Raw genomic sequence first — 72089 nt, 5'->3', positions numbered from 1 at the left:
ATAGATTTTCATCCAGTGGTTTGGCCCAGTAACTACAAGCCCCGTTGGAAATGGAATCCATAACAGAACAGGTTCGGTTATCAAGCGACATCACTACAAAATAAAAATAATAACAGGGTGAGTCACATTTGTTAATTAATTAATGGAAAGGTGTAACCAATGATGAGTTTAAGGAAGAACTACTTACTAATCACCGGAATTTTCAAATGTGAAGTCACTTGTTGAACAAATGCATAAGTATCTTGCTGTGGAATATGAGTTTCGACGAGTATGATGTCGAAATGTGATGTCGACAAGAGCTGCTTTGCTTGAGAAATGGTAGAACATGATGTAACTGCAATAAAAAAAAAAAATTAAGAGTTAGAACAAAAAAAGATGAAAAGTAGTTTAGAATAATAATTAAGGTGTGTGTGAGTGATAAAGTAAGTACCTTGATAGTGTAATTGATTGCAAATGTGGTGAATAGTGTAGAAATCGTAGGTGTCATGATCGACTGCAAGTACTCTAAGCCCAGCGGGGAATGATGGATTGTTAGTAGTGAAAAGGTTCATATTTGCGATGAATGAATGAATGAAATGGAATAATGAATGAATGAATGGATTGTAATGAATAATAATGGAAGTAAGAGAGTGAGTGAGTGAAGAGGGTAGAAAGTAGAAGGAAGAATGAGTCTGAAAATCAACAATGAATAAACAAATTGCATAAGTAATCGAAGCAATGAAATGAAAGAAAGAAAGAAACTCAGAAATTAAAGAAAGATGAAAACTTTACCAAATTGATCGTGTCTTGAATGAAATGAAAGCAATGGGTCAGTGAGCGATGAATTGATTGTGTCTCTCAGCGATGAACAGCGATGAACTTCAGTGAAACTAACGAAGCAGATGAACAGCGATGAACAGCGATGAACAGTGAAACTAACGAAGCAGATCAGAAAGGAACAGAGATGAAGCAACAGACAACGATTGTGAGAGTGAGTATTGTGAGAGTTAAGGAATGAAATTAAAACGGCGCAAAAGCCTTTGTATGTATTTATAAGAAGAATTAGGGTTTCATTCTCCCCAACGGTCAGAAAATGATGAATGGTAACAGACAGCTGTGATGTGATGCGAATTTAAACAGCTGTCTGTGATGCGCGTGAAAGCGGGACATAAATCGGGTCGGGTCGGATTGTTGGTAACAATCGGAGCAGGATTTGCATCACTTCCTGTTTGTGTCACAATCGAACCATGTAAAAGATCCCATTTTTTTATGTTGTTTTGTTGATAGCAAGCAAGCAAGTTTGAGTTTTATGTTAAGTGAGTTGACTCGAGCTGAGTCACGACCGAGTCGTGACAAGATCAGAGGAGATCTATCTAGGCATTATTTTGTTTTTATTTTTTTGGTACAAAGATATGGGCTTGTGTTATTACTTACTAGTTTTGGAATAAATAACTTGTAAATTATCCCTTTCTTTTAAAATACATAAGGTACATTTTGAAAAAAAACACATAGACGAAGTAAGTTAATTTTCTCATTAATAATTTTAAAATTTTATGTTTTATTCCAAAATTAATAATGAACTAGCATAGAAAATAGGTTAGTTTTTTAAATTTTATGTTTTAAAGGAAAACTCAATTTTTAAAGATAGAGAGAATTATTAAGGAAAACTCATAGAAAAATATATTTCCTCCTAATTTATAATTTTGAATAGGATTACCGTCACAATAATTTTTTATAGATATTCAAATCTCAATTAATTGTTTTTTTTACTAAAATTTCAATTAATTGTTATATTAATAAAGCACCTACTATTCTATTTTTAAAATTAATAAAATATCTCTATATATCATATAAATATTTTTTCACGAAAAGAACCCCTAATTTTTTTTTAAGGAAAAAGTACCACTAATTTATTTACTAAATTTGGTGTTATTGTTCAAATAAAACACTACTTTAAGAAGAATTTTGAAATATTAATGTATAATAAAATTAAGTGAATATATTAAATATACTACATAATTTCTTTAATAAGAATGAAATTATCAATCAAACAAAAGTATTTTGAAATTGAATACTTAAAAAAAAATTAAAAGTTATAATAAGGGATATATATATATATATATATATATATATATATATATATAGAGTCAGGATCCGTTGACACCAACTAGTTTGACACCAAATGTTACACCTCTCAATAACGTTTTAACCGATATAAATTTTATAAAATCCACCGTTGGATTGAAAGTTTACATCATATAGATCATTTGTGTAAAATTTCAAATAAATCCAAAATTATTTGATATGTTATTGAGATACATCAAAATTAACGGTTTTTGTATTTTTTTTAAATGCCGTTAATCTTTATGTGTCTCAATAGCATATCAAATGATTTTGGATTTGTCTGGAATTTTACACAAATGATCTATATGATGTAAACTTTCAATCCAACGGTGGATTTTATAAAATTTATATCGGTTAAAACGTTATTGAGAGGTGTAACATTTGGTGTCAAACTAGTTGGTGTCAACGGATCCTGACTCATATATATATATATATATATATATATATATATATATATATATATATATATATATATATATATATATATATATATATATATATATATATATATATATGTATATGTATATGACGTAATACAACATGTATTTTGAAATTGAATATGTGCGTGACCACTCATCTAAAAAAAAAAAAACAGCAAATTTAGTCCTAAGCTCCCTCTACATAACTGCCAAATGTAGAGTGTTTGTTTGTACTAAAGGCTAACTATTAATGTTAGTTAGTTATTGTTATTTCTATTTTACTACTACTTTATTTCATCGGTTTCAAATTACTTGTCGTTTTAGGAAAAAAATTAAAAATTAAAAATTAAAAAAAATGTATTTTTACACCTTATTTTTTTATTATGCTTTTTTTTAATGTTTATTATATACTCTTATTCCAACTTTTCATCCATCCACCCGTGTTTTAAACTAAATAAGAATCTGACGATTCTGAATGTTTCGCTATGAATTCGTGATGATTTTATTCGCTTGAAATAACACTTCTCTTCGCTTTGGTTAATGCTACTTGTAGCGAAAAAGTTGTCGTGAAACAACATGACATAGTGGTGTAACTCAAGTTGGCTTTTTCAACTTTTCATCCATCCACCCATGTTTTCGACTAAATAAGAATCTGACGGTACTGAATGTTTCGCTATGAATTCGTGATGATTTTGTTCCCTTGAAATAGCACTTCTCTATTGCTTATAGCATTAGGTGCAAAACAGGGTAATAGATGAACTGAAGAAAAAAAAATTGTGGATTTCAGGTTTACACATACTATATTTTTAAAAATTTTACTACTTAATATATTTTCATTTAAATACTTAATAAAAGTCACTAGATTTGGTCTAGTGGTGAGAGATTTGGATAATATACTATAGGTTCTGGGTTTAATTCTCACCTCATTGAAAACCAAAAAAATTTAAATACTTAATAAATATTTAAGGGCATCAAATTTTATATTTTGGGGTTGAAGTTTGAACCCCAAAGCCCACTTAACTATCTTAAAGGTGAAATTTTTAGTCACTAGACTGTTTGACAACAAATATTCGATCACTTCAACTTCAAGTTAACATCTTGATTTTTTCTTTCTTCTAAATAGGTTGTTGGGTCATGATGAGGGAGCAGACGAGGATCATTCACATTGGACTTAACAACCATACAAATGAGTTGGACACCACTACTCTATCCAAAACCTTAAGGCGTTAGGTTTATAGGCAATCTCACTTATAAAGTGTTCCACCTCGATTTTTTCAAAAAATGTAGGATTTAATTCACCTCACACTTGTCACAACAATCTCCCTCTCAGGTGTGAGTCATTCAATTATTTATGCTCTCCTTCAATCATAAGACTTTCGATACAAGGAGGTAGTCAAACCCTTTATCGAACCATCGACTCTGATACAACTGTTGGATCATGAGGAGGGGAAAACCGGGAGGATTATCCACTTTGGGATTTAAGAGCAACCATACAAGTGCCCATCCCCACCCCCAAAATGACATTTTTGCACATGCGAATGAAGTTCATAACTTTATTCGCCAACTGTCCTGGACTGGATCTAAGGCCCAATCATTGAGAAAGTCCTCCCTTTTATGTCATCGAGCAAAGCCCAATCGCATAACAGCCCATGAAGACAACTCCAGTCAACACGTGACTTGAGCATCGGAGCACCTGCAGCTTGCACCATTTAGAGCGGAACACAACTCGTCCCATTTATTGGAACGAAAGAGAAGCACCACCGACGACGTCATTTCTGATCCAGGTACGATCACTAACCTCCACTTTTCACAAATAAATTTACTTTTTTTTAACAATTATTTATTTGTTAAATTATAATTATATAGTTTTTGAACATTAGAAACCCACTTATTGGGCAAATGAAGGAAGCATTAAAAATTCGTCAGAAATAGAAAACATTAAGGTGATGTCGAAACCCACTTATATAGTTTTTGAACATTAGAAACCCACTTATTGGGAATATGAGTTTCGATGAGTATGATGTCGAAAAGAGCTGCTTTGCTTGAGAAATGGTAGAACATGATGTAACTGCAATAAAAAAAAAATTAAGAGTTAGAACAAAAAAAGATGAAAAGTAGTTTAGAATAATAATTAAGGTGTGTGAGTGAGTGAGTGAGAAAGTAAGTACCTTGATAGTGTAATTGATTACAAATGTGGTGAATAGTGTAGAAATCGTAGGTGTCATGATCGACTGCAAGTACTCTAAGCCCAGCGGGGAATGATGGATTGTTAGTAGTGAAAAGGTTCATATTTGCGATGAATGAATGAATGAAATAGAATAATGAATGAATGAATGGATTGTAATGAATAATAATGGAAGTAAGAGTGAGTGAGTGAAGAGGGTAGAAAGTATAAGGAAGAAAGAGTCTGAAAATCAACAATGAATAAACAAATTGCATAAGTAATCGAAGCGATGAAATGAAAGAAAGAAACTCAGAAATTAAATAAAGATGAAAACTTTACCAAATTGATTGTGTCTTGAATGAAATCAAAGCACTGGGTCAGTGAGCGATGAACCAAGTAAGGAACTTCAATTGATCAATTGCGTCTCACAAACTTCAATTTAGATGAAATTAAAACGGCGATGATGAAGGAACAACGATTGTTCTTGAAAGCGATGAATGAACGTGAAAGCAATGGGTCTCTCTCACTGAGTGAGTCTCTCAGTTTTGTTAAAGTGAGTGAGTGTTGTTTTGTGAAAGTGAGTGAGTGTTATTAAGACGGCGCAATCCCATGGAATTAGGGTTAATTTCCCAACGGTCACAATATCGAAGGTAACAGCTGTTATGTGAGTTAAACAGCTGTCGTTAACTGTTTGCGCGTGAAAGCGGACTTGTTTGGTTTCTTGAAGAGACATAAAGGCTAACTATTAAGGTTAGTTGGTTATTGTTATTTCGGTTACTACAAATATCTTTTTACTACTATTTTATTTCATCGGTTTCAAATTACTTGTCGTTTTAGGAAAAAAAAATAAGAAATTAAAAAAAAAAATGTATTTTTGCACCTTATTTTTCTATTATACTTTATTTTAATGTTTATTATATACTCTTATTTCAACTTTTCATTCATCCACCCGTGTTTTCAACTAAATAAGAATCTGACGGTTCTGAATGTTTCGCTATGAATTCGTGATGATCTTGTTCGCTTGAAATAGCACTTCTCTTCGCTTACGATATGCTACTTGTAACAAAAAATTATATATTTAAAGTAGTATGTGATGAAAATAATTTTTTTTTAACGATCCATGGTTGGAGTGCGGTTCATTGCAAGTGTAATTTCTTAGGTTGGGTGTGTCTAGCACTTTGTCTAATAGTGCATCAACCATGCAAGGCAACTCGGTGCTTTACAGATTCATTTTTTGAAATACGAAGATTGTTTCAATCTCATATGGTTGACAACGATTTGGTCGATTTGGAAGGCGAGAAATAATCACATTTTCAACAATAAAAAGGTTAATTCGTAGTTGATTATTGAGCAGGTTATTAGCATGTGGTGGACTAATCTGTTGAAATGTCTAGAGTTGGATGATTCGTTGTAACTTTTTGTTTTTGTCTATATTTTGGTTTAGGCTTTTTGTTATATTTGACAACTTTTTCATTCTATTTTATGTGCTTCTTATGCTGAAATAGAATTTTTTTAAAAATATTAATTTGGTACTATAGTGGATTAATTTTTTATTTTTTGTTGCAAACTTTCTCTTATAATAGTGTAATCATTCATCAGTGTCCACAACATATTTGAGATGAACAATAGAACATGACCTCACTTTTTGGGGTACAAGATAATAAGAAAACATTATCACACTGCACATACCACTCATTAAATTAACTATATTCCACATTCATATCTTTACAAATAGGTCATTTTCCTCTAATGTACTCTCAAAAGGATAAGACCATATCATACATATCATTGTTGAAAACTAAATCTAATATGGTCCAAAGCCCTTTCATCTGACAATCTTGACTTCTGCTGAACTTGAAAATAATCACAATACTTAATACTTTTGAACAATGGCTTTTCTTTCTCCAATAGTTCTGGAGCAGGTCCAATTTCCTTATCTAATGCAGGTCCATTCACCACTACAAGACTAATCCTTGTGTCCTTGTTGTTGAGGATTGCTCTGTGTAACACACTTGCATACCTCCCATTACTCACAGCCTAATCAATACAAACAATAAACCTTAATTAGTCGGTCCTTGGATCAGATACCAAGTTAAAAAAAATACAAAACATTATTCAAAACACTTAAAATAAGTGAATAACTATTTGTCATTGAAATTGCAATGAGTTTTGCCGGATTTTTTAAACAAAGTGACAAACACACTGAAACTCACAACTACGAGATTCTGAATTTAAACCTGATAAAAATGTGAAATCTAATAATATTGATATTAGTAGTTGAACTATGACTTATAAACTGCAAGTTGGTTTTCAAATAATATGAAATTACATATTAGTCGTCTAAAATTAATGAAAATTCTTTAATTTCAACGACTTATTTGCCATTTCGTAAATGTGAAAAAATTAGAATAGAGTGACCTCAAGTTGATCTCCAATGTTGACAACTAGGCTGTTGGGAAGTGGATTGACATTGACCCATTTACCCTTATGCTTAACTTGAAGCCCTCCAATTCCATTTTGAATGAGGAAGGTCAAAAAGCCAACATCAGAATGTGAAGGCAATCCAAGAGCAAGGTGTGGCTGTGGACATGGAGGGTACAAGTTCACAGCCATGATTTGTGAGAGTCAAAACCAGAGGATTCAATTATAGAATTGGATTCTAATCCCAAACTCTCTGATATTCCTTGAATCAATTTCCTCGCCACAACTGTGATTTTTCGACTGTACTCAAACCCGACCTCCCTGCACAAACACAGGCAAAAAATACTCGTTTTGGTCGTAAATATAAGAGAAAGTTGCGTCAACATGAAATACATCAATTTTACCTGTAACCAGGTGGTTTGTGGGGGAAATTGAATACAGGAGATGTTAAGACTTTGAGAAAATCTCTCCAATAATGAACATCCTCTGCTGGAGGATGGAAGCTGCCAGGGACGGAGGGAGGTAGAGAGTTGTGTGGGCACATGCCTACACAACTTTTTCAGAATTTTTTTTATACTAGTATACTAATACTAATATATTTTTAGTAGTCCCACGTTAATCTATCACTAATTGAAAGTAACCTCAATTTAACTCATTATAGATAACACACATGTTACATATAAAAGATAATTATAAAATTGCTTTCTTAATTCTCACTAAAAATATGATCCATATTTAAAAAACCAACAAATTAGTCCCTAATTTTGTACTATACTTTTAAATCTAGCATCTTAGAGACTATCATTTTTTAATAATAATTGTCCTTGAGTTTGTGTTAATTGTGAAAACTTCTTTTTTAAAAAAAAAAAAAAATGAAAACTTCATTGTTAGAGTTTGATATTGCTTAATTGAGATTATTGAATATGATGTGAGATCTATATATAGTGCATGTGTGTATGATTTGAACATAGTTTTAATTTGATAAAAAAAAATCTAATAATAAGTTATGGAATTTTTTGTCAAAAGAAAGTAAAGTTCAGAACACTCATCAACTTTTAATCCTTAAGCATTTAATGAATATGAAATTATAAAATTGAGTCCATATATAAAAAAAAAATTAAAATTTGAGAGTATATATATTTTATGCTAAAAATTTATGTATTTAATGCCCCCACTATTAAGAACTTCTGGCTCCGCCACTGAAGCTGGTACCATGCCTAATGGGTGAGAAAGGGTCGCCATTGTCACCAAACTCCGCCTTTTCCTCCGCCGGCAAATCATGAAACTCGCGAGATTTTGACAACAATTCCTCCATTAGATTCTCCGGAATTCCATGGTTTGTGAGCTGAAGAACAAAGAGACACAAATATTTGAAAATTGCTTTGTTCGGTAGGGATAGTTTTCGAGCTTATTATAATAATAAATAATGGTATAACGACCAAACTAGACATGTTTGGTAACAATTTTTCTCAAGAGTTGATAACTTATTTCAAAATAACTAAGAAATAAAAATTAAAGAGAATGCAACTTTGTAACAAAAAAAAATGCAACAAATTTTCTTCAAGATGGATATATCTACTAGATTCTGATACATGTTAAGAAATATGTCATCTATAGAAATAATAAAAGAGAAAAACTTAAAAGATTCTTGTATTGATGATAATAAAATTGAGATACAAAATGAAAGATAGAAAAAATAGTCAACACTAACTAATCCTAACTAACTATATTCCCGATCTTAGAATTTTGGATTGAGGTGAGGATTGAACCCACTTATAAATATATGTTTATATGTTCGGACCATCTTTTATTGAAAATGTGAATCTTGTAGGAAACTATTATAGTAACAAATTTTATCAAACACTACTGTTATAATCTTTTACATTATCCACTATCGATCTGCTAAGTTTGTATGCTATGTTCTATATTGAAAAGAAGAAGAAAAAATAAACTAAATATCATGTATATAATATAGAAAGGAAAAATACCATGAAGAAACCCCATTGAGCACATGCCTCAGCGAGTTGATGAACAACTTTTGAATGGATTTGAGGGTCATCTGAAGTGAGAAGAGAGAAATCAATAATTGGGATGGAAGCTGCAAGCTCAACATCATGATTAGTATCATCATGTTGTTCTTTGAGGGAGTGGTAATTGGAAGGGATGGTGGAATCTCCGTTTGATTCTGCATAAGAACCTATGTTAACTTTTTCTTAAGAATAAACCTCTTGTCTCATTGAATTGCTGCATCCAAGAAGTTGTTTAAAGAAAATATAAAAACTTCAAGTTTTGATTGTTCGTGAAACTTTCGTGCGCACCTTATTCGCACCATTCAGCATTTCCCTATTATTATTATTATTATTATTATTATTATTATTATTATTATTATTATTATTATTATTATTATTATTATTATTATTATTATTGCATTGAATTTTAAAAGGATAACTAAATAAGAACAGTATATTTTTCTACAAAAATGACGATTAAAAAGAAACAAATGAGTACATCCTAAAAAAAAAAGGTGAACAGCGGTTAACATTAAAGTTAGGTATAAATAAAAAATGTAAAATTGGGCGAAACATTTACAGAAACATCAAGAGCCAAATGGTGCTAAATGTAATAATAGCTTTTATTAGACCTTGATGAATGTCCAAAGAGAAAACAAAACCACAAAAAAACTATGCTTGTTTTCTTTTTGTTGCCTACTTTTGTTGTTCTTATGGTTTGATAAAAATTACAGCTTTGGTGGTGTAACTATGAGATTTTTCCCTGTAGAAGAGGGGATACATTAGTGCTTGCTCCTCAAAGAGAAGAAGCAATTCCGTACGCAACTTGTATTATTGGTTACCGCGCTATTCCATACGTAAAATTCTTTGAAATATGATAAGTTAGTATCAAAATATGATAAGACATTTACTTAACAGGTATGTGCAATGTATTGATCATCGAAGTGTTTACATAAAAATAATTGAAACAAGAAAATTAAAAACAAAAGAGAGAGCTTAGTTGGAGAAAAGAAAATATGAGCAATTAGAACAAAAAAATTAATAAAGTGCACAACATATGTTTTTTGATAACTCATGTTTTTCCTTTCCTTATTTATAGAGATTTGGTTTTAATTATTTATCTACTAATTATATGTAATTATTTAATATAATAATGAGTTGTAATTATATGATTTGTTGTGCCTAATCATTAATGCTTAGGTGAGGACTCACCTAAGAATTTCTAAATATTTCTCAAGAAGTATATGATTTTTTTGTTTCAATTACTTAGGGAATAATTGATATGATTAATTGCTTTTTTTTTTCCTATAAATATTGCTCTTGAGTATCACATTTTTATACATCATTAGGAATCATTAGGAATTAGGAAATACATTATGAAATTCTTCTAAAAATCTTTTTGGTTTTTTCTTCTTCGTTGTAACAATTTTCTTATGGTCATATATTTTTCACATGTTCAATTCCAAAATCTTATTTATTTTATTTTTGGTATGTTTTTTATAGTATGACAATACATTTTAATCATATATTTCTATCAATATGATTTTATGAGTTAGTTAGTCACCTTTTTTACATTTTATTTGCAGATATTATGATTTTATGAGTTAGTTAGTCACTTTTTTTACATTTTCTAGGGAACATATATTTCATATTTTCAATTCATATATCAATACGGGAGCCTATTTTTTATTGTAATTTCTACGGGAACATATATTTCTTCGTATGCATTAATATAAATGACTTTTTTATTTTATAATTTCTACTTTTTTTTGACACATTATAATTTCTACTTAGATCTATATTTTTACTCATATTAATATGAAGACCTACTTATTTATAATTTTTTTACGGTAATTTTTATTTTATAATTTTTATAGATTCTATATTTTTAGTCATATATTAATACGAAGACCTATTTATTTTATAACTTTCAACGGGAACCTGTATATTTCTGCTTAAATATTAATACGGGAATCGGTTTTTTTTGTTATTTATATTGTACTCTATATTTCTACTCATATATTGTTACACAAACTTTTTTTTTGTAATTCAAATTCACCTCAAAGCCTTTTTACGAAACCTCAAAGTCTCTTCCATATATTTTCGATCAACTTTACGATTCTTTTAGTGGAGAATAATATAAACAAATATTATGATATATTTTTAATTTGATAAGAAAAAATACTAACTATAGGAATCTTCCTTAAGAAGATCTATGACACTATACATAAATTTTACGGTTAGTTTTTTTTTATCACAGGGTGTTATTTTAATTAATAAATTTTATATGATTATAAATATTTATGTAGTTGTCGTTAATTATCTTCTATTAACAATTAAAATTTTAATTTTTCAGTTTGAAGTAAAGTATATTATTTATTATTTATAAGTCAATAAATCTACAAACGTGTTTTTACCCGTGCTTGGCACGGGTCTGGATACTAGTTATATATAGGGAGCCGGTGTTCGAACTCTGATCATCTAACTTATCCACATTAATAATAATAATAATAATGAAGGAACAACGATGGGTTAGTGAGAGCGATGAACACAGCGATGATGAAGGAACAGCGATGAACTTGAAAGCGATGAACACAGCGATGATGAAGGAACAGATAACAATTGTTCTTGAAACCGATGAACACAGCGATGATGAAGGAACAGCGATGAACTTGAAAGCAATGAAGTTGTTGGGTCTCTCTCTCAGTCAGCGAGTGAGTGAGTGAATGAAATTATGACGGCGCAATTCTATGTATTTATACCAACTGGAATTAGGTTAATTTCACCCAACGATTGTTCTTGAAAGCGATGAATGAACGTGAAAACAATGGGTCTCTCTCTCAGTGAGTGAGTCTCTCAGTTTTGTGAAAGTGAGTGAGTGTTGTTTTGTGAAAGTGAGTGAGTGTTATTAAGACGGCGCAATCCCATGGAATTAGGGTTAATTTCCCAACGGTCACAATATCGAAGGTAACAACTGTTATGTGAGTTAAACAGCTGTCGTTAACTGTTTGCGCGTGAAAGCGGACTTGTTTGGTTTCTTGAAGAGACATAAAGGCTAACTATTAAGGTTAGTTGGTTATTGTTATTTCGGTTACTACAAATATCTTTTTACTATTATTTTATTTCATCGGTTTCAAATTACTTGTCGTTTTAGGAAAAAAAATAAGAAATTAAAAAAAAAATGTATTTTTGCACCTTATTTTTCTATTATACTTTATTTTAATGTTTATTATATACTCTTATTTCAACTTTTCATTCATCCACCCGTGTTTTCAACTAAATAAGAATCTGACAGTTCTGAATGTTTCGCTATGAATTCGTGATGATCTTGTTCGCTTGAAATAGCACTTCTCTTCGCTTTGGATAATGCTACTTGTAACGAAAAAGTTGTCGTGAAACAACACGACGTAGTGTTCACATTACAATTGCCAAATTTGCAAATAAATCCAAACATCCACCTTTAATTCAACTATTATAATTTTTTAATAAGGAAAACTCAGTTTTTAAAGATAGAGAGAATTATCAAGAAAATTCAATGTTAGGACTCGGGAACACATATCTTTTCATAAAACTTATATGCATTTCCCTTATTCTTCTTCTTCTTCTTATTAATATTATTATTATTAAGGACAAAACTTATATGCCAGGTGCAGTTTTTCACAAAAAGGTACTAGTTTCTTATTTATTTTTAATTAAAAAGAAAAAAAGAAACTGTTTTTAAATAATAATAACCACCAGTTTCAAAAATAATAATAATAATAATAATAACCAATTTCATGTATCTAGCACATTAAGAATCGTGTATAAGACACTGTACATAAATTTGGTCCTATTATTATTATATTACTATAACCTGTAATATTGCATTGAATTTTTTTTTGTCAGAATATTGCATTGAATTTTAAAAGGACAACTAAATAAGAACAATATATTTTTCTACAGAAATGACGAGTAAAAAGAAACAAATGAGTACATCCAAAAAAAAAACACGGTAAAAAGCGGTGTCCAAAGTTAGATATAAATCAAAAATGAAAAATTGGGAGAAACATTTACAGAAACATCAAGAGCCAAATGGTGCTAAATGTAATAATAGCTTTTATTAGACCTTGATGAATGTCCAAAGAGAAAACAAAACCACAAAAAAACTATGCTCGTTTTCTTTTTGTTGCCTACTTTTGTTGTTCTTGTGGTTTGATAAAAATTACAGCTTTGGTGTTTCAAAAAAAAATAATTACAGCTTTGGTGGCGTAACTATGAGATTTTTCCCCGTAGAAGAGGGGATAGATTAGTGCTTGCTCCTGAAAGAGAAGAAGCAATACTAGTTGTCCTATGATCTTCATTTTTCATCTGTACAATCCTTCCTAATTCATGAATTTCCTGCAATTCGGTGCTTTACACATGCAAGGGACTTTAAATTCTTCTGGCTCATCAGGATCGAATAAGTAGTCGTAGCTGCAAAAGACAAAATAACATCAACTCAAATATCAATATGCATGTGTACACAACAAACACCGCATGAACAAAGAGAGAGAAATCTATATACGTTAGCTCGTCACCAGCAACTACATTAGTCTTAGCGATGAGTACAATCCGGCTCTCATCATCGCCCACACTCATGATCCTTGCATAGCAATTTGGCATACACTGTATGAACATGAACCAAAGAACCAATAAGTTATAAGACAACTATACAGGACGTGTTTATAAAAATTCTTTTCAAGTTAGGTTGACTCACAGAATGATTTATTAGCCGTGCTATATTCCCTTTATCGGTGGCATCTACCACCACTTCTTCACTTATCTTAAACAGCTGCAAAAATAAGGAGGGTGAGGAATTTTAGTGTCATAAACATATGATTATGAATAAAGAGATTGCCATGATGCTTTCGTATGCAAAGATAGGGAAATTAACTCACGTAGCAATCTTTTCCTTCTGCTCTGTAGCACGCCTCCCTCAGATCAGCAACACTGCGTCTTACTTGTTCGCCACGATATTCAAGAACCTGATTAGGATTAAATCAAACTCAATATTGATGTATAAAAAAAGGTAGCGATGATCTGATTTACAGGGAAATCTAAAAAGTACAGCCGATACAGGACAACAATTTCACGAGTCATCATATGTTGTACTGATGATTGATCAACAGTTCAACACACAGGAACATGTTGTGTCTTTTTTAATGTTATCATACTCGTGCATGAAATTCATACCATTTCTCCTTCTTGCATATTCCTACGTGCAAAAAGGCCCCATCCATGTATGCCAGATCTACCAAAGCAAACCCGTTCATTTTCGGTTCTCTGGAATCATACAAGTGAACCAACAAAACAGTCAGAAAATAAACCACTGAAACCAATAATCTACCTAAGAAAGAGAAGCACCTGCAAATGGTAAAGGCGTTCTCTGAAAGAAGAGAAAGCTTGAGGCTCCTCTACTACTGCCTGTTTCAGGGAAAGGAAAAAAGCGAGGAGGAAAATAAGAGAAAGGGATAGTTAAAATCATAAAAATCAAGCTCAGAGAATTAATCAATAATGTCTGATAATTTCAAGAAGGTAAAAAGGTTTACTCTGTATGTATTCAAACTCTGTATTGCATCTAAAGGATGGTGGCAGTGACCCCTCGCTTTATGATAAACGGCTTCCTCTGCGGCTCTCTAACAAGTAGAAGAAATAAAAATGAGAGAAAGTTGAACATTTGTTTTATAAAAAAAGACAGAAAATTTAGAGGAACATTTGTTTTTAAGAGATTATAAAAAAACAAAAATTATTGTGTTTTTCTACTGTGGTGAAAATAACTTTTTAAAAAATCATCTACCAAAAAAGATTTCCAAAAGAAGCTACTTAAAACATCTTCTCATTTGAAACAGTTTTATATATATATTTTTCTTCATATTCTTATTTTTCAAAAAAGTTGTCACAAACATGTGTAAACTTTCAAAGTAATTATTTTATTTTTTTCAAAGTGTTTTTATAAGAAAAATAACTGAAACAAACATGCACTTAATATTATTTTTATAAATACAATCAATGCTGAATTGTTTATGTTTTATTCTACAAACATTCACTTTTTCTTCAATCTACCTTTTTCATATGATTTGTTCTTTTAAAGATACGACACCTAGCTGCAGAGAACGGGTCATGCTCAGGGATATCAATAGGAGTGTCTTGTTTCTTTGTTCTGGTAGATGAGATTAATCTTGATCCAGATTTTCTCTTTTGGAGAAGGCTTTTGGTTGAAATTACCCCGAGAGGGGTTTGCAAAATCAAAACATTGTTGGGATTTGGAGCTCTGCAACAAATAACAGATATTATTAAGATGAAAGGATGAGCAATCTCTTTCTTAGTTATAATTGAGGGTGGTTGTGGTTCCATACCTGTGGTAAGCACAGTAGGAAACCATTTTTGTTGTCTGCTTTCCATTTTTCTTCAAGCAATGCAACTGCATTTAAAAGGGTGAAAATGTAATTAATTGCTGGCAGTTCTGCATAGATGAAACATTCAATAATACAACGATCAAGGCTCATTCCATTGGTGGAGTTTGGATACATGGTCGCACTGAGCCCCATCTATCTTAGATGGTTGCTCTTCGCCCCCCCTAAATTGATCAGAGTCCCCCCATCTACCGGGAGATATCTCCATGTAGTTCAAATCTTACCGGGAGGTACCGTGTGCAAATCTTACCAGGAGATATCTTCCAGTAGTGTGTTTTCTAGTGTGAGCATTTCAGGGAGGGGGGGAGAGCAAATGAGTTTGTTACTCTTCTTATAGCATGAAAATGACATTTTTCCAAATTTTCTTAAAGCTCAAACTGGAAATGCATGTTCTATGAAGATGACTGGCGAGTCTCCATAATCAGTCATCAAACTGTTTTGTTAAAGAAAAAAACCAACTCAATCCAATAGAAACCTCACCTCCATTCGGTAACCGGCCCTTGATGCGCACATAGCATGGAAATAAGTGGAACATCTGAAACACTGTGTGCAGGAACCATGGACTTGCTTGCAAATAACACAAATCTGAAATTCAAATAATGTAGACCTTAGATTTTATATTTATTAGACTGAACCAAGAGACGTCTAAATGTTAAAGATATTAAGAGATCTAGAGTCCAGTTCATTTTCTGACATTACTTTCCACGGGGAATTTTTATCAACCAATAGCTTACCTTCACAAAAGAATTTGATGGAATACTAAGTATACCCAAAGCAGGTTCCATCTTCTCATCACTAGCAAACGAGACTTCAGGTCGAAACCAAGCACAGGTGACATGAACCCATAATGTGTGAATATCGGTTGGCTTTAGAGCACCACCTGGGAGTCCAAAAAATAGTCAAAACAAATAAAAAGATAATGACTTCTTGACAAAAAAAAAGAAGATAATGACTTTATATTCGGTATGTTTGAAATATTGTGCAAGACAAACCTTTTACGGGACAAAGACAACACTCCCGCTTGATGTCAGGTGTTTCACAGGCCTTACAGACCCAAGATGTAAAGTCTTTAACATTTTTTGCACCATAGCATTCTTGGTGAACAGCTATTTGGCATCTGTAAAATATACACATTTTGTATTAATTCAAATGCAATTCATTATACAAAGTGCTTCATAGCTCAAGCTAGAATATGAAGGGAAAAATGGCCGGTGTTGATCACTATGTTCATCTAATCTCTATGTTTCGAATTTCTATGGGCTGAATATTAACAAAAAAATGAGCAAATGACAGATTGAAGATACTATAATACCTGTTGCAAATGATAATTTTATTGTAGTCCCAGTCTTCGACCCATCTACAAATAGCACAACGCTCCGTAGTCCACTTAGCATAGACAGGTTCATACCTCTCTGTCAGAAAAAAGTTTGTTGCAACACTATCACTATGAGAACATGTCGCAAACTCATCATATAGAAATGTTGTAAACAAGGAAGGAGAAAAAGGGTACCTTTCAAGAAGGTAAGCAACTTGTGCTTCCTTTCCTTTAAAGAAGGTTTTTTAGGTTTGACAGAAACTAGAGAATTAGCATGAGATTCTGCAACCTGCAGCATCTGAGTTTTCAAATAGCATCATATTAGCAATATTATAGTGTTTAAAAAGTTCAGTATCATTAGTATTTTGACACTGAAGACTACAAATTTTTTTAAAAAAATATTGATACTGATGAAAGAAGATATTATGAAATCTAAGAACTAGTCCTTAAGATGAAGAAACTTTACTTAAAAATTATAACTATAATAACAATAGGCAGCATACAATATTCTACTTATACTCCCTTAGGATTCAACTATAAGCGAAAAAGTATTGAAATTTGTCGGACTCAAACATATAAGCAAATGTTAATTAATTTATCAAGATTTAATATTATTATTTCAAATATACCCTTAAAAATTAAGTCACCAATATTGTGAGTTGAAAGCCATTATAATTAGGGGCAAGTTACCAAATGTATTTCCTTTTTTACATGAAATAAAAAAAATTAAATACACTTAACTACCATATTTGAAAGTATGAAAGTAGGTACTTTTGCTTATAGATGAGACATATTAGTATTAGTATAGTAAGCCCATAAGCACATTAAATGCATACTGAATTATACAGCTATAAAGAGGTTGGGAAGACGCTTGAACAGATTCAATAGAATAAAATAATCAATATAAAGTGTATTTCCTTCTTCTTTTTTTGGTGAATATTTAAAGTGTATTTCCAGCACAAAGAGATGAGGAATATTATGCATCAAAGTTAAATAAGAGTAATTATATATACAGACCCATTGTTCCAGAGGTAGCCTAGAGTCTTTCACGATAATACTTGTCTTCCAATCTCTTAATTTGGAACCTGTGTGTCGTTCCCATTCGCTAAGTGCTTGCTTTTCTGGCCCACAAAAACCACACTTGCACACAACTCTGAAACATGGTTTATTGAAAAGGAGAAAATAATGGTACATTCAAAATCAGCATCAATTTATTTGAAACTTAATAACGTAGTTTAAATGATAAGCTATGTTAGGAAAGCAAAAAAAAAATGTTCGAAACTTTTGAAGGAGTTTGTGCTTACAAGTGTAGGCTTGGAAAATATATGCCTTCCACACCATTGCATAAAACATTGACCTTATTTGAAAGCACTAGCTGCCCACCGTTTCTGTTCGATCTGCACAAAAGTCTCCAATATGGTTAAAAAAATACATGTTATATAAGAAAAATGACTTTTTTTAAGTAATAACTAACTAAATATTCTAAATTGATATATAAACTTAAACCACAACACACAGGATGGACTTCACGAGAACTTAACATGAAATCATAAGCTTAAGTTGCGAAACCCGGGCTGGAGAAGACAGAAATATAATAGACTCACTTGACTTTTGTCTTTGTCGTTTTTTCTGAATCAGATAACTCAAAGTCAAACTTGCCTCTGCACGTAGGGCAGAAATAATCGGTGCTTTCCAGATCCTTCAATGAAACAGAATATACCAAACAATAAAACACCAAATGTCACTTTATGAACTTTGAATACCGAGAAGCGACAATATTGCAAATATTAAGTAATGGATAAACCTTGAAATGGTTTCTAGAAATTTGGTCACATTCGGCGTGCACCCACACTTTACATCCATCACAGCGCACCTGATTCCAAGGGGAGATCCCAAAGGTAAAAAAAGTTAATACTATAAAAAGCGACAGTCTTCCGGCAGAAAAAAATAGTCTTAATTAGCTAACGGAATTTAACTAACTCACCCAGCTTCCACTATCGGAATGATTCCAAACTTTGTTGCAGATGCCACAATAATGCTTCAATTTCGTTAACTGCCAAAAGTAAATGACTTCAGAGACTACAACATATAGAATTTTCAAAATAAATAAAAAACTTTGTTAACTACCCAACATATACAGAGTTTCAAAACAAATACGGAACTTCAATTATAATGTTTTCATTGCAGACTTAAAGATAAGTTGTTAGACGAAAAAGGCAAGATATATACTAACCCTTGCACATGTTTTACATAGTAATTGACCATTAGCTGTCAAACCCTTAGTTTTCTTTGGCATCTCGTAAGGAAGATCCAATCCACAAGCTTGACATGATCTCGCGTTTTTCTTATCAAATGAATCCTGCATAGAGAATTCCAAGTAACAAACCATTAAACATGACTAGGCTTCAAATGCATTAAAAGCTTTGTGAAGCAATAATTACATAATCAAAACCATAAATAAAGATGACACGACTTACCTGATTAAGAAAATGCTTTCCTGTTCCTGCATACTGGTTTGAACCACGGACCTCCTTGAAAGATTTCAGAACAGTATCATCATAACCAGTGGCATCAGCTGCTGCATTTATATCATCTATCAACTTCTCTTTAAACCCTTGGTCTGCCAAAAACGCTTCCTCTATTGCCATTTGGAAATCAGAGGGACTATAGTTACTCAATTCAGGCTGCTCTTGAAACCTAAACGAAAGACCATCATCAAGCCTAGTAAGCAAAACTTCTTCCAAAAAGTGGAACTATGCAAACAAACCAACAAGTCCACACCTGTCTACATAATCCAGAAATGGAAAGATCATGCCATGCTTCACCCATGCATAGTCCTACTCAAAAAATCAAACCACAATAAATCTGCAATTAATTTCCTAAAGTAGTAAAGAAGCTCTATATAGTACTCCCTCCGGACACAATTATAAGCAAAAACCACTTTTTAGGTTCATTGAAAAAGTAACGTATCCAGTCTATATTATTGACCAAATACATTACTTTTTCAATGAACCTAAAAAATGGTTTTTGCTTATAATTGTGTCCGGAGGGAGTATAAATTAGTAAGCAATCCATAATTCCATATTCATATATTTGATATCAACATAGTTACATACCCTTTGATTTTCATTCCCCACATTGCCGAGAAACATGACACAAGCAGTATCAGCTATTAAAGACCTAAGAACCAGCTCAGGTGCTTGTTTCATAGGATCAATAACAACAGCCGGCCAAAAAGGTTCCTTTCTTCCAGCTTTGGCCCACACCATATCACCTGCATAAAAATCTTCTGGTCCATACAACCCATCTTTCCTATCTCCATTATTCTCCTTGAAATCAACTTTATCATCACAATCCATCATCCAATCAACTTCATTTCCATCCAAAGCTGAATCTTTCCTTCTACCAAAACTCCTATTCCTCACACTCACACCAACATCATCATCATCATACAATGCCGAATACTTACGGAACTTAGAACGGATTTTCTCATCCTTTCGCCCTTTTTTAACATTGTTGATGCAAATTTTCGGTACTACCCTGTCTTTTTTGCATTCAAATTCATCTACAACTTCACAATTACGCAAGCTAATCTTACCATCTTTCTTCCAATTATCAAGAACAGAATCATTAAACCGCGAAGGAAGAACCTGAACTCGCCCTCTCGAAGTTCTAACAAGTGGCGGTTGCTTTCGCTTAACCTGTTTTTTATTCACCGGAACCATTGCTTCTTTCGAATTCGATTCAACTTCACCGGGGGAGCACGGAACTTGCGTGCACCATGATGCAGACAATCCCTTCTCCGATACACCGGTACTATGTAGACCGTGAAAACTCACCGGAATTAAAGCAGCGGCAACATCACCTAAAAGGTCCAGAGGATAATAATAACCGCTGGTTTTTCTCTTCTTAGGAGCAATATTAGAACAGTCGTTATCTTCTTCAACTGAGTCAGCGAGTTTACACCGTTTCAAACTCGGCATTTGAGATTTCAAGTTCCGCTTGATAATCATTCCTTCAAAATCACAAATTGAAGAAACAAGTCGTATTAAAATCAAAGCTTATAAAACCCCAGAAACGAAATTTGAAGTTCAAAGTTCATAAACCATACATAGCTGATAAACCCTAATCGTAAATTTAATTTTGAAGAAACAGAGCAAGTTGGGAAGTTGAAAGCAAGACGAAATTTTGAGATGATAATCGAAGAGAAGAGACAAAAGGGTATATAGAAAGAGAGTTGAATTGAAAAGAAGAATGTCAGAAAACTTGATCGAGAAAATCGAATGAGCAGAGAAATGAAGAAAATAGGGATCTGTTCTTCAAGGGTAAACTCTAACGGCTTCAGAAAACAGACAGAGAGAACATTACAAGACAAAAAACATAAACTTTTTGTTTTTTATATTATCTAAGAAAATAAAATTCCCAAACGAATTACAATGTTGTTGTTTTGTTTTTTATGAAAAAATGTGAGAAGAAAAAAAGTTATATGAAATTTTTTAGTGAGAGAAAGGAAGAGGGAAGAAGAAGGGTGATGACTGATGACAGAGAGAGAAACTTGCGTTATCTTTGAGAGTGCTTATTATAACGTGGTTGTGTGTGATAAGGCTAACATGCGCATAGTATGTGTTGTGTTAGCTAACGAACCAAATTCTTCATTCTTCCAAAGTGGTGTGGTGAGAGCTTGCTTGCTTGGTTGGTGATGATGGCATTCTGGTTTGGCAACGTGGGCCAGATTTCATTTCATGTGTTGTTTTGTTTGTAGTAGTAATAATACTTTTATTTTATTGCTTTTTTTATTTTTATTTTATTTTATTGTTCTAAGATAGTAAGGTTCATGTTTGTGTTGTGACATGCTTAAGGTTTGCAAGAATGGAAGAAGATTTTGAATTTGGGTGATAAAAATGATTCCAACAATATTGGAGCTATTGATGTGTCAATTTTACATGGGTGTCTTTATAAGGGAAACATGTTTTTTTTTCTTCCTTTCTACTATAAGCTTTTGTTGCAACAATATTGGAGTTGGAGCTATTGATTTGCTATGGTTTTTTTTTCTTGTGGGTGGTGGTGTTGTTGTCTCCTTGGTTTGATATTTGGGAATTTTTCATCATCATTATCACCTGAGTGTACTTGGAAATTTTGTTCATTTGAATCTGATATATTTATAGTAAGTTTTTTATTTTATTTTTTAGGTAAAAAAAATAATAATTTAATTTTGCTTTTGCTTATAGGCGTTGTTGTGACTTGTGATCATCTTAAAAGGGCTTATTTTGGGACCATAATGTTTTTTTTTTTTGTTGCAAAGAGGAGGATGTGCGAATAGGCTGAAGCTGATGAATCCCAAACAGTGAAAGACCTTTATTGAAGTGAATTTTGAGATTTTATTTCTGATTTTACTTTGATTTTTTTCTTCATAATTTTAATTTGATTTTGTTGGAATGTTAGTATGTTACTAAGTTATTGTAATTGTAATTAATAATATTATTATTAACGTACTAATTTGATTTCATTGTGATTTGTGAAGATTATTGAAACATGGAACAAAACGGTGGTGTTTGGTTGTTTGTGCGCCAAAGAGTTGGGTTGGTGGGTGACGTGATGCACAGACAACACGGTGTGTTAGCGCCGCAACGTCTTAATGGCCCAAATCGCCCCTCAAAGTCTCTGGGATTTAGACAGTCAAGATCTTTATTTTTTATCCTTTTCATTTTTGTCAAAAAAAATCTTTTATATTATAAGCTTGTATACACAAGTAAACTCTAAACCCTAATTTGTTTTCCCCATTTTCCCTTCATTTTATCTTGCAATTTTTATTAAAAAATAATACAATTTTGTCTTGACTATGATTTGAACCCGCAACCCTTCAATGCAAGGCAATATTTCCAACCATTATGGCAAGTATATCAATTGTGATTAAAATTATGTGCAATAATTGATAAGCACCATCAATTTTAAAAGTATATCATATCAAAATTATTGTTGACTATATTATTCATCACGAAATATTTTTATGTCTTTCCTGGTCAATGATTTTTTTTCTACCGGATCATAAATTTAGAGAATAATTATCATGTGAGATTTGGAAAGTTATTATCACGTGTAATTTAGAAAGTTATTATCAAACTCAATTCTGCTAAATCAATTTTTTTTGCAATACAACCAAACACAACCATAGTCATGTCACTAATCACATTCATTATTTTGATTTTAACATTGCAGATTTAATATTAAGCGATGATCAATTGATACAATATGCACTAGCATACCAATTGTGATTTAAATTATGTCCACAAAGTGTTAAGCTCCATCAACTTTCATAGGAAAAATTTCATACGACAATTAAGTACCATCAATTTTCATTGCACAATTTAAACAATTAAAAACCGATAATCTCTTATATTATAAGCTTGCTAACATAAGCTAACCCTAAACCAAATTTTTTCCCCTCTCATTTTCTCTTTCTTTTTATTGCAGCTTTATATTAAAAAAATACAGATTTGTCATCTAACCTGCATCTCTTACTTACAATAAAACATTTCAACCGCTAAAACATGTGCTTCAATTATGAAAGAATTTAGGAATACTAATATGTTAACCCTTTTTTCAATAAATTTGAACGGCGGAATTAATCACAATTTTTATTTATTTATGGATGTCTACTTAAGTTTATCTTCTTGATTATGTCTTTAATTTTTTTTTAACCTTTAATTATCATCAATTTTTTAACCTTTAGTTATCAGCAATTTTTTTTATTAAGTAAACAAAACGATGATGTTCCAAAATTATTTAAAAAATATATAAAATATAAAATAAGCACATAAACAAATATAGAATAATTAGTCCATGAAATTCCCTATACTACTCTTATTGAAAATGCTCTTGGAATTTTTGTATTTTATTTTTTATTGTTACATATTACACCTAATTAGACACATGCACCGCATGGGTCAAAGTTCTAGTTAATGTTATGAAAATATAAATGCAATAGTGCGATATTTGATGAGGATGAGTTCAACTATTTAAAGGAAAGCCTCCGAATATTTGTTAAGCTTACTAAAAAGAAAAATTTAAAAATAAAATTAATGCTAAAAATATGACTTTTATGTTTTTAATGTGTTAAATGCATAAGTTTCAAGGTAAAATTTTCATATTAGTATGTTTAAATAGTGTCTGAGACACATTTTTGCATTTTCCTTTAATATATATTTGAAAACTATTCAAAATTATAGTAATGGAAGAAAATAGAGAAATAAAATGTGAAGAGGATCCCAACTCTCAGATGGTGGACTTAAATTTTATGCAGTCGCGTATTCTTAACCGTTCAATCTCGATCGAACAATTTACAAGACGGTTTACAATTTAAAGATTAGAGAATTTATTTTTTGTAAAATCAAAAATATATCTTTATTATGGATCGTCTAATCAAAATTGAATTGTAAAAAATGTGTGACTGCTCAATTGCACGCAGTCAGCGACTACACATGATACGGTCCTTGAAGGGCACTATTCGTAACTAGTCCTACATCTTTTTAACAGCTCCTTTGGCTCTGTTTGCTAAAATTAAGATGGCTTAAATGCAGTTTTGCCCCCCCTATTTTGATAAAATCGGAATTTTACCCCCCTGTTTTAAAACGCGGACTTTTACCCCCCCTGTTTTATAATTTGTTGGATTTTGCCCCCCTAAAATTCTGCTTTCGAGTCACAACTTTAAAACTTCGCACACAACTCAATTTTGATCAATAATTTACCAAAAGGATACCGAAATGACCGTAATCGAGTTATCTTTCCACATAATCAAACCCCACTGAATTTGGAGTTACAAAGAGAGATTAATTACCGTTTTAGTGAAGGTATGTCCCCCAAAATTCTGCAAAAAATCTGCTTTCGAGTCACAACTTCAAAGCTTCGCATACAACTCAATTTGGATCCATAATTCACCAAACGGCTACCAAAATGACCGTAATCGAGTTATCTTTCCACATAATCAAACCCCACTGAATTTGAAGTTACAAAGAGAGATTAATTACCGTTTTAGTGAAGGTATGTCCCCAAAATTCTGCAAAAAATCTGCTTTCGAGTCACAACTTCAAAGCTTCGCATACAACTCAATTTGGATCCATAATTCACCAAACGGCTACCAAAATGACTGTAATCGAGTTATCTTTCCACATAATCAAACCCCACTGAATTTGGAGTTACAAAGAGAGATTAATTACCGTTTTAGTGAAGGTATGTCCCCAAAATTCTGCAAAAAATCTGCTTTCGAGTCACAACTTCAAAGCTTCGCATACAACTCAATTTGGATCCATAATTCACCAAACGGCTACCGAAATGACCGTAATCGAGTTATCTTTCCACATAATCAAACCCCACTAAATTTGGAGTTACAGAGAGAGATTAATTACCGTTTTAGTGAAGGTCTGTCCAATTACTAATTCTGCAGAAATCTACTTGTGATCTTCAAATTCAACATCGTCTACCGAACACATCGTAACTCCAAATTCGACGAAATTGAAATGCCAACAAGGGTAATTTCATTAGATTTCCATACATGTAAATAGTATTAAAAAATGAGCTACAGGGTGAGAGGAATGACGAGAATACCAGTAGTAGTTTCATACGATAATTAATTTGAACAGACCTTCACTAAAACAGTAATTAATCTCTCTCTTTAACTCCAAATTTAGTGGAGTTTGATTCTGTGGAAAACTAACTCGATTGCGGTCGTTTCGGTACCAGTTTGGTGAATTATTGATCCAAATTGAGTTCTGTGCGTAGCTTTGAACTTGAGGCTCAAAAGCAGATTTTGTGCAAAATTTTGGTGGGGGGCAAAATCCAACAAATTATAAAATAGGGGGGGTAAAATTCCGCATTTTAAAATAGGGGGGGTAAAATTCCGCATTTTTCAAAATAGGGGGGGTAAAACTGCATTTAAGCCAATTAAGATATAAGCTAACGTATAGCTGAAAACTAGCTAGTAGGTTATAGCTGAAAAGCTAGTAAAATAAAATTAAAGTGTTTGATAAATTTAGTTGATGTAAATACAAAATGACATAAAGTACATGGTTAGTGGGTAGTTATTATATTTAAAAATAAATAAACAAATAATAAAATGAAAACAATAAGAGTAAAAATGAAAATAAAATGTAAAAAATTATAAGCTATAGGCTTAAACACTGTTTGAAATAGGTTCTCGAGTCGAATTGATCGTATCATGTGCAACGTGTCCATCAATGATGGTTCATTATCTCAAAAAACAATATAAGTTACTTAAAGAAGTTTTTACCAAACACATCTCATTTTTATCGAACAAACTTATAAGGGTAAATGATCATTTACCCCCCTGCAAAATAAGCAAATTTTCGTTTACCCCCCTGTGCATATTTTTTTTCTGTTTACCCCCCTGCAAAAAATAAATTCTCTCATTTTGCCCCCTGGCTGTACAGCAGGACATGTGACTGTGCAAATCTGCTGACGTGGCTTGTACACATGGAAAAAATCATTTATATTTTTTTAAAAAATTCCACGTCAGATATTTTTTTTATAAAAAATAAATTTTTTTTCCTACAAAATAAAAAAACCAATTTTCTTATTTTCTTTTCCCAAAATTAAAAAAAAATTCCTACAAATAATTTTTTTTCCTACAAAATTTTAAAAATTATATTTGTTTTCCTACAAACGAATTTAAAAAAAAAAATTCCTCCCAAAATAACAAAACGAATTTTCTTATTTTACTCCCAAAATAAAGATTTACTCCGAAATAAAGTTTATTTCCAAATTAAATATTTTAAAGATTTATTTTCAAATCTCTTTAAATTAAAAAAAAACATAATCTTTAATTTTTAAAAACAAAACTTTATTTTTTTTGTTAATCTCTTTGAATTAAAAAAAAAAATAGAAGAAGTTTTATTTGTGTTTTCCTCTTCTACCAAAATTATATGTGATATTAAATTATGCAGCAAAAAAAATTAAGCAAAATTATGCTTCAATTCTTATGTGATATTAAATTGTGCAGCAACCTTAGCTTGTACTATATCTGCAGCACTAAATTACGCAGACAAAAATAAAGATTCTATTTTTTTTAATTAAAAGATATTTGAAAATAAATCGTTAAATTCTTTATTTTGGGGACAAAATAAGAAAATTTAATTTTTTATTTATGCAAAAATAGTTATTTTTGTACGAAATCTTTTATTTTTTTTTTATTTTGTAGGAAAAAAATTATTTGTAGGAAATTTTATTTTAAATTTTGGGAAAAAAAAAATTCGTTTTTTTTTTTTGTAGGATTTTTTTTTAAAAAAAATAAATTATGTGACATGGAATTTAAAAAATAAATATAAATGATTTTTTCCACGTGTACAAGCCACGTCAACAGATTTGCACAGTCACATGTCCTGCTGTACACCTAGGGGGCAAAATGAGGGAATCTATTTTTTGCAGGGGGGTAAACAGAAAAAAAATCTGCATAGGGGGGTAAACGAAAATTTGCTTATTTTGCAGGGGGGTAAATGATCATTTACCCAACTTATAAATAGTACAATATTTTTTTTAATTTATATTTAAGGATAACAGATAATCCAATAAACTATAAGGACATACCAAACAAACATGTTGCCTCTAAAAATACATCATTTTCATTTCACAACAAATGCAATGTACACATTTTTTTTTTACCTAAAGTCTAGCCCGACCCCAAAGCACGTGTCTGAGTATGCGACGACATCCAACTTTACAATTTTGGGGCCTCAACATTTTTAGGCTATACAATAATAAATATCGTCAATGATAAAAAATTACATGTATATAAATAAATTAGTGGTAGACTACAATGTTTATTTATGTGTGTAAAGCCCTTAGTTCAAATCTCATCATTGACTCTGATAAAAAAAAATATCTCATCATTGACATGTTTTTTTTACATAATTTTAGTGTTAGGTACCGTTTGGCCCAGATTTTTTAGGTGTAAAAGCTTTTTTTGAAAGGTTTATTGTTTTTTTTTATAATAGGATTAAAAGATATGTTTGATAATATATTATAATTTTTTCTAAAATATAGAAGCTGTTTTGTTTTTTACTATAACTTTTAAAAATTGTTGTTTGACTTAAATTTTTACTTAAAAAAAATAAAAAGAAAAAAAAGTTAGGTCAAACAGTATCTTAGTCATTTTAAATTAAAACTAAATGATAGTTATTTTTTGTTTTTTAGGGTTCGATTTTTAATATTCAAACATAGCTTCTTAATTGTTAGAGACATCTACCCCTAAAATCTCACACTTTTTTTTTTCTTATTGACTTGAACAACATAATATATTTTCAGGTATCACTTCCAATATTCAACCCAATGAAACACCGATCCAATTCAGCCAGTTTTCTAGATCATATCACGAATTATACCAATCGAGTTAATTAAATGGTTTGAAATTTTGAATAATAATTTCAATTCAAATATGAATGGAATTGAATCAACTACAAATTATTTATTCTTGCATTATATTTTTTTCAACTTGAATCGGTCATGCATAAAAAAAAATTATACCAGTTTGATTTGATCACCCAATATTTTTTTTATTATGTTTGTCACCAACAAGCATTGGCTTAAAATTTAAATTGAGCACACTAAATTATGTGAGTCAATTTACGTTGATGCGATCCAAATGAATTTCCATCCAAAAAAATTGATAATCTGACATTACAATTATGTAGCAAATGATCATTAAACTTATTGGTGCTAAAAAAGTGTAATAGTAAAATATATTAATTTTTGACTTTACACTAAATAAATATATTTCTTAGGGTTGTGTAGAAGAGTATGAAATGAGATAAATAAATAAATAAGAAATATATTTAATTTGATGTATTTATTGACATAAGAGAAAGATAAAAGAAATAAGAGTTTTGCTAACAGGTGTCCCCACATAACATTTTTTAAACACTTTAAATAGTAAATTTTTATGAATTTTTTATGAAAATGTGTGAAGTTAATGTATTGAGAATTGAAATGTTTAATATTTTAAATAAATAATTTCTTTAAATGAAAAGCTTAAAAATACTATATTTGGTCAATGGAAGCTTATCTCATCACAAAATGATATCAAAAAATAATTAGGTTCGATTCATCACAACTGCGATCGGGAGGGGGTTGGAACTGACCCTTAATCTAAACTAAATCGGCGGTGAAAACAAAAAATAAAAATATAACTAGGTCTTAATGTCTTCATAAGAAATTTAGACATTGATGTTAGGAATAGGAATGCAATGGATTTGGTTTCACTAAAAAATAAGTTTTGTAGTTTATGTTATGTCCTGCAAATGTCAAACAGAAAAATTAAAATTTAACCCAGTTCAAATATAGTAAAAGACTAATAGATCAATGTAACTACTACTATTAATCTATTACTTTATCAATATATTAAAATCGATTATCACACAAAACAAATTGATTATCACCAAAGTTATTGATTTATCCTTATTACTTTAACCAAGTTGCAAATTTTATATCCTTCATTGTAATTTGACTAAACAAAATATAGAAATATGATAGACATAAAAATAGGAACAAAATAGAGTGAGTATCAAACTTATACTAAATTACCATAAATATTCCTAATAAAATTTCTAATTTTTGATTAAAAATATACACGGACCATTATTTGTCACTGAAAAAAGAAAAAAATTGAATAAATAAGTTTACAAGAAATAATTAACACAATAATTCTATTTATATTTTAACAATATCATATAAAAAAATTAAATATTTAATTTTAAATAAATTGTTTACATTAATATAGTAACAAACTCAAATATCAAATAAAAGTCAATGGACCTGTGCGAATGCACGGGTCTTTAAACTAATAATAATAATAATAATAATAATAATAATAATAATAATAATAATAATAATAATAATAATAATAATAATAATAATATAAAGGTTTTAGACCCCCGTTTGGATTAGCTTATTTTTGAGCTTATGCAAACAGTTTATGCAATTTTTATGTAATATTATTAATTTGTCAAGGTAGTTTATGATAAAATAGCGTATAAAAATTTAATTTTCACTAATGTGAACTTATAAAATAACATAAAAGCTAATTTATATTACATAAGTTGTTTGTATAAGCTCAAAAATAAGCTAATCCAAACGGGTTACGAAACTTACAATACTTAAATAAAGACACATGTTTCCAATATACCATAAATAGCTTATTACCTCCAAAAAAAAAATGCTGCTAATTTTTAGTGTAAAAAATTGCTGCAATTTTTCTTTTCTTTCAGTAACTATCAATTTAGTCAATAATTTTGTTAGATACTTTTAAATAGATCTCTAAAGGATTAGGGTGTTGTAATTGTAATATAGTAAAAGACATAAAAAAACAACTAACAATTGCCAATAAATTAAAATGAATAAATAATGAGCCTACTCATATAACTTTGAATTGAATATATAAGTCGGTACCCATATTTATTTTTAAAAAATATATAATACAACAATTATTTATCAATGATCACTTTATTTAACTCACTATGGGATTAGTCACACCCGATAATCACTTGATACTACTTAGCCTCTTATCATCTGGTTGAACCAATTATCCATAGTTGTTATTTGCTATGATATTTGTTGAAAGTTCTGATAAAGCACTTACCTTTGTTCCTTAATTTTTTGGATTAATAGGTTGTGTCACAGCATATATGTCTGCAATAGATCGATACTTCATCTTTTTTGGTTCATCAATCTCAGTGATCTTATTATTATCGAGCCTTTGATCAACCTCTTTCTCTTTCCTTGGGATTCTTTTCTCCCTCCCCCTCCAAACATTGTTGTTGTTGTTGTTGTTGATGTTGTTGAGTTGCATAAGCATCTGAACTGCGACCATAGCGTCACTAGACACATCATCATTGCTTTGAGTTTCACATCTCACTTTACGATCTGCCATTTGTGGTAGTATGTGGTGTATTGATCGACTTTTTCTTTTCTTACTTAGAGGACACCAGTTTGACTTTAGTTAATGGTCGAGAGAGAAAGAGGGTGAATGGATGACAAAATTTTTTATGACAACTTTATTAGTAGTTGAATATTCACATATTTACGTGTTCTTTAAAGTTGTTGCGTAATTTTTGTCTGGTCGTTCTTGATTTCCGTTTAACCCATTTATTTCGTAGTTATTGTAGGACATTGATTGTCATTTACCCATACTTGTCTATTTGGTTAAGCGTCTAACTACTAGTTTTCATCCATATAGCAATGTTGCATTCATTGTTGAGTTGCATGAGCATTTTAACTGCAAGCAGAAAGTCACTAGACACACTATCATTGTTTTAGATTTCACATCTCACTTACGATCTGCCATTTTATTACACCTAAATTATTTTGAAAAGTATTATAATATTGGAATTTAGAAATTCAAGTGGATTCGGTGGTGATTGTGCAGAGCTTGGGTAATAATAGTATGGTTTAATTGATTTATTGATCCCTTAAAGACATTTTAGGTTTTACAATGGTCCCTTAAAGAAAAAAAGGTCTGGATTGGTCCCTTAAAGAAAAAAAGGTCGGGATTGGTCCCTTAAAGACATATATTTTTGCCATATTGGTCATTTTCGTTAAATTTTAACTCTAAATATAACAAAAAATTCCAATGGTTAAAATTTTAAAAATTAATAAGGTTTTTGGTGGACTACTTACACTTAATGACATCCACAATTCAGTCTACTAAAACTAACGTTTTTTGTAAAAAATTGACGGAAATGACCAATTGAGAAACAGATGTGTCTTTAAAGGACCAATCCTGACATTTTTTTCTTTAAGGGACCATTGTGAAACCTAAAATATCTTTAAGGGACCAAAAGACTAATTGGTAGTGCTCATGGCTGGAATATCATGAAGAAGATTAAAGAATTGATTATCTTGGGCATGCAACAACGTTAAAAGTTTTAGGAAGATTAAAAAAAGAAAACAGTGAAGGAATGAAATATTAGGGCCCGTTTGGTGCGCAGGATAGGATAGTGATAGGATAAGATATAAAACAGGATAAGGATAGGATAGGATATCAGCAGGATAACAGTTATCCTCAGTTATCCTATCTTGTGTTTGGCGCACACAGGATAACAAACATGATAACTATTATATCATGTTTTTAATACACACTTGCTCATAATAATATGATAAGATATATAAAATATTTAAATGACAAAATTACCCTTGTAAATCAATTGTTGTTTTTTTAAAATTATTTTGTAATACTTTGAATTTTTTAAATAAAAAATATAAATAAGTAATCAAATAAATTTATATAGTTTTAAATAAAAAAATATGAGAAAATAAAAAAGTTTAATTTTTTATATGAATCATGATCAAATAAATAACTTAATGATATATACATGTTAGATAAGCTAAATAAATATATGATATATCTCATACGTAAATAATAAAAATACCATTGCAAAATAATTATATTTAATTTCTTATAAAATTTAAATTAATATCCATATTTTACGATTTTTTAATAATTAGTTTACTTTAAAAATATTGTAATTTTAGTATAATTTTGATTTTTTTAGATTATGTAAATTACAAAATTACCCTTGTGAGAAAATCACATGTATATTTAAAAATTAATTATTTTATTATTAATTTACTATCAAATTATTTTATTATTTATATTTTATTAATTTTCATTTTTTTTATTTTAAAATATATTTTATAGAATAAATCAGTAAAAAAAATAAAATTATCCTATCCTGCTGGTAACCCAGCTCAAATTCAGGACAAGAATTTTAACTAGAGAGACAGGATAGGATAAGCTACAGGATTAACTTATCATATCCTGCTGTGTCACCAAACACTGGACTGAAACAGGATATGATACAGTTATCCTATCCTGTCTCTTATCCTGTGCACCAAACAGACCCTTAAACTAAGAGTCTGTTTAATTTAGTTTTGGTTTTTAGTTTTTAAATATTGATTTGCATATCTATTTTTAAAATCAATTTTTAAGATTTTTTTTATAATAAAAAAAAATCTGCTTGGTACATTTAGTCTTAAAAACTGTTTTGAAGATGGAAAATTTAAAAACTTGTTTGGTAAATGTATTTTGAAAAGTAAACTATATAAAACTTGCTTAATACATAATTCACTTTTTTCTTAATTATTAGTATCTTTTAATATCTCATCTTCCAAATAAGAAACATAATATTTTTTCATAAATTAAATTATACACAAAAGTATTAGTGGAGTGATACATTTAAAGTAATTTTTCAACAAGTTCTGACTCAACCGACAAAATATTCATATTGTTAGATCTAACGTCTTCATCCAGTTTAACCCGAGGATCTTGCATGTGTTTGTGTGTGTTTCAGACTTTCAGTGCTATTTGCCACTTTGTCTAACACCACAAATTAAAAAAAAAGTAATTAAAACAAGTGGTTAGGTTTAAGTAGTTAATGAGCTCCAAAGAACGAAATGTTCAAAAGAATTCAAGTTTGGCGGGACAATTTTTTTCAAATTTATTTACATCGTGGATGAACTAGGAACACTACAAGAGTTGTAGGAGTTCAGAAGCAAAATGAAATAGCTAACATTACAAATGAAATAGCTACGCCAAGAACACAAATGAAACGAACAGCACAGAATCTAGTGACTAATCTTATCATATGTACAAGCAAAATGCAGATGACGATGAGTCAATGAATCGCAAAAACGAGGCAACATCCTAAACTACAAGAGCTGTAGGAGTTCAGAAGGAGAATAGGGGAGAGGTAGAAAGGAGAAAAGAGACAAACACATAAGTGCTATTTCTCCCAAGGGCCTGCTGATTCATTTATATACATGTCAACAAGTTTTCCATATCCTACTGAAAAAAGAATACCTAATCACAAAACTAAATGACCAGCATCCTTGTGATGACCATGTTAGCATATATAACTAACTGATGCACACATGCCACTGCTTACCAAGTGCAAGACATCAGTGCAGTTGCTAAGGGGAACAATTACACAGCTTAGGGGTAACAATATAGTGTGCATATGAAATTGAAATTCCAGAAATAAAACACAGAAAAGTGATGTAAAACACCAAACTGAAGCATGCAGGAAATACTCTCATCTTTGCGATCTCCGCACAATCAGACCAACACTGCAAATCGAAACAAGACCTTAAAAGGAAAGGTTATTTTAACATTTGCAGAACTGCGAGCAACAGGACTCCACTCCGTCCATAAATATGCTTTTAATATTGCACACAGATTTTAACATTTCAAAGCTTATCATTAGCAAGGCAGTTATAAAAAACAACTAAGCAATTGCAAAACCATTATGACAGCTACCACATGGCAGCACAACCTCAAAATCCACAAATTGTAACAAATCAAAAACCAGTGTCAAATTTGTACATCAACACCACAAAATTAACCAAATGAGAGCCACTGATACTGCATAATTATTATTTGCATAACATAAGAAGAAATGAGAGGAAAAGGCAACTGCTATCACTGAAATCACATTCGAATAGATAAGATTTTGTATCTCCACAACTGCTAATACAAAAAAAAGTAGTAACCTAATATTATATTACGCTGTAAAAGAGTTTGTATGAAAGCTACCATTAGCACAGTTATGAAAGACTATCAAAGAACAATTATGCTGTATGCACACCATTATGACAGATACTGGCGGCTACCACATGACATAATGACCATAAAATCAATAAATTGTCCTAAATGAGAACCATAATAAATAAAAAAACTGTGTCAAATTTGTATATCAGCAGCATAAATTTTACCAGATGTAGTAAGAGCCATTAACACTGCTTAAGTGTTACCCATAGTAGAAATGAGAGGAAACAGCAAATGCCATCATAAAAATACATCCTATAATAGATCAGAATATAAGATACTGATTTCCTCACAACTGCTAATACAAAAAATAAACATAATGATGACGACGTAATACCAAAACATTAACTCATGCCCTAAAAGTAACTCATGTCCTAGTAATACAAAATCAACATCACCACCAGAAGTCCAGAACAGAAATCAGTAAGATGCAAATTCTCATCAGAATTTGGCATATCAGCAGAACTTCAAAACAAGCATAAACAGAACCTTAAATTCTCATCAGAATTCACTTTACTCTAGCAAATTCAGATTTCCACAAATTCTGATGAGAATTCACTTTACCATTTACCTTAAATTCTCATCAGAATTCACTTTACTCTAGAAAACACCACCCCTTTAACAATGTTATTCAAATGAACCTGATATGATATATATCTCCCACACTTGATATCCAAAACCCTCCATCGTTATTGCCAAGAACAATAAAAAATCACATGAAAAAGGAACAAGCAAAAGTCATAAGATGGAACAAACAAATCAAACGCAGGTAACAAGGAACCTAAATGACTTCCTGCATTTAAGAGCAGAGAGCGACAAGATGAGATTTGGGTTGCAGAGCTTGGAGAGAATTGTGAGGGTTCACTTGGATTGGATACGAGCGTTGCAAGGGTTCAGTGTGATTTGTGTTTTGGTTCAGCTAGGAAGCGAGAGTTGCGGGAGGGAGGTCTGCATGTTTAGTGTATTTGGTCATAAGCTTTCAGGAATTCATAAGCTTGTTAGTGGAGCTTATGAAAACAGCTTACGGGAGCTCATAATCTCTTGTGGTATTTTCTGCCAAACAGTTCCATAAGCACTTACTTCAGTAGATAAGCCCAAATAAGTAAATTCAAAAACAGTCCCTTGGTATGCCAAAATTCTCAATGCCACTTAAAAGAGTCTGGTCAAGTGATCTATTAAAGAAAAAAGGATATTGACGTCTCAACTATGGCAGGTAAAAATTGTTAATAACTTAGAAGCAGACATAAAAGAGAGAAATCAACAGAAATCCATGACTGCTCCAAGGACAACAATAAAAGTGGGTGGTTTTTTACGAGTTAGTTGAGATTAATTATACTCATAGATGCTGCTAACCAACGCTAAATGTGAGCAGATTCGCTTCACTATCACCGTATCAAATGAATAACTGCTTAGTTAAATTAACCATTGAAAATGAGTATTTGGAAGAAAATGGTTTGAAGAAAGAGGAATCAATGAACAATGCAATGGGAGTCAGAAAGGAAAAAAAGAAGAAAAACCAAGCCTTGCTCAGAAGAAAAATCAAGTAAAGAAAAGGGAAGAATGTGAAATCTCTCTAGACGTGGCTCGAGCTATCCAAATATCATATAGATTATTAGGCTTCCATTGCAGTTCATTTTGATTACCTACTAAAATAAAGCTCTTACTCTTCCAATTTCAAAATGCATGTATGATAAGAAAGAAGAGTGTTGCAGATTTTGTGCTTTCCGCGTGACAATACTGACTATGACCATACACAGATACAACTAAAAATAATTAAGAGAAGTTCATTAGGTGACCTATAAGAGCAACAACAAAAAAGTATTCCACTTTAACTGTATATATTGCACTTTAACTGTATATCGCCATAGTATACTTCCTGCAGATGCATTAAGTAACTTCCACTCAATTAAATTACCATGTCACACTTTAAGCTACAGCCTAATAGTTATACAAAGAATACACATTTAACTGAAAATGGAACATGCAATACCAGCAATAATAAAAATAAATGAACAGGAAATATGAGAACAGGCAGTTGTAAAAAGATTGAAGTTTTTATTGCATGCAACACTAATCATGAGCATATATATTTGAAAAGGACATAAGAAAAAAGCACTGAAACAGAACAATCTAAGTGCTATGTATTGTTATTATCTACCATTGATTAGCGAAAAATAAAGAAATATGATTATACTAGTGGCAACATTAAACTGGAGGAAATAATAAGTTTGATTATAACAAAAAAGACCGGTAAGAGATGTCAAACTCATCCACAATCACTTCAGAAAATTTCCCCTATCAGTATTTTTTGGCATGGAGATTTTAACCTAATAATAAAAGAATTACAAATACCATGTTTCTGACGTTAACGTCACAACGTCACACCGTATAATGTTTAGGACACTAAAGTGTCGTTTTGAGCCTCCACGGCCTCCTTTTCTGCCTCCTTAACAGCTCTAACTAGGGCCCTAGTGATGCCCTTGAGATGTAAACCTTTTTCTTTCATTTCTTCTTGCAGTTTTTCTGCTCTTTCCCAATCCAAAGCCTTCAAGCAGAGAGACTGGATCAGCTTCTCGTATTCGTGGGCAGAAGCACGTTCACCAAAATCCTTCATCTCAGGCAACAACTCCAAAGCCTCATCAAATTGTTCCAATTTGCAATATCCACGGATTATAGCGTGATACATTACAGGGCTTAACTTTAAATGATTCTTTTTAGCTTCTTCCAAGATCTTCCTAGCCTCTTCCATCTCGCCTCTATTCGAATAAGCACTAGCAATAACAGAATATGTGTAAACATCTGGTTTCAAACCCCTACTCTCAAGTAGCCTCAACATCTCCACAGCCTTTCCCATTTCCCCCACTTGGGAATAACCAGTAATAACAAAATTGAAAACAGCATTTCCCGGAGGTGGACCATCAGCAATCATTTTCAAAACTAACTCCTTGGCTGAATCAACATCTTTAATCCTACACAAAGCTCGAACAACAGCCGTAAACGGCTTGATTGCGCGTCTCCTCCTCTCCGTAGGGATATCATTCAACACCTCCAAAGCTAGTTGTACAGTTTCATTTTTGTGAGATAGATTTTTTACTAAAAAATTAACAGAAGACAAAGGTGGATACTTCTTATTCTCTATTGCTGCCGTATACACTGCATGAGCTTCTTTAGCCTTTTCACCCTTACACAGACAAGACAGTATTCCGCCGATTTTTTCACCACCAGGAATTATCTGTGCATCAAGCATCTTCTGACACACAGAACAAGCCAAATCAAAGTCCGATCTCCTAGAAAGAACTCCAATTGTATAGTAATAAGTATCTGCATCAGGTACACATCGAAACAACTCAAATTTTTCAAATGCCTCTAACGCAGCCTTCCCTTTTCCCAATTTCGAGAATGAACGTATCAACTCATTAAGAATAGTTACATTGACAACACCGTCCTCTTTCTCCCCAATTTCCTTCACCAAATCCCAAAGAGAGTATACATCTTTGTCCGTTAACGAACCACCACTGTTGCATATCATAACAAAAGGTTCTACAACTTGGGTAGTGACTTCAAGTGAATTCTCCTTCCAAGCCCACTTAAAAAACCTCACAAGATTCTCAACGAAAACCGTTTCAATTGTTTCAATAGCTTTGATAACAAAATCTTGATTTAAACTCAAATTCAATTGATCAAGAGAAGACTCAAACGACCCATCAGCACTACTCTGCAAAAGAGACACCACTTTCTCCAATTTTTCTTCATCAATCTGATACACTTGTTGTTCCTCATCAATTTCTCCAACTTTCTCCACTAATTCTATCCCATTACCAAATTCATCAACATCATCATTTTCTACCCTAATTCCGTGAACAGCAAAATCCCCATTTTCAAGGTCGGTTTTTGAATCAATTGGAACATCATTTTCGGTAGCAATTTGATTAGATAAGAATCTGGGGTTGTTAATAGTGTTGGAAAGATATGAAATTTGAGGAAAACCTAAGGAATTAGAAGTTGTTGAATTTGTGGGGTTTAGAATCAAATTAGAGAGAGGAACCTGAATTTGTGAACCATAGTTGGCATTGTAGTTGCGAAGAACAGCACATCTTTGTCTTGCAAGTATTGACCTCCACATTTTGGATGAACGGCGACGGTAATCTGACTCCGGCGGCTGCAAGGTTGATAACACTGAAAGTAAGTAACGAGAATCAAAAGAAGGAAGAAAGATAGGGTACAGTACAGGGACAAGATTGGGATATTCAAATTTTGGGAAGGGTATTTTACTATTTTTATCTTCGCTGCTACACTGACTCAATGAGTGTGTAAACAACACAACCGATTTAATCGAGTAAACTCTCAAATACCCCTGAAATTTTAAAATTCGTCAAATATTTTTCTAAAATTTAGAAATAGGCAAATATTTTTTAAAATTATAAAAATTCAATCAAATTGTCCTTGACACTACCAGTCAGAGTTCACGTCGTCATGGAGTAATTTGATTTACGTTTTATAATTTTTGGGGGTATTTTGCCTATTTTCAAATTTCGGGGATATTTGACGAATTTTGAAATTTTAAGGGATATTTGGCGGTTACTCCAATTTAATCCGACTCAATATAAGAGGAAAATACGTAGCATGGGTACTCCTAAAATGGTGAAGTACCCGTATCAGGTACGTACCAGTACCAGATACTCATGGTACTCATATGGTACACACCGATTCCGTACCCATTTTTATTTGGTTGATTTATGATAATAAATACGGAAAAAACATATTGGTTGTTGAAAAATCTGTTAAAATATTATAATTTTTTATTATATTTCAATTATCTCTCATTTTTTATGAAAATAGTTGAGACGGTGGACTAAAAAATTAAATCTTCAAAGCATGATGATAATAATTCACTTAAAAATAATTTTTCTAATATTTTATATTGACGTACCCGTACCTTAAATTTTCTAAAAATGTTGTACCGCATACCAGTACCAGTACGGGATACCGGTACCGTACCCGTACATAGGAGGAAACCGACTCCAGCACCACCACTTAATTTATATATTTATTAAATAAATTTATTTATTATTTTTTTTACATTTAATAATAAATTTATTAGAGTTGGTAAAATTGATTTAGCGATGTGTGAAAATTACGGATACCCATAACTGATCCATAATTTAAGTTTGGGCTCCGGTAACTGCTATAATTTGGATATTAATTTAGTTTATATTATCCAATTCCTCCATCCAAACGCACTCTTAGAGAATTCTAATTGCTATTTCTTTGAACCATGTAATCTTGACTGGTAATTTTTATGGATTATGAAATTAGTTCCAGTCAATTATTCCTTGTGCTTATTACTTTACATAATTTGACCAATTGTGTGATGATTTTAATTGTTGATTTACTATGAGAATATAGATTAATTGCGGACTTAAGAATAATCGTTCAATTAATATTCTCTCTAGAGATATTAGAGTGTTAATTGAGATTGAGGGATTAACATTTTTAAAAATCTCACTTAATGATAAACCTTCCTAAGAGATTAGGAGTTTATGATTAAGAGAGAGTATTAAGATCCAAGAGATTCGACATAATAACTTTGTTAATCCAATCATGAAATTAATTTAGTAATCGATCAAAGTACTACGGATTACCAAATGATATACAATTAGATGAATCGAAGGATCCAATTGCCTCTTAATCAATTGTTAAATTTCGAATTTACTTGCTAAACAAATTGAATACAAATGAAATCGCCCTAATTTTACTATTTTGTTCTTCTAATTAATATGTTCAATAGCATTGTTAAAAATTAAGCACAATTCCGGTGATTCGATAACTCGTATTAGTTACGATAATTGGTACACTTGTAATAAGGTTTTGGCGCCGTTACCGGGGATTGAATTATTTTTGAACTTCTAGAAATATTTTTGAACTTTTAAATAAAGAATGTCGTAATCTGATGTCCAAATACCATCAGGTAATCTAATATAATATGATTTAATAAGTAAATTTATAAAATTTATATCCTATAAAAAAACTGCTAAAAAACGAAATGTGTAAGTATATCAATTATCAATTATTATTTTAATACTGCATAACCATAGATCCTAACCATTGACTAATATAATTAGTAATTACACATTTTTTCCCCCACCATTTCATGCAATTCAGTTTCTCAATTGTGTACCTAGCATTTTTCAAGATATTGTAATTTGACACACATAGATTCATATGAACATGGGATTGGAGCACTTTTTTACCCCTCACTCTTATTGAACAAACTTATTTACATATCTGAAACTAGAACTTAAAGATACTCTAAGAAACTTGACACCTACTTTATTTCACAATTGCTTGTTCAACTTATCCAACTCCTCCACCAGATATATTACAATTCTAAGTGTATGCTTGGTATTAGGTTGATGATATGTCAGAATCACAGTGACCCATGGTGATTTTTCAAAGACTACAGAGTGTAGCTTCTACAAAATCATAGTAGATCACCGTGATTTTGATGCATCCACCGTAATACCAAACATATTATGCTGAGCTCTTCATTCATATATCTTGATCAGATAAATGATCATTCCCTATTTGCCTCAGATTCTTCATTCTTTGCAAATCTTCCGCGGATTCTTGGTTGACTATCAGCTAGAGCCTTCCTGCAAGCATACTGAAAACCAATCCAAATCATCATTTCGGTTTTTAAAAAAAAACCTGTTCATAATTGCATGTTTAGAAGCTTCAGAAGTTGAGATAATGACTTAAGGTCGTGTACTATAAGCAGGAAGCATTTACCAAATAGTAACATTTCAAGGCTTTCTATTTATGTGATTTTCTAACATATTAGAAAACTTGTAGTTAAACTACCTTGATTTTCCTCCCAAAATTCCTCTTTGCCTTCTTGTTCCTGTATCTCGAGAGCTTTTGTAGGCGCTCCTCGCTGCTAGTAAAAAAGGGCCTCTCTCGGGGAGATTCGACAGTGTTCATATTACCGTTGCCAAGAGTCTGTCCCAAAAACACAAACAATCCAATATACTATCAGTAAATCACTACATTTTGGCAGGTTCAATAGAATATGCACAATAAGACCAGTTAAATTGTTATGCCTTTATATCTCCTTCACTAAATGATCTCCTCATGCCATAAACTGCATCAAAATCTATTTCCGAGACACCGAGGAAAGCAGGCTTGATTGCAGCAGATCCATGCATCCAGTACATTGAGCTTAAACATCCTGAGCTGACACTCTTCGATAATGTCATGTCAGGAAGTTGTTTGTTTTCTTGAATTGTGTTCTCATCAATGCTCAATAGTGGAACCTTGATTTCAAGAATCTCAGACAGTGGTGACTCCATTGCGGTCTTTTCGAATAGATCCTTTTTGCAATCATAGAATACATCGCTGAGAAGTTGTTCGTTTTGAAGAATAGAAATATCTGCAGATTTTACATCCTCGCCACAAGATATCATTGAGATCGCCGATGTCATAGGATCCATCTCAATGCCTGACTCTTCGACAATCAGTTCAGGTGCTTTGAACAGATCTCCTTCAGCTGCAAAATCATACTCGGACATTGCAGAAAACTGAAAAAGGTCACCCTGCATTAACAAGACATATCCACAAACACACAAAAAAGTGATTAAAAGATGAATTAAAGCATGGCTTGTCAATGGAATTCAGACCGTATAGACACTATTTCTCAACTTTTATAAAAAGAGAAGAAAAAGAAAAACAAGTGGGACGGAGACAGAGAGAATCTCTCTGCGATAGTGAGGCGACAGGAAAAGCATGTCAGTAAAAGAACTGAGAAATGCTTTCATAAAGTTTCAAGCACAATCATAAAAGATCAAGTATTTATTATCCAAACAGATAAAAGATGAAGAAAAAAAATTATTTTGAACTTTTTTACTTTAGTACAAATCATACTGTTTAGCAGAAGTTTTGCATGAATTAAAGGTATCAATACATACTCAGCTAAACCTTCATATGAAAAGAAACAACTAACTAGTTATATGAATTGGAAATAGATTACTGGTTTCATATTCAAAGCCCGCGAATTCATGTTGTTAGCATATTGGTGGTCGTTGTTGAATGGAAATTTGGCGGTCAAGATTTCAAGATCGTATTTTAGATTTTAAAACAAAATCAAAATCTACATCGAAACTTAGACTGTCAAATCTCGATCCAACGTCCACCGATGTGCTAACTGCGTGAATGTGTAGGATTGTTGACTACATGCAATCCGAATTCCACTATTTTCACCTAAAACATTAACAATTAGAAGCATCTTGTTGAATAAAAAACCGACTTGTAGGGTGAGGATTGCCCTCACTTAAAAACATATATTAAGGCATCTCTCAAAAGACTTGGTGCGTGGATATAAATAGTGGGTGACCTGATTAGAAACCTGAAAGCAGGTGGCCCAACAGATCGTAAAGGAGGCTCCGATACCATCTTCGAATAGAGAGTTGAGCGTAACTTAACCCTACAAAACCGGTTTGTAAGGTAAGGGTTATCCTCACTTATAAACATATATTCAAGTCATCTCGCAACCTATGTGAGACTCTTGAAGGTTGAAGAACAAACATACTGCAAAGGCTTAAAATCCTAACCATTTCAATTATTTAATGTTGTGCTGCAAAAAGCATACTTGTAAATCCTTACACTCAAGGTGGATACTCTCCTTTGACCAAAATTAGGAAGTGGATTAGTCAAGGCACTAAACCAAACTCCTAGCCTCAAAAACATCATTTGAAATTCTTAATGACCACTTTAATCATTAATTAATTCAATATGAACAGAAATAGAAACAACCTTTCTTCAACAATCTATATTTAGTGCGCAACAATACCATAGAGAAATGATTTAATTAAGCATTAACAAACCCTTTTCACTACCTTCTTTTTCTTCTGTCCTTATTTTAAAGAAGCCAAACGAATAATAAGCCTTTTTTACTTTTCAGTGCAGCACAAAAAAAAAGACAAACCCCACTATAAACTCTTAAAAAATGGAAGGAAAATTATACAACACGGAACTATCACATAAGAGAATATTTCCCTTTTATGCTCAATTTTATTTCCTTTTTTAATACTTTTTCAGATCCACCACATGAACACAAATCCAGCTGTTTTCACTTCTGTTACTACTCTGCGAAAAAAACATTGAACATTCAAAACAGTTTAATGAGCTCAAAGTGGTTAACGAACTCCCTCTAGGACGAATTGTTTGGGGAACCTGAGTTTGATTCCTGGTGGGACAATTCTTGGTCAGACTTTACTTATGTGACGGCCCAACTCTGAATTATTGGAGTCCCCATCTCCTAGGAACCAGAGGTTAATACTTAATACCAAAACAGTTTAATCAGTTAATTTATCTTCTTCAGCTTCATAGTATATATTTATCAATTAAACAAGTAACCAAAACAAAAAATGAAGTGAAAATTTGGACATATAAGTAATTCAATTTAAATTCTAGAATACATAGACCCAACTTTAAAGTTTCAAAATTTATTGAATATAAAGAAAAACCCATCAAAGAAATGTAGAGATAGAGAAAGAGAAGGCACCATTGATGCATTGAACTTCTGGGTTTGGCAATACTCTTCAAGTTGATGAAGCTCTTGTGAGAAATTGTGTAGATATGACCATGGAAAAAGAAGACCATTTTCTCTATACATTTTTGCAACACAAAAACACTCATTAAACACTCTTCTTATACTTGAGAGAGAGAAAGAAAGAAAAAGCAACAAAGTGATGAATTAGGCTAAGCAAAGATAGAAAAGTTGCATTATTAATATATGAAGAAAAAGAAAAAACAAAATTGGGAGTAAACAAACATTTGTTGATGTTTATTTAGAGGACTTTGGAAGCATGATGTAACAGATATAAAATAAAGACAAAATAAGAAATAGACGACACCATGTTATAATCTAAGTGTCCCCAATGTTCTTGTCAAGAACTTTATAATGAAAATATCGAAAGGAAGTGTATTATTTTATTAAATAGATGTTTTTGTAGTATTATATAATTGCAAATGGTAGAGATAGATGAATTGAATATGGAAATATGAGTGGAGTGTGGGCACAAGTGGGTAGGGGGGGCTGCTGGAACACAACAGTGATAATCACTCACTCTCAGTGAGTACTATAGGTCACGGCAGTGTAGGACCACCAGGAGTTTAGGGCTGTACTGAGTGAGGTCATAAATCTCAATTGTCATTGTACTTTAATTGCGTGTTTGGATTTGTTGCGATGTGAATTAAGTTTAACATTAGTTGAAATAGTAGAGGTTGAACAATATATAAAAGAGATGACTCATGAACCTAATAACTTAAAGTTTTGGATAAAAGTGTGATATCAAAGTCCAATATGTTTATCTAAGTCTAATGCAGTGAGGGTCCTCTCACGGCCCAACAAGATCTACGTTTGTTTCAAAATCACGACAATTGTACAACAGTATTTCAATATATGTTTGCCGTGAAAATTTTCAAGCTATAAATCCAAACTTATGTGTTACATGGAAAGGTGCCGCGATTTTACCTACGCGAAAATGAACAACACAACCAAACACATGCTAAATAATAAATAATAGTAGGATATAAACAATAAGTTTTACAAAATGTTGAAGGTAAATCCTAAAGTTATAAATTCAAGCTTCAACATTGATGTGGAAATTTGCCGCGTTTTTGCTATTAAAGTGAAAATCCATTGCACAACCAATTACAGACCCTAAATAAAACCAAATAACAAATGAAACACAATGGAAGCATTTCTGCAAATTTTGACACCATGGATATCACTTCGTGCTTCAGCATATTTGATAAGAGCCTCTGCATATAAATAAATATGGAGAGAGGGGATCCCCTTGACGAATGCCGAGAGTAACAGGTCCTACCAGCCTATCATTCACAATAACGCTATAATCCACCGACTCTACAAACATCATGATCCAAAACACCCACCAAGTACAAAAACCCATATTAATCATGATACCTCTAAGATAGTCTCGGTCGATCGGGGAATAGGCCTTGCTAATATCTTGCTCGAGCGCAACATCACCCACTTTTGGACTTCATATAGTGGACTACCTCAATGGCTACCATGGCATTGTCCAAAATTGACCTATATAGAACGAAAGCTGATTGAGAATTAGAAACACATTTGTCAAGAACATATTTAAGTCTATTCCCCATGACTATAATTTTTTATTTTACCATTTTACCTTGTAGGACTAATTTTGTTCTACCGTGGTCAAATTTCGTGAGGAATATAGTTTATAGTTTCATGCTAACAATTGATTAACAAAAATGTGTAAATTTTTCAGGTCAAAATAGAGTAACAGTACGACAAAATTGAATGTCTATTGTTGGTCTTTTGGTGTTAGCTTGTCCATTTCTATATTTGTTATCATCAACATCACACAACATGTCGTATAATTGTATAAGAATTTGTCATATTTCAATCAAACTTCTCCATGATTGTATTGTCAATGACTTTATTTCCACTCAAAAACTACTACTAATAAGATAAGTTTCTCTAACCACATGTATATACATCCGATCATCTAGAAAATTGAAACATTGACAAATGCACAAATTTAAATAAGCTCCAATATTCATACTCACGTCTAATGTTGCTCATGTTATGGGTTCATTATACATCGTGTGTCTTTAATTTGGCTTAATATCATGTTAAATAAGTTTACTTGCATCTCACCAAAAATTTGATTCAAAAAATTAAGAGTTTCCGCACATTTATATAATCAATGGTTACAAAATTTGAACAATGAAACCATTAGGTTGAGTCTAGTGATAACTGGTAAGGAATTTACATAGTATGCATGAAGTCATAAGTTCGATATCTTCATTGACTCTATTATAAAAAAATAAATAAAAAAAATTGAACAATAAAAGTTGTACCTCCTCAATTAGTTTGTGTGTTACCGTCAAAAAGAAAATAAAAGAGAGATAGGTACCGTCAATTTGTCTATGTAACACAAAATATAAATTAAGGTAACGTAATAATAATTATATTTTTTGTCAAAATGTAGTAATCATAATAATATTAATATTAATAATGATTAAAAAACAGAAAATTGCAACTTGATTAAACTATTGAAACCCCTTAAAATTGATAACTGCATTTACGGTAAATTAAGAAAACTTTATTGAAAAATAAAACACAAACATATGGGAACAAGGATGAAAATTGATAAACATCAAATAAACTTAAAGAGTCGATCATTAATTAATTCAGTAGTGATTGACGCTGAACTTGGTAGGGAAGACCGCAGTTCCATCCCTACAATTACGATCGGGAAGAGATTGAAACCACATGATATCGGAATTGACCTTCAAACTAAATTAGACGGTCTAATCTTCTATCATGGAACTCGTAGATTTTGATAAAATTGACTTCACATTTCTATTACTAACTATTCCATAAAACAAAAAATACACAAATGAAGCTATCATTTGAATTATTATCTCTAGATTTTGGAATTTTGCGTCCGAAAATGAGTCTAGTAGAAAATACAAAAATCTATCACTTTCTCAACTATAATTATGGGTTTATATGAATTATGAAGAGCAAAATGACCATTTAGGAGAAAACGACAATAGGCAAAGGGTCCTTTGCATGATCAATATACTTTACATGGAATTTGGAAAGGGACAGGTGGAAAATAGTGGCACGTGTCTTGACATGGTTGCTGTATATTATGGGTAATAATTACTAAAATTATTTAAACTAGGGATAAACCCCTGCGTTGCACGGTTTGATTAAAATATAAAATTAAAATATTTTTATAAATAAAAAATAATAATTGCGATAACTATAATCACATATAGTTAAATAATAGATATTATTTTAAAATATGATTATATTTAATATTAGTATATGAGTAAAAAAAAAATTGTTTAGAAATATTAGATTTTTTATTAATTTATATCGTAGTTTGTTTACATTTTAATGTAATAGATCTTTTATAATATTTCATAAGTTTGAAAGGATGTATCATTTTTTATTTTATTAGTGTAATAATATAAGATTTTAGTTTTCTTTATATGAGTTACAATTTTATAGTCAAATGTCACTTTATTTTTTATTTTTGATGTATCTCTTATTTTATTATTTTCAATAAGAGTTGGAGGCATACCTAATTATACTTGTAGACAATATTGCTCATGAGAAATGTTAAAAAAAGTTTTGATTATAGAATATGATTCATGTATGGTGGCTTTGACTATTTGTTCCACGTGTTCTCATTTTTTGAAAATTATGTATCAAATAGCATATTTTGCTTACTACGTTCTATGCAATTTAAGGTTCCAAATAGCTTATCTACTTACTCATCTCTCGTTTTCTTGGAGTTTATTCTCACTTATTCACTTGGTGAAATTTTATTCCAACTTTATTAGTCCCAATTTTTTAGTCAATTGTTTGGTTCACTTTTTTTTTTTTGCTTGGTCCTTTTGTTTTTGGTTTGTTTTTCTTTTTCTTGGTGAGGTTTGTGTCTCTTCAAAATTATTGTTAGTTTTTGTCCCTCTTATTTAATATTTTCTTGAACATTTATTTTCTTATTATATTATATAAACTTGAATATTTATTGTTGTCAATATATAAGTTTGGACGAAGATTTTATATATTTGAATTTTGGTTAAGGTAAAGAAAGTCTTATAGATGAATTTAAGATTTAACATGTGTCATCTTCTTATTTGCTTAAAAAAATGTCATCTTATTCTTATAAATATTCTACTATTTTATTTTCAGCCGTAACGTAAACATTCTTTTAGAATATGTACTTAATTTATCCAAAAAGTTATATTATTATGTAAATTAAATTAATAATTTTTGAATTATTGGTGAATTTTAGTTGTGTGTAAATATGTTTAAATATATGTGTGATTATATTTTCTAAATATATGTAAATATATTTTAACATCTACGGTTTTAATAATTTCTAAAATTTATTTTGACAAATGAGCATCAACAATTTTTATTTAATAATTTTTGTCTTTTTTTAATTTAATTTAGAAAGTTTTTAGTACAATTCTAAGTGGGAGGAAAAAGTATTTAGCACAATTTCTAAACTAACATGTTTTTAGCACAATTCTTTTCATCGATTCATTTTATGGTTGTAAGAATAAGATGGCATGCGTAGATTAAAATAGGACCGTCCATTAAAATTCATATATACTCATATTGAACCATCCAGATTTAGGCAAGTGTTATACGATAAATGCATGAAGATTATATATTTGGACAACCTCTAAGTCAATTTGAATCAATATAACTTCTTGCATGTATTACAATTATAAGAACCGCAAGACTTGAGTGTCAACTACAAAAAAAAAAAACTTATTTTAATTTCTACTTTGTTTTTATTTCTATATTTCTCTTGATCGAGATCAAGTAGATCACATACACATTGTAGACAATATAGTATTTAAAAATGAGACACATATTGACAAAATATGTGTCAAAATGTGTCAAAAACAATGAGACACATACTTATATTTCTAAATTATTTGGATTGTCCTCTTTTAATTGAATTCCTCCAACATCAATATACCCTCGATCTATATAAATTTTAAGGCACTTCAAAATCAATAAATAGAAGTCTCTTTTATCCTCTTCAACTTATTCACATGAAAATAATTAATTATATTTCCATTAATCAACAATTTTTTATACAAATCTTTTACCTTATATAAAATAATAAATGAAAAAGAAAATAAGAAACAAATAAGCTAAAACATTAGACTAATAAAATAATAAATGAAAAAGAAAAGTTGTCTAATTACAAACATTATATCAATAAAAAAAAATGATGGTTTACAAACTGCCATTAGAGTTAAATACACATCCTTACATGAGGTGTCATTTCATAGGCTTTATAAGGAGCAAAGATGCAACGTAAGCAAAAATATAAGTATGTTTTATCCTGTTCTCCTCCTTCACATGAAAAAATAGTCATATTCATATTAATCGATTAAACTCAAAGTTTAATTAATCATCGAACAAAACACCGGTTGATATTTAAAAAAATATCCAACCTAAAAAAGAAATAAAAAAATGATTAGAGATGTTCTAAACTCAGAGTAATAGAAAAATTTCAATTTACAAACATATTAATAGGCAACTATCACATATATGTATATCAATTTCTTAATCAATCACATGTAGAAATACCTGATATTCTAAGAGGTTAGACACCATCACATACCAAGGACAAAAACCAATATACTTATGATGTAACTATATATATATGCACAAATAGCTTTTAAATCAATTCAAGACACTATAATGTGTAACTTTAAGATATGGAAGGTGAAGATGCATAACTTTTTCTCATGGAGATGTTAGACAAAGAAACCATAGAGTTTTTGTCATGAGATAGATAAATTAAAATTTTGTTAAAACATAGAAGGTAGACTTCCTGGTATGGTGGTGGTGATAATTAACTTTTGGGTTAACTTTATATAGAGTTTGTGTTTGATAATTAGCTAAATTTACATATTCAATATTAGTGTCTCCAAGAATTTTTTGTTTTCAATTGCATTAATAGGAAATTGTAACATACAATATATATTTTAATAAGATATTGCAATGCAATTAAAACAATAACATGATGTATCATTCCACCTTTCATTACTTGCAATTCATTTTTGTCTCAATTCAACAACAATAAATTGTGTTAGTTTTTTTTTAATATATTATTATTGTTTATTATTTATTATTAGAGTAACTCTATTATATGAAATATGAAAAGGTTTTAATAAAGATTGTAGACTTTTCTTATAGAGTGTCACATCATCACAATAACTTATATGTCTAAGTAGAGTCATGAAATTAGAAGTATGATCCCTTTGGTTTCAAGCAATCCCTTCTAAACAATATAAGTAATGAAGAATGATCCCTTTTTAATTCATTTAGTATTGAAAGAATATATTTCAAGCAAGAGAGACACACGTTTTTTTTATTATTAAATTCAGTTCTTTAAGGGATTGATCAAAGAGGTTTGAAATATCAAAGTGAGTCACTTGCTTGAAATATAATGATTCCTTTTTTTATTAGTATTGAAAGAATTCCAATAGTCATGAATATTTTGTGGTTATATAAATCTTATATATTAGTTGGTCCATTTTAATTTAAGAATTTTTCATTTTAGTTAGTTGGTCCCTTGTAAGAAGTTATATAGTGATAATTTGATATATTGATAATTAAAATAAAAATGATTTAATTAAAGATAATTAAAATTAAAATGATTTAATTAAAGGAGATGATGAAAATGTTATATAGTGATAATTTGATATATTGATAATTAAAATTAAAATGATTTAATTAAAGATAATTAAAATTAAAATAATTTAATTAAAGGAAATGATGAAAATGTTTTTTAATAGAGATTGTAAACTTTTCTTATAGAGTGCCACATCATCAAAATACTTGATTGTGAGCAACTCAACATTCCTTTTACTTGTAAAAGAAGATTTTAAGGCACTTCAAAATCAATAAAAAGAAGTCTCTTTTATCTTCTTCAACTTATTTACATGAAAAAAATTAATTATATTCCCATTAATCAACAATTTTTTATACAAATCTTTTACCTTATATAAAATAATAAATGAAAAAGAAAATAAGAAACAAATAAGCTAAAACATTAGACTAATAAAATAATAAATGAAAAAGAAAAGTTGTCTAATTACAAACATTATATCAATTAAAAAAAATGATGGTTTACAAACTGCCATTAGAGTTAAATACACATCCTTACATGAGGTGTCATTTCATAGGCTTTATAAGGAGCAAGGATGCAACGTAAGCAAAAATAGAAGTATGTTTTATCCTGTTCTCATCCTTCACATGAAAAAATAGTCATATTCATATTAATCGATTCAACTCAAAGTTTAATTAATCATCGAAAAAAACACCGGTTGATATTTTAAAAAATATCCAACCTAAAAAAGAAATATAAAAAATGATTAGAGATGTTCCAAACTCAGATTAATAGAAAAATTTCAATTTACAAACATATTAATAGGCAACTATCACATATATGTATATCAATTTCTTAATCAATCACATGTAGACATACCTGATATTCTAAGAGGTTAGACACCATCACCTACCAAGACAAAAACCAATATACTTACGATGTAACTATATATATGCACACAATAGCTTTTAAATCAATTCAAGACACTATAATGTGTAACTATAACATATGGAAGGTGAAGATGCATAACTTTTTCTCATGGAGATGTTAGACAAATAAACCATAGAGTTTTTGCCATGAGATAGACAAATTAAAATTTTGTTAAAACATAGAAGGTAGACTTCCTGATATGGTGGTGGTGATAATTAGCTTTTGGGTTAACTTTATATAGAGCTTGTGTTTGATAATTAGCTAAATTTACATATTCAATATTAGTGTCTCAAAGAATTCTTTGTTTTCAATTGCATTAATAGGGAATTGTAACATACAATATATATTTTAATATATTATTATTATTATTAGAGTAACTCTATTATATGAAATATGAAAAGGTTTTAATAGAGATTATAAACTTTTCTTATAGAGTGTCACATCATCACAATGCATGCTTGTGAGCAACTCAACAACTAAAGTATTTTTTTTTTCATAAAATTTATTTTGTCAAGCATGAATTTTTTTTGAGGAGTAATTTTTTTATTTGGTTTATTTATTTAAAGTAAATTTTTGCAAATTGCAAATCATATTTACACATGCGTGATTTATATTTTATGTTTGGTAGTGTAAAATATGAAAGAGCATATATCTATTCATTGTTCTTTTTGTAATTTGTCTTTTTTTTTCTTCTTTTCTTTCTTTCATTATTATTGGGAGCCATTATTATTGTAACATATAGATAATTACTTTGGAGGATGAATGGACACACAAAATAAATTGTGGGACAAATTTTAAATAGATATGAGAAGTTCTCTAAAGCATGCCACATCATCACAATGAAGGCCTATGAGCAATTCAACCTTCCTTTTACTAGTAAAAGATTTAGAGTTGCGTTATTTTGCTCAAACATATATTTTACATCAAATTTTAAGAATAAACTATATGATCAACACAATTTAGATATATGTTTTTTTTTTTTTGAGTAAAAAGAAAAAAGAAGAAAGAGTATATATATTTTAAAAAAGACAAGTTGTTAATTAACCACAACTCAGTAAGTTGTTAATACAATTGATGTTCAAATGTACATGAGAAAATTAATTAAAAATTATGATTAATGATATCAAGACATTTTACTTAAGTTGTTGATGAAATACACTAGTAAATTATTCGGGAGAATTCGGGTTTAGTTTAGATGGAATAATTATCCGTTTTAATATCTACGATTGCACGGCAAAATCTATTTTAGTTTATCAAATTAACAAAATTGAAATGTATATGTTTCTTAAGGTTTACTTAGCTAATCTTTTGACAAATTATAAATAAAAGAAAGTGATTAATTGAAACATATGATAAATTATTCATAGGAATTCTTTGACTTGTAAAACTGATATGATGTTTGAATTCACCCTTAATATTTTTACTACTAATTTATATATGACAATTTCAATCACACTAACCACAGAAAAAATAATCTGTATTAAAAAAAGAGTACAATAAACGTTCATTAGTTGTTGATAAAGATAGTTAGAATTGTTTTCTCATAGAAAAAAGAAAGAAAGATAGTTAGGTTTGTTGTGTCAAATTTTGGCTGTGTCTAGTGATTTGATAATGAATTACTAATCTATATTATATATTTCACTAACATACAAACACAAAGGGGTTGTAGCTCATATGGTAGAGCGCTCGCTTCGCATGCGAGAGGCACGGGGTTCGATTCCCCGCAACTCCACGATATGATAATTTTGATATTTTTAATTCTGTCTTTCATTTGGGTTCCATTGGGCTTCTACTGGATGGGTTGAATTTGGCCCATCTAAGTCTGTGGTCCAACTTTACATGCACAGTTGTGTCTTGCAAAAAATAAATTTCATGCAAAACTTTTTTTTTTTAGATTATATATCCATTTTTTGGGTAAAAAATTATAAATTCATTTTAGTTTTTAAATAAATTATTAGTTTTACATTTGATTTTGTTTTCATATAATTTTAACATGAGTTTATAAATATAAGTAATCTTTCACTTTGCAGTAGAATTAAGTTAGATCACACTCCTAATTTTTTTTGGTTACAAGATCACACTCCTAATTTTAATATGGTAAACTATTGGGCATGAGGGATTTTAATTATTGTTTTCTAAAAAACATAATAATACCTAAATTTATTTTGAGATTATTTCATTTGCCGGATAAAGCAAGAGATATGATATTATCAGTCAAAGAGGTTTTTATTTTGGTTTACAGTCAAAGAGATTAATTATTCACTGAAATTTATATGAGTAAATTCTTTGTTTTTGATGTTTCAATCAAACCGATATAAATTATGTTACTATTACAATAAAATAAACGAGGATAGTCATTGATTTATACTTCAAAATAATAACATATATCATCATTGAATTTTTAAATATTTTTTAAGTTCTAGTCTATGATGAACAACTTGTAAGAATTGTATATTAGAATTTTCCATAAAATTATGTGTATGTTTGAATTCGTGAATCAATTGTTGTGGTTTGATGTTTAAAAGGAAACTAGTTTAAAGACCCATGCATTTGAGTTTGTCACTATATTAATGTAGAAAATTTATTTTAAATTAAATGTCTAATAATTTGTTATATAATATTTTTAAAATATAAGTGGATTTATTGTGTTAATTATTTCTTCTAAATTTATTTATTCAATTTTTTATGTTTGAGTGACAAATAATGGTCCCATGTATATTTTTAATAAAAAATTAGAAATTTTATTAGGAATATTTAGGGTAATTTAGTAAGTTTGATACTAATAAACTTTATTATATTATTATTAATTTGGTTTCCTATTTTTATGTATAGATTTTTATTAGGAAAATTGTTTTTTTATAAGAAACACTAAATAAATTTACTATTTATTAAATACACAATTTTATTTGCAGCCTTATAAAAAAAATTAAATCAAATAAATGTACTAAAAAAAATGAAATAATTCATTTAGATAGACATATTTAAGCCTATGTAAAAAATAAAAATACAGCTGCGCATCACAGTTGTCCCGATTTCACGCGGCGTTTGTGACCGTTGGGGAAACCCTAATTCTTCTTATATAAACTTTTGCGCCGTTTTCATTCAATCATTCATTCATTAACTTTCACAACATAGTTTCTTCATCAATCAATCACTTATAATTCAATTTCACAACATAGTTTCTTCATCGCTTTCAAGAACCATCGCTGTCTGTTCCTTCATCGTTGCTGTTCCTTTCTGATCTGTTTGCATAAGATCTGCTGTTCGATCAATTGAGAGACCCAACAACTGAAGTTCATCGCTCACTCACCCATTGCTTTCATTTCATCGTTGTGTTCCTTCATCGTTGTTGTTCCTTTCTGATCTGTTTGCATAAGATCTGCTGTTCGATCAATTGAGAGACCCAACAACTGAAGTTCATCGCTCACTCACCCATTGCTTTCATTTCATCGTTGTGTTCATCGCTGAGAGACACAATCAATTGAAGTTCCTTACTTTGTTCATCGCTGTTCATCGCTTTCCTTCCTTGGTTCAATTAGGTAAAGTTTTCATCTTTCTTTAATTTCTTCTTCTTTTCTTTCTTTCTTTCTTTCTTTCTTTAATTTCATCCCTTCAATTCAATTACTTATGCAATTTATTTATTCATTCTTTATTTTCAGACTCTTTCCTCCTTCTACTTTCTACCCTCTTCCCTCACTCACTCTCACTTTCCATTATTCATTCATTACAATCCATTCATTCATTATTCTATTTCATTCATTCATTCATTCATTCATTCATTCATTCATTCATTCATTCATTCATTCATTCATTCATTCATTCATTCATTCATTGCAAATATGAACCTTTGCACTACTAACATTCCATCATTCTCCGCTGGGCTTAGAGTACTTGCAGTCGATCATGACACCGATGATCTCTACACTATTCACCACATTTGCAATCAATTACACTATCAAGGTACTTACTTTCTCACTCACTCACACACCATAATTATTATTATTATTATTATTATTATTATTATTATTATTAATGTGGATAAGTTAGATGATCAGAGTTCGAACACCGGCTCCCTATATATAACTAGTATCCAGACCCGTGCCAAGCACGAGTAAAAACACATTTGTAGATTTATTGACTTATAAATAATATACTTTACTTCAAACTGAAAAATTAAAATTTTAATTGTTAATAGAAGATAATTAACGACAACTACATAAATATTTATAATCATATAAAATTTATTAATTAAAATAACAACCTGTGATAAAAAAAAACTAACCGTAAAATTTATGTACAGTGTCATAGATCTTCTTAAGGAAGATTCCTATAGTTAGTATTTTTTCTTATCAAATTAAAAATATATCATAATATTTGTTTATATTATTCTCCACTAAAAGAATCGTAAAGTTGATTGAAAATATATGGAAGAGACTTTGAGGTTTCTAAAAAGGCTTTGAGGTGAATTTGAATTACAAAAAAAAAGTTTGTGTAACAATATATGAGTAGAAATATAGAGTACAATATAAATAACAAAAAAAACCGATTCCCGTATTAATATTTAAGCAGAAATATACAGGTTCCCGTTGAAAGTTATAAAATAAATAGGTCTTCGTATTAATATATGACTAAAAATATAGAATCTATAAAAATTATAAAATAAAAATTACCGTAAAAAAATTATAAATAAGTAGGTCTTCATATTAATATGAGTAAAAATATAGATCTAAGTAGAAATTATAATGTGTCAAAAAAAAGTAGAAATTATAAAATAAAAAAGTCATTTATATTAATGCATACGAAGAAATATACGTTCCCGTAGAAATTACAATAAAAAATAGGCTCCCATATTGATATATGAATTGAAAATATGAAATATATGTTCCCTAGAAAATGTAAAAAAAGTGACTAACTAACTCATAAAATCATAATATCTGCAAATAAAATGTAAAAAAGGTGATTAACTAACTCATAAAATCATATTGATAGAAATTTATGATTAAAATGTATTGTCATACTATAAAAAACATACCAAAAATAAAATAAATAAGATTTTCGAATTGAACATGTGAAAAATATATGACCATAAGAAAATTGTTACAACGAAGAAGAAAAAACCAAAAAGATTTTTAGAAGAATTTCATAATGTATTTCCTAATTCCTAATGATTCCTAATGATGTATAAAAATGTGATACTCAAGAGCAATATTTATAGGAAAAAAAAAGCAATTAATCATATCAATTATTCCCTAAGTAATTGAAACAAAAAAAATCATATACTTCTTGAGAAATATTTAGAAATTCTTAGGTGAGTCCTCACCTAAGCATTAATGATTAGGCACAACAAATCACATAATTACAACTCATTATTATATTAAATAATTACATATAATTAGTAGATAAATAATTAAAACCAAATCTCTATAAATAAGGAAAGGAAAAAAATGAGTTATCAAAAAACATATGTTGTGCACTTTATTAATTTTTTTGTTCTAATTGCTCATATTTTCTTTTCTCCAACTACGCTCTCTCTTTTGTTTTTAATTTTCTTGTTTCAATTATTTTTATGTAAACACTTCTATGATCAATACATTGCTGAATACCTGTTAAATAAATGTCTTATCATATTTTGATACTAACTTATCATATTTCAAAGAATTTTGCGTATGGAATAGCGCGGTAACCAATAATACAAGTTGCATATGGAATTGCTTCTTCTCTTTGAGGAGCAAGCACTAATGTATCCCCTCTTCTACGGGGAAAAATCTCATAGTTACACCACCAAAGCTGTAATTTTTATCAAACCATAAGAACAACAAAAGTAGGCAACAAAAAGAAAACAAGCATAGTTTTTTTGTGGTTTTGTTTTCTCTTTGGACATTCATCAAGGTCTAATAAAAGCTATTATTACATTTAGCACCATTTGGCTCTCGATGTTTCTGTAAATGTTTTGCCCAATTTTACATTTTTTATTTATACCTAACTTTAATGTTAACCGCGCGCTGTTCACCTTTTTTTTTTTTTTTTTAGGATGTACTCCTTTGTTTCTTTTTAATCGTCATTTTTGTAGAAAAATATACTGTTCTTATTTAGTTATCCTTTTAAAATTCAATGCAATAATAATAATAATAATAATAATAATAATAATAGGGAAATGCTGAATGATGAGAATAAGGTGCGCACGAAAGTTTCACAAACAATCAAAACTTGAAGTTTTTATATTTTCTTTAAACAACTTCTTGGATGCAGCAATTCAATGAGACAAGAGGTTTATTCTTAAGAAAAAGTTAACATAGGTTCTTATGAAATGGATTAGACTTAATCAAAATAAGTAGAAGGACTAACTTAGTAAAAAATTAGACTAAATACATCATTTTCTTTTATCCAATATTACATATACTATATATTTTAAGAAATAAAAAGTAAACCTATTGTCTAAATTAACATATACTAATAAACTTGATCATTCAAAATATATAAAGTCAATTTTGAAAAATATAGCTGGGATATATTATTATTATTTATTATTATTAAATAGGAGAAAAATTATGTATTATTGTTTTGGGTCTTGCTAACCAGTGCTCCGGGGCACTAGTTAAGGAACCAAAAGAAGAAATAAAATAAAAGTTGTGCATGGAAAACATCAAAATATAAACTTTTGTTGTATTTTTTTTTTATAAAACATTAGCGTGCACAAGCATCACATGATAACTATGACATCCCAACTATGTTGGCACCCCATAATCATCACCTATCATTTGCAGCACCCTAAAAAATTTATTAAAAAGAAAGAAAAAAGAAACAAACTTAGGGGGACTAGACCAAAACCCAAGGAAACAAAAATACAAGGAACCTGCCACTGCCTCATTAAAAACCTTTCCTGGAAAACCCCAAGGGATAAAACCAAGGATAAGGGAAAAAGAGTGCAATGGATTTAATGAAATCTAAAAGACGGAAGACCCATTAAATTACTAATATAATCTCCTTAAACACTAGGCGGAACATTATCCCACCAATAAAAACCATCAACATTGATGCCTAAAGCAGCCATTTTATCTGCACAACAGTTCCCTTCACGATAAATGTGTGTCACTCTAAAATGCATGGTTTTAGTCAACTCCAAGCAATTGAACCATCTATTACGGAGCTTCCAAGGGACAATGAGGGAGGACTTAAAAACTAAATTAACCAATTGTGAATCGGATTCAAGCCAAAGATAATTCCACCCTTTTGAATGAGCGACCTCAATAGCATTCATAACACCTATAAGCTCAGCTTGGAGGGCGTAAGAATTTCCAATATTAATAGAAAAACCTCCAAGAAAAGTAGCAGTATAGTCTCTAAAAAGACCCCCATAAGAAGCAATACCGGGGTTACCCAGCGCTGAACCATCCGTGTTGCATTTAACCCAATTATAAAGCGGAGGATGCCACCATACTTCTTTGATGACAGGTGCATTGGGATGATGGACATTGACATTAAAAGCTTTCAAAATGACGAATTCCTGCATAGAAACGAAAGAAGATTTTTTAGATAAATTGCCAGATAAAGAAACATTGGAGATAATTGTGTTGATTGCAGATCTCCAATGGATAGATAATAATAATAATAAACTTTTGTTGTATTGACTACACTATTTCCAAGTAAAACTTTCTAAATTTGAATCCTTAACAAGTGCCCCTGGGGCACTATTTAGCATTTGCCTATTTTTTTTTGTCAATATCTGGTCCACATCACTGTCTAATTTGGTTCGAATATCACTTGTGGTATTAAGTGGTTTCAGTCTCCTATTATCGATTGTCAGAGTCGGTGAAATGAAGAACAAGATGGTCACGTTTGAAGAGAACACGTATGTAATTTGATCAATACGTTGGCTATGACATTTTGTTTGTCTCTTTAGCTATATCACTTCTTCATTAATTAATTTTCTCCATTCATTTTACTGTAGTATTCAATATCAACCACTCAGAGATACATCTTCATGGCTACAATTTCATCATCATCATCATCATCATCATCATCTTCAGAACATATAAAACTTCATAATTCCAATATTTCCAGCATCAAAGCTTATGCAGAATCAAACGGAGCTTCTACCATCCCTTCCAATTACCACTCCCTCAAAGAACAACATGATGATACTAATCATGATGATGAGCTTGCAGCTTCCATCCCAATTATTGATTTCTCTCTTCTCACTTCAGATGACCCTCAAATCCATTCAAAAGTTGTTCATCAACTCGCTGAGGCATGTGCTCAATGGGGTTTCTTCATGGTATTTTTCCTTTCTATATTATATACATGATATTTAGTTTATTTTTTCTTCTTCTTTTCAATATAGAACATAGCATACAAACTTAGCAGATCGATAGTGGATAATGTAAAAGATTATAGCAGTAGTATTTGATAAAATTAGTGGTTGAATTAAACGATAAATATGAAATGACATTAAAACTATTTTTAACTAAAATTTATTTATTTTTGAATTAACATGGCAAGGGTAAATTGAGAAGAAGAAGAAGAAAAAGAATGATAACCTATAAATTTAAAGACTTCTCGTCTTACAATCGGATTTTGTAAAGTTAAATTAGACTTAACCAAAAAAATTGTTACTATAATAGTTTCCTCCAAGATTCACATTTTCAATAAAAGATGGTCCGAACATATAAACATATATTTATAAGTGGGTTCAATCCTCACCTCAATCCAAAATTCTAAGATCGGGAATATAATTAGTTAGGATTAGTTAGTGTTGACTATTTTTTCTATCTTTCATTTTGTATCTCAATTTTATTATCATCAATACAAAAACCTTTTAAGTTTTTCTCTTTTATTATTTCTATAGATGACATATTTCTTAACATGTATCAGAATCTAGTAGATATATCCATCTTGAAGAAAATTTGTTGCATTTTTTTTTGTTACAAAGTTGCATTCTCTTTAATTTTTATTTCTTAGTTATTTTGAAATAAGTTATCAACTCTTGAGAAAAATTGTTACCAAACATGTCTAGTTTGGTCCTTATACCATTATTTATTGGTATAATAAGCTCGAAAACTATCCCTACCGAACAAAGCAATTTTCAAATATTTGTGTCTCTTTGTTCTTCAGCTCACAAACCATGGAATTCCGGAGAATCTAATGGAGGAATTGTTGTCAAAATCTCGCGAGTTTCATGATTTGCCGGCAGAGGAAAAGGCGGAGTTTGGTGACAATGGCGACCCTTTCTCACCCATTAGGCATGGTACCAGCTTCCATCCTCCAGCAGAGGATGTTCATTACTGGAGAGATTTTCTCAAAGTCTTAACATCTCCTATATTCAATTTCCCCCACAAACCACCTGGTTACAGGTAAAATTGATGTATTTCATGTTGATGCAACTTTCTCTTATATTTATGTTATCAAAAAAAAAAAAAAAAACTTTCTCTTATATTTACGACCAAAACGAGTATTTTTTGCCTGTGTTTGTGCAGGGAAGTCGGGTTTGAGTACAGTCGAAAAATCACAGTTGTGGCGAGGAAATTGATTCAAGGAATATCATAGAGTTTGGGATTAGAATCCAATTCTATAGTTGAATCCTCTGGTTTTGACTCTGGCTCACAAATCATGGCTGTGAACTTGTACCCTCCATGTCCACAGCCACACCTTGCTCTTGGATTGCCTTCACATTCTGATGTTGGCTTTTTGACCTTCCTCATTCAAAATGGAATTGGAGGGCTTCAAGTTAAGCATAAGGGTAAATGGGTCAATGTCAATCCACTTCCCAACAGCCTAGTTGTCAACATTGGAGATCAACTTGAGGTCACTCTATTCTAATTGTTTCACATTTACAAAATGGCAAATAAGTCGTTGAAATTAAAGAATTTTTTTAACTGCTAATATTAATATTGTTAGACTTCACATTTTTATCAGGTTTAAATTCAGAATCTCGTAGTTGTGAGTTTCAGTGTGTTTGTCACTTTGTTTAAAAAATCCGGCAAAACTCATTGCAATTTCAATGACAAATAGTTATTCACTTATTTTAAGTGTTTTGAATAATGTTTTGTATTTTTTTTAACTTGGTATCTGATTCAAGGACCGACAAATTGAGGTTTATTGTTTGTATTGATTAGGCTTTGAGTAACGGGAGGTATGCAAGTGTGTTACACAGAGCAATCCTCAACAACAAGGACACAAGGATTAGTCTTGTAGTGGTGAATGGACCTGCATTAGATAAGGAAATTGGACCTGCTCCAGAACTATTGGAGAAAGAAAAGCCATTGTTCAAAAGTATTAAGTATTGTGATTATTTTCAAGTTCAGCAGAAGTCAAGATTGTCAGATGAAAGGGCCTTGGACCATATTAGATTTAGTTTTCAACAATGATATGTATGATATGGTCTTATCCTTTTGAGAGTACATTAGAGGAAAAACAATCTTTATATTTCAAAAAATGAATCCGTAAACCACGAGTTGTCTTGCATGCACTATTAGACAAAGTGCTAGACACGCCCAACCAACTAAAAATAGTGCCAAAACTCTGCGCCAAGCCAACCTAAGAAATTACACTTGCAATGAACCGCACTCCAACCATGGATCGTTAAAAAAAAATTATTTTTATCACATACTACTTTAAATATATAATTTTCAAATCAATTAGGAGTATTATTAAGGCTACCTCCCAAAATTCTATTGACATGTGTTTGAGTTTAAGTATTTGTATTTTTTTCTTAATTTTTTTTAATTAAATATGATTATATAATTCAAAGACAACATGTCACTCCAATAATTTCCCTGGTGGCTACCATTTTTGAGCTATACTTATGGGAAAAAAAATCATATTTGTTATTAACAAAAGAGGAGAATTCAAAAAATGAAAGCACTATATTGCGGGGGAATTAAATTGTTAAGTAAACGGGCCGAAAAAATCTCCTAGAAGAATAAGAACACGAGTAGTTATTTTCTTATCTATCTACTTTCTTTTTTTTTACAAATCAAAACTCATATCATTTTATTATTCAAATAAGTAGTAATACAAAGAGGTAACAAATCAAAATGATTGTGACAAGACTATAAAATAATTGTCCTAGCGCGTATAAGTAATCGTGTTTGCTTATCGCTTAATAAATTTTATCACAAAATTTAAATTTAAAGACAACAGGCCACAAAGGCGACTTAAATCTCTAATTCATGAAGTTTAAGAATAGGCTAAATTGCAGTTTTGGCCCCCCACGTTTCATAATTGTGTGATTTTGGCCCCCCACATTTTAAATGTGCGATTTTGGCCCCCCACGTTTCATAATTGTGCGATTTTGGCCCCCCACATTTCAAATGTGCGATTTTGGCCCCCAACGTTTGCCCCCTTTTGCATTTCTTGGTCCCCGTTGACTATTATGACCAAAATTTGCTGACATGGAATTTTTTTTACACGTGTCTTAATTGTATTGGTCAACCAAAATTTATTATTATTTTAAAAAAAAAAAATCAAGGAAAGAGTTTAATTTAATTTTTCTGACAAATTATAAAAAACAACAATAAAAAGCGTTAATTTAGCAACCAACAATAAAAAGCGTTAATTTAACAATAATAAATTTTGGTTGGCCAATACAATTAAGACACGTGTAAAAAAAAAATCATGTCAGCAAATTTTGGTCAAAATAGTCAACGGGGACCAAAAAATGCAAAAGGGGGCAAACGTGGGGGGCCAAAATCACACATTTGAAATGTGGGGGGCCAAAATCGCACAATCATGAAACGTGGGGGGCCAAAATCGCACATTTGAAACGTGGGGGGCCAAAATCGCACAATTATGAAACATGGGGGGCCAAAATCGCACATTTGAAACGTGGGGGGCCAAAATCGCACAATTATGAAACATAGGGGGCCAAAACTGCAATTTAGCCTTAAGAATATTAAGCAATTTTTGCATTTTTTTTATGAAGATGAAATATTGAGAGTGCAATTTTTTGTGTTGTATTTTAAATGTAGATGAAATGCTACGAGACGAGGCAAAGAAAGTTTCTTCCACCTGTTTCACTGTACAGACAAATTGTTGTCACAGTGGCAACATCGTAGAGGGAGCCAAAGAAATTGTATTGTTGTATTGTAGGATCGTCAGCGATGTGTATTGAAGGATATTCTATAAAAATTAAGGAAAATATTATGTAAACATATTTATTTGACAAAAATAAAATAAATATATTTTTTTGATTTTTTAAATATTTTTTGCATATATTGTTTTGCGTGCTTGTGACTGAAAAAAGAGTTGTGTTAATTTTGTGTCTCAAAATTTGTCTTTGAATAACACACCTCAAAAATTAAAACTATAATAGATGAGAGGATAAGTTCCGTACGACTGTTGAGAGCATTTCTTAGTGCATGTTTGTCAGAGCTTAGAGAAGACACGTTATAGTAAGAAAATTGAATGTTCTTATTTTACAATTGCACTTGTGAAAGTTCTCGAAGAAACAATGGGGGCAAATTTCAAATTTGGATTTGTATTGAAATATTTAGGAATCTTAAAATTTCGAAACAATAAGTTAATTAATCTATACAAAATTAGAAATCTTTGAAATTTGTAACAACTTTAAACTATCATAGTTTTAATTTAAACATTGTCATTTATTTTTACTAAAAGTTTCTAGAAAAGTGCATCAAGCGTCCGTTTTTATTATTTGTCTCAGGTCTTCAAAATCTCGGAATCGGCCCTAAGAGTTAGCTACATATATCCAAGAAAAATAAAGCCTCAACTTTATCCTTATCCCACATTTTCACATTTGGAAGCATAAGTTCATTAACATTAATACTTTTTTTGAACAAGTTTATTAACATTAATATTATGCCCACTTTGTGTTTGTGGTGATTGAACCCAAACTCCATATTTCTCTCTAAGCCAAGGTTCACTCATGACTCTTATGTTGGTACATTTCACAATGATCCACCTACAATCATTCATTAGAACTTGGCGATATTTCCAAATATTAGGCCATGCATAATTAGGATAATGCCCAAGTTGTGAATCAAAAAGAGAAGATTTAAGAAAATGCCTTGCTTTGTATATTTTGGTCACTAAAGTATGTGACTTTGTCATGATATTCCATTATTGTTTAGTTATTATTGGCAGGTTAAAATTGTGAAATTCCCAAAATCTCATTCCTCCAAACTTTTCGGGTATGTCAAACGGTCTCATGCCAGCCACCTTATAGTTATACCTTTAATTTGTTGTTTGCTTCACCTCCTTGCCAAAAAGAATTAATCATACATTTTATTTTTTTGATTGTAGAATCCGGAAGAAGATAGACACTCATTCCTTTTGTGCTTGTTCTTAGTTGGGTCCAATCCAACTCTTGGGCTTGCATTGCTAACAAACAAGCTGTTTCCATTTCCAGGTGATCATATTATTGGAGCACAATGTCAATTCACAAACATATATAATTTTTTTTTTTGGAAAGGCACAAACATATTCGATATCAGAAGATATTTTTCGGTAGTGTATATTCCGTCGGTTGTATTTTGCTTGTTTGAACAAACACAGGAGAGAATAACAATTACCAACATGGAGTATATACATCAACCTCTTGTGACGCTTTAACTACCTTCTCTATAAGTCTTCGCATACTAGAAATCTGTAACACGTTTTTGTCTGATATGGACAAATACAAATGACCAGCAACATCATACATTTGTGAGACAGTACATGTTGGACCTTTTAGTCTGTTGTCACTTTTATTATACCAAAAAATGATGATTCATTTCATATGTTCCAATCAATAGTGTGCCTTATTTGCATGTCTTAATTCTAGCAAAAAAAAGACCATGTGAATATATGATCCTAACTCATGTGAATGATTGATACATGAACCTCCCACTTTTTAGTGGGTCATGGTTCTGTATATATGTCCTATTTAGGCTGAGTTTTTTCTCTGTCACTTTCCTTCTTTTATAAGCCAATATTTTGAATAGGAGGAATTAACTGTTCAGGCTTGCAAAGAGCATAGCATACATCATTTTCGGTACAGCTAAAAGGGCCGCTGATTACTCTTGATGCAAGATCATATCTGTTCAGGATTTATTTCGGGAGATCAATAAGCTAACTTATAACTTATGTTTCACGGTTTATAATTTAAAGATTTATTTAGCACTCATTTGTATTTGACTTACTTTTAAGCTTATAAAAATAACTTATGTAAATAAATAAATTTTTGTGTTAATTCGTAATTTTTTACTAAAAAAAATTGTATTTTTATAAGTTATTTTCTCATAAACTACCTTAAAAAATTTATAATAATATATAAAAATTTATTTATTTGCATCAGCTAAAAAATAAGCTAATCTAAACGACCCCTTAGTAAGGTAACTGAGATGGGCTAATCCATAAGCTGTTTCGCATAAGTTTATTTTATAAGATGAGTTGACTCAAATTCTGCAAATGTGTGGGTTTAATTTCTTTTTATTTTTGCTTTCACCACCAGTTTAATCTGGTTCGGAGGTCAGTTTTGGTATCAAGTAGTTTCAGCCCTCTCCCGATCGCAGTTGCAGGGGATCGAACGGTGGACCTCCCTACCAAGTTCAACATCAATCAGCATTGAACCAACTAACGATTGGTGTACGGGTTTAATTTCTGCTGTACGTCATAGTGAAAATTTCTTTAGCTGGCGATCTTTAAATATCTCTATTAACATATTTTGATCGTGGAAACATGATCCGACTTTGATGAACCATAAAGCTTAACTCATCTAAAGTGTTGTATTCCAAAAAAAAAACTATTTGGTGTAACAACTTTGCATAAAGGGCTGGACATATTGCACATGAAATAAGTCTTCTAGGTGAGATACGTGGTTCACAATTTTTAGGTTGAACCAACTTCGTTAATGTTTTATTTTTTGAGTGCGTTCATTTTCTGGGAAAAGCCAATGGGTAAGTGCATCGAGAAGTTCCAAACATTGAGGGACCAAAGAGAAAATGGGAGGAAAAAAACAAAGAATACCAATACCATAATTAGAAAGAAAGAAAGTGTAGAACTACTATGATCATTACATTTGCATACTACATTCTTGTGCAATGAAAAATAAGTGTCATTTCATTTCATAATATATATGGGCAGCTATCAAATGACACAAACTACTTTGACATTAAATGTCACACATCTCAATAATGTTTTAACCGATATAAATTTTATAAAATTCACCGTTGGATTGAAAGTTTATATTATATAGATCATTTGTGCAAAATTTCAGACAAATTCAAAATCATTTGATATGTTACTGCGACGGATAAAGATTAATGGCATATAAAAAAACACAAACCATTTATTTTGATGTATCTCAATAACATATCAAATGATTTTGGATTTGTCTGAAATTTTGCACAAATAATTTATATGATATAAATTTTTCCCTTATAATTTGGGATGAAGGATTATATTTTAAATTTTTTTAAGTAATTATAAATAGGTTCTTAACGTAATAGTAATTTTTAGCTCAAATAAATTGACTTAGTTGTCTCATCCCAAGAAGCCGATGATATTAAGATTGAGGCAATCCCAAATTCCACTCCAAAACAAGTGACTTAGATATTTTTACTTACATTGAGAATTGATGGAACATCTAAAAAGGCTCTAAAATCTAAATTAACAATTTTGCGCAACAACATTAAGTGTAAATCTTGCGTTAACGTCAACCGTTTGCTTAATGAACACTTATTATGAGCACATGTCATCCCGTGGCATGTTATGTTGGCAGGAATCAGTGTTGATTCTCTTTTCATTATTAGTCTAATCATGTATTGTTGTTTTAACATCGCCATCTTCACTAAATTTTCATGGATAATTGCTGTAATCTACATAATCAAAACGTAGAATAATTATATTAGCTTAATAAATTTTAAAATATAGAATAATTAATGGTTGAACAAAATGATATATGAATATGGAATAAAATGACACTTATTTTTCATTACTTTTTATACGTACATATTTATTTTATAGTGAAGACACATTTCAATCTCTAAGAACAATCGTGAACTCCATTTTAATTCCTGAGAAAAAAAAGAAAAAAAAAATTGGTCTCTAAAATAATTAATTAGAACAACTTAAGTCTATGCAGATACAATTTTAGTTAGTAAAAATTTATGAATGAATATAAAAACATATTTATATGCATAAATTATTTTTATAAGCTCAAAATTAAGTCAATTCAAACGGGTCTCGGTAGTTTGGTATGGGGGAAAATGAAAATAAAGGAGAGGAAAGAAATATGTTTATTTGTAAATGTCCTTAAACAAAAATTAGATATGATAAAAACAAGAAGAGAATACATTAAAAACATTCAAAGTTTTTTTTAATCTAATCTAATGAATTAAAAAGATCAGTTTACTAATAAAAAATAAAAGTAATGTTAGAAATTTTTAATGCATTTATATACTATGAGTGATAAATTATTTAAAAAATGTTGATAGATAAAAATATTGATAGAATATTATAGAATTAATTAACTATGATTTAATGGAAACTATTATTATTATTTTGATATTTTAATTAACTACATTGAATGGAGCCTATGATTGAATGGAGACTATTATTGTCGTTTTAGTATTTTAATTACTTATTATTGAATAGAGACTATATATTGTACCTCTTATGGTATTTTAACCAACTATTATTCAAAAGAGAATATTATTACCCAAAATAAAAAGACAATAACAACCTCCATTCAATAATAGTTGAATAATTATATAATATTTGATTGGTATTTATTTATTAAAATTAAATAATAAAATAAAAATTTTAGTTTATTAAACTTTAAAAAAACATTACAAATATACTATAATGTTGATATTTTTATTTTTCAATTTATTTATATTTTGTAATTTTTTGTTGATAGTAATAAAATATTTTTTTTAATTTATTCTTTTTATCATATCTATTTTTTTAAAGAAAGTTTATGTCATTTTATAAATATAACGTTTTTTTCCTCTCACCTTTAATTACTTTCATTTATTCTCCGATTGAACTATATATTAAATAATAATCATCTCATTTTCTATTTATTTTCTTTTACTTTAAGTTCATTTTCACTTTCCTTCTTCTATATTTCCTCCTTCTACCAAAAGATCAACTTGTCGTAATTTTTTTGTTAGGTAGTTTAGTGACTAAATTTTCCATTTAAGATAAGAAAAAATGAGTATACCAAAGTTCGAACTTCAATCTACCAATTGAATTATACTTATAGGATCCTTCATGGTAGCTAGTGGATCTATGATGGTATGGACTATCTGTGTGCTGGTGTTAATAGTCTAAAGGGAAGTGCATAATATTAAAGACACTCTTAGCATAATACTAATATAAAGATGGCATTGATCTTTTTCTTCAAGAAGGTCACATTAAATAAATGTCATTTATATTAAATTAAATGTCATTTATATTAAATTAAATTTTAATTTTAAATAAATTATGTCTAAGGAATACTGGTATATATCCAACAAAATATTAGATACCTTTAGTAAAAAAACAAAAACATCAGATACCTAAGAATTTACCTAAATAAAGAGTCCTTTTAAGTTCAAATTTAAAAGAAATAGTCTCTTCCCACTAAATCCGTCCATTTTGAAGAATGGGTTTGGGTCACAATAGGTGTGATTATTGTGGAGCTGTTGAAACAAGTCTTCATGTGTTGAGAGATTGCAATTTAGTGTGGATCGGTATTGTGCCTGCTGAGTTGAGGTTTGATTTTTATGGCGGTTGGTTGGGTGGTTTTGCTAAATATATTTGGTAATTGTTGTGTTTTTGTGACATAGTTGTGGGTAGTGGTGGAAGGCTTGAAGTTTGCTTGGTCAAAAGGTTTTTAGAAGGTGGAGCATCATGTGGACTCCTTTTCTTTAGTTCAAGTTATTAATGATGGAGAAACTTGTAGCGCATTGAGTTACTTGCTTATCAACTAGTTAGATTAAGCGTTTCATAAGTCTTGATTGAGAAGTTAAAGTTTGTCATTTTTTTCATGAAGTAAATCGGTGTGCAGATGAGTTAGCAAATATGAGATGTTTATTAAGCAGTAACTGTTAGGTATTGGGCCTTATGAGCATTAAGCCCAAAACAAATGTGTACTTTGGCCCATTAGCTTATATATGGTGTTTTGCCTATATAAGTAATGTGTGCTTGATCAATACAACTAGAGGATTACCATTTGATCACAACAAGTGGTATCAATCGCCTTTAATCCAGGGGCTGAGAGAGAATAGAGTTTGTTGAGGCAGTTACACGGTTGCAACCACCGTAACTGTCACCGTTTTGCTAATTTCTTGACTATCCTACCGTACCTTACTCCTCAAGCCATCTGCTTCCTCACATTGTTCAACAATGGCTGATCAATCTGACTTTCTCAAGCCATCAATTCCAAAATTTGATGGATTTTATGATCATTGGGCAATGTTGATGGAGAATTTGCTCCGATCAAAGGAGTATTGGTCGTTGATTGAAGATGGAGTCACGGTTGCTCCACCCAATGCTACAGCAGAGCAAACTCGATTAGCCAATGCAAGCAAGATCACTGATATGAAGGTAAAGAACTATTTGTTTCATTCCATTGATCGTGAGATTCTAGAGACGATTCTTTCGAAAGAAATCTGGGATTCAATGAGATTGAAGTACAAAGGCTCAAGCAAGGTAAAGCGCGCTCAACTTCAAGCTTCAAAGAGAGAATTTGAAGTTCTTAAAATGAGGGAAGATGAAACTGTGGCTGAGTACTTTGCAAGAACTATGGCAATTACAAACAAGATGACATCACAAGGTGAAAGAATGGAACAAGTGACTATTGTTGAGAAGATCTTGCGCTCAATGACTAAAAGATTCAACTATGTCACCTGCTCCATAGAGGAATCAAATGATGTAACCAACCTTTCCATTGAGAGTCTAATTGTTCATGAACAAAAGATGAAAAGCAAGCATACAAGTCATGAAGAACAAGCTCTCAAGGTTGCTAATGGAGGTGGAGGGAGAGGAAGAAGTTCCTCATCAAGGGGTCGTGGCAGAGGAAGAATCAACAAAGAAAGTGTTGAGTGCTATAAATGTCACAAGTTAGGCCACTACAAGAATGAATGTCCATCTTGGGAAGAATCTGCAAAGTATGCTGCATTTGATGATGAAGATGAAATGCTTCTCATGGCCAAAACCAACTATGAACAATTTGAAAATAAGAGATGGTTTCTAGACTCAGGCTGTAGTAACCATATGGTTGGGAACAAAAGCTGGTTATATGAATTTGATGAAAGCTACAGAGATACTGTAAAGCTTGGAGATGATTCAAGGATGAATGTCATGGGAAAAGGTAATGTCAAGCTAAACATCAATGATAGAACTCATGTCATTACAGAAGTTTATTACATACCTGGTTTAAAGACAAATCTTTTGAGCATTGGACAAATACAGCAGAAGAATGTAACTATCATTTTTAAAAATGATACTTGCAAACTCTTTCATGATGACAGAGGGCTGCTATTTGTCTCACACATGTCAGCCAATAGAATGTACACTTTGAATGCTGCAGTGATTACTCCCAAATGTCTTAAAGTTTCAAAAGAAAATTTGTCTCAGTTATGGCATGATAGATATGCTCATTTGAGCATCAAAGGCTTGAACATTTTGGCTAAGAAAGATATGGTAAAAGGCTTGCCATCACTAGATGAGGTGAATGAAAGGTGTGTAGATTGCTTGACTGGTAAGCAACACAGGGAAGCTATTCCTAAGCAGGCTGTATGGAGAGCTGGCAAGGTATTGGAGCTCATTCACTCATATATATGTGGTCCCATCAACCCAACAAGCAATGGAGGCAACAAGTATTTCATTACCTTCACTGATGACTTCTCAAGGAAGACTTGGGTTTATTTTTTGAAAGAAAAGTCTAGTGCATTAGATACTTTCAAAAACTTTAAGGCATTAGTTGAAAATGAGTCAGGATGTACTATACAATGCTTAAGGACAGATAGAGGTGGTGAATTTCTCTCAAATGCTTTTAATGAATTTTGTAGCAATCAAGGCATTAAAAGACAGTTGACAACTGCATACACTCCACATCAAAATGGAGTTTCTGAGAGAAAAAACAGGACAATAATGAATATGGTAAGGAGTATGCTGGATGGGAGAAATGTACCAAAGATGTTTTGGCCTGAAGCTGTCAAATGGGCCACATATGTCATGAATAGAAGCCCTACATTGTCAGTCAAGGATGTCACTCCTGAGGAAGCTTGGAGTGGAAACAAACCCTCAGTACATCATTTTAGGGTCTTTGGCTGCTTGGCATTTGTTCATATACCAGACAGTCAAAGGACTAAATTGGATAACAAGAGTATAAGCTGCATACATCTTGGAATAAGTGATGAATCAAAAGGGTACAAACTGTATGCTCCACTGAAAAAGAAAATCATAATCAGCAGAGATGTGATCTTTGAAGAAAAGAAAGGATGGGAATGGAACAAGCCTAGCAGAGAGAAGAATAGTGAGGTCACTAGTGAT

At 30.8% G+C, this 72089-nt stretch overlaps 4 protein-coding genes, 1 non-coding gene and 2 pseudogenes across 7 annotated transcripts in view; 2 read left to right on the top strand and 5 right to left on the bottom strand.

Moving 5' to 3' along the window:
* LOC123909268 (two-component response regulator ARR14-like) overlaps window positions 1–671 on the bottom strand; it is a 1944-nt gene extending 1273 nt beyond the window's left edge. The window contains exons 1-3 of the mRNA XM_045960082.1: window positions 431–671; window positions 188–334; window positions 1–93 (exon numbers count right to left, since the gene is read on the bottom strand). The exon at window positions 1–93 is cut by the window's left edge and continues 249 nt beyond it. Of these exons, the coding sequence (XP_045816038.1) occupies window positions 1–93; window positions 188–334; window positions 431–551 (361 nt within the window). The 5' untranslated portion in view covers window positions 552–671. The remainder of the gene's footprint in view (window positions 94–187; window positions 335–430) is intronic.
* A 5676-nt stretch (window positions 672–6347) lies between these two features.
* On the bottom strand, window positions 6348–9446 carry LOC123905137 (annotated as a pseudogene).
* Window positions 9447–13188: 3742 nt separating this feature from the next.
* Window positions 13189–21603, bottom strand: LOC123909267 (histone-lysine N-methyltransferase ATX4). 2 transcript variants are annotated; one of them, XM_045960081.1, is made up of 24 exons: window positions 20974–21589; window positions 19979–20877; window positions 19644–19699; window positions 19340–19559; window positions 19096–19221; window positions 18847–18915; window positions 18667–18735; window positions 18467–18561; window positions 18167–18259; window positions 17880–18015; window positions 17058–17160; window positions 16860–16959; window positions 16540–16664; window positions 16282–16427; window positions 16028–16132; window positions 15491–15555; window positions 15198–15405; window positions 14684–14770; window positions 14499–14558; window positions 14328–14417; window positions 14033–14119; window positions 13852–13926; window positions 13660–13760; window positions 13189–13568 (listed from the first exon to the last, which is right to left on the bottom strand). In XM_045960081.1, the coding sequence occupies exons 2-24, from the start codon at window positions 20873–20875 to the stop codon at window positions 13478–13480; spliced, it is 3204 nt and encodes a 1067-aa protein (XP_045816037.1). In that variant the 5' UTR covers window positions 20876–20877; window positions 20974–21589; the 3' UTR covers window positions 13189–13477. The 2 variants fall into 2 exon arrangements, with proteins under 2 accessions (XP_045816037.1, XP_045816036.1); XM_045960080.1 differs by having other exon boundaries at window positions 19979–21603.
* A 15075-nt stretch (window positions 21604–36678) lies between these two features.
* On the bottom strand, window positions 36679–38795 carry LOC123909266 (pentatricopeptide repeat-containing protein At3g02650, mitochondrial). The gene has a single exon (XM_045960079.1). It carries the CDS (start codon window positions 38588–38590, stop codon window positions 36863–36865), a length of 1728 nt encoding a protein of 575 aa, XP_045816035.1. The 5' UTR covers window positions 38591–38795; the 3' UTR covers window positions 36679–36862.
* A 1716-nt stretch (window positions 38796–40511) lies between these two features.
* Window positions 40512–44386, bottom strand: LOC123909265 (zinc finger protein CONSTANS-LIKE 1). Of its 2 annotated transcripts, XM_045960077.1 has the most exons (5): window positions 44027–44294; window positions 42857–42946; window positions 41568–42059; window positions 41329–41466; window positions 40512–41131 (listed from the first exon to the last, which is right to left on the bottom strand). In XM_045960077.1, exons 3-5 carry the CDS (start codon window positions 42033–42035, stop codon window positions 41042–41044), a joined length of 696 nt encoding a protein of 231 aa, XP_045816033.1. In that variant the 5' UTR covers window positions 42036–42059; window positions 42857–42946; window positions 44027–44294; the 3' UTR covers window positions 40512–41041. The 2 variants fall into 2 exon arrangements, with proteins under 2 accessions (XP_045816033.1, XP_045816032.1); XM_045960076.1 differs by lacking the exon at window positions 42857–42946 and having other exon boundaries at window positions 44027–44386.
* Window positions 44387–53267: 8881 nt separating this feature from the next.
* On the top strand, window positions 53268–53340 carry TRNAA-CGC. Its single transcript has one exon. It is a non-coding gene; the product is annotated as a tRNA-Ala (tRNA).
* A 6163-nt stretch (window positions 53341–59503) lies between these two features.
* LOC123909264 lies at window positions 59504–62058 on the top strand (annotated as a pseudogene).
* The last annotated feature ends 10031 nt before the right edge of the window (window positions 62059–72089 follow it).

This window comes from Trifolium pratense, linkage group LG2 (genome assembly GCF_020283565.1).
Source record: "Trifolium pratense cultivar HEN17-A07 linkage group LG2, ARS_RC_1.1, whole genome shotgun sequence".
Lineage (NCBI taxonomy): Eukaryota > Viridiplantae > Streptophyta > Magnoliopsida > Fabales > Fabaceae > Trifolium > Trifolium pratense.
This window is presented reverse-complemented; position numbering and strand designations above follow the sequence as displayed.

Coding starts and splice junctions, on each gene's coding strand:
- LOC123909267 (XM_045960080.1), bottom strand. CDS start 20,875: ATGATTATCAAGCGGAACTTGAAATCTCAAATGCCGAGTTTGAAACGG. Junction 18,916..19,095: donor TATGTAAAACATGTGCAAGG/GTTAGTATATAT, acceptor TACTTTTGGCAG/TTAACGAAATTGAAGCATTA. Junction 13,927..14,032: donor CAGAAGGAAAAGATTGCTAC/GTGAGTTAATTT, acceptor TTATTTTTGCAG/CTGTTTAAGATAAGTGAAGA.
- LOC123909266 (XM_045960079.1), bottom strand. CDS start 38,590: ATGTGGAGGTCAATACTTGCAAGACAAAGATGTGCTGTTCTTCGCAAC.
- LOC123909265 (XM_045960076.1), bottom strand. CDS start 44,137: ATGTATAGAGAAAATGGTCTTCTTTTTCCATGGTCATATCTACACAAT. Junction 42,060..44,026: donor AGAAGTTCAATGCATCAATG/GTGCCTTCTCTT, acceptor TTGTTAATGCAG/GGTGACCTTTTTCAGTTTTC. Junction 41,132..41,328: donor ATTTTGGGAGGAAAATCAAG/GTAGTTTAACTA, acceptor ATTGGTTTTCAG/TATGCTTGCAGGAAGGCTCT.